Raw genomic sequence first — 72089 nt, 5'->3', positions numbered from 1 at the left:
TTATTTAATTCTTAGTTTACTAAAAAAAAAATAGTTACCTGTCCACGTTCCTGCGCTGATCTCCCATGCACAGCTGTCACATCTGGAGATGGTGACAGCTGTGCATGGCTGCTGTAAGCTCGCGCTGCCGGTAACACGTCCGCTCCCGGCAGCGGGAGCCACTGACTGAGGTCACCGGAGTGCATTCAGGCAGCGCAGCTCCGGAGACCTCCTTTACGGCACTGCTGTACCGTGGGAATTTCTCACGATACAGCAGGGCCGTAAAGGAGCTAACCGGAGCAGCGCTGCCTGAACTCCGGCGAACCCGCTTATGCAATGACGGGGCTGCTTTACGGCCCCATCATTCTAGCGGCGGCAGCGGTTCAGAGCGGTCACATTCTATGTGGCTGCTCTAAACTGGAGATCATCGTGGGACACTCGTGGACTACTACGGAGGGGTAAGGATAAGGTTGTGGTTTATTATTTTATATTTTATTGCAGGAGATCGATGGCTTCGGGGAATTAGGTGTCTAGGTGAGTATAGGTGTAGTTTTTTATTTTTTACTTTATTTTAGTTGGCGATCGGCGGGGACAGGTAATCTATGAACTAATTTATTGTAGGCAACCACTGGCCACCAATGACATGTATTTAAAATTTATTGGGGACACAGTAGGGCAATTTATATAGCAGGATCAGGCTGATGGGAACTACTGCTCCCATCGAGCTGATCCTGCTGGCACGAGTGGACCGGGGACAGACATAGGCCGATGGGAGTAGTAGTGTCACATCGGCCTATGTCTGCCTGCACGCACACACCCGCACACATCCCGCACACATCCCGCACACATCGCACAGACACCGCAGACATCGCACAGACACCGCGCACACCCGCACACATCGCACAGACACCGCGCACACTCGCAGACACACGCACAGACACCCACACACCAATCCTGACGGGCTGATCGTCTGGGAGGTGACGCTGTGCGGCCAGCCAATCACTGTAATGCCCACAAACAACATGGCTGCGGCATTACAGTGACTGGCTGGCAATCCCTGGATGTTCATTGGCTCTGTAAAGAGCACCAAACATGCAGGGCGGAGACCCGAGCTCCCGCCCAAGTAACCCGGAAATGCTCGGTGCTCGCCGAACATCCCGAGTAGCGTGATGCTCGGGCGAGTACCGAGCAGTGTCGAGCATGTTCGCTCAACACTAATTATAATGCTTCAGTGCAGAGTCGGGACGTGAGAGGGAGAAGATTGGGGCCAATGATGATTGCAATGTTTTCATTAATTTCTGGGTGTTAATGACATGTATATTTCTACAAGTGTGGAAAGTGGGGGTGTTTTGAGCAGGAAGACAGTTCTTGATAGAGAATGAAAGAAGGTTGTGGTCAGGGAGCGGAAGAGGAGAGTTAGTAAAGTCATGTATTGAACAGAGCTGGGCAAAGATCAGATCAAGAGTATTTCCATCTTCGTGTGTAGGAGAGTTAGTAAGCTGTGAAAGGCCAAAGTAGGAAGTTAACGATAAAAGATGAGCGGCAGATAAGGAGAGGGGATCGCCAATTGGGATGTTAAAGTCCTCCATGATGAGAGTGGGGATATCACAGGATAGGAAGTTTGGAAGCCAAGTGGCAAAATGATCCAGAAACAGACTGGAGTGGCCTTGAGGGCGATACACAACAGCCACTCTCAGGGAGGAGGGCCAGTAGAGTCTGACTGTGTGGGACTCAAAAGAAGGGAAGATAAGTGAGGGTACTGGGGGGATAACCTGAAAAGTACATTTTGTTGAAAGGAGCAGACCAACACCTCCACCTGATCTGTTGTCAGGTCTCGGGGTATAAGAGAAGTGTAGGCCACCATATGAGAGAGCAGCAGAGGCGGTTGTGTCCGACTGCTGGATCCATGTTTCACTGAGAGCCAGAAGGTTAAGGGAATTTGAGAGGAAGAAGTAATGGATGTAGGAGAGTTTATTACATGCTGACCGCACGTTCCAAAGGGCACAGTTGAATGAGACAGAAGACATGCAGGGAATATTAATGAGATTGGCAGAGTTTCTGAATGTAGCCGGGAAAGAGTTAGTATTATTATTACAATAAGGTCCTGGATTAGGAGAAATATCACCTGGGACTAAGAGAAGGAAAATAGAGAGAGTGAGCAGATGGTTGAGTGATTTGTGAGAGCGTTTCCTCTGTTGTATGGTGGGAGTTAATGGGTCTGTGTGGTATAACATTGTGAAGAGAGCATGAGAGCTGTACATAGGAGAAGAGAGGAGAGAGGGGTTAATATGGATGAAGTGTGCCGAGTTTGTGGGAGAACGATAAATGTGGATGATTATAGCAGCCAGAACATAAATGGCACAAATACAAATGGTGAACACTGTTTCCAAAACAGATGGTCTGGCAGCAAGTTTGTTTAATTGTCTTGCATGTCTTACCTGTCTCCTACCCTGTGCAACTGCCATGTCTAACTGTGCCGGGACTTTGAAATCCTATGGGACTTCGAAAAACTATGCATAAATGCTATATTCATAAATGCTTCCCCGCATAAATGATATTAATTGTGCAAGGGGGGCTATTTATTAATTGTGCAGGGGGGATATTAATTGTGCAGGGGGCTATTTATTAATTGTGCAGGGGGGCTATTTATTAATTGTGGAGGGGGGATTTATTAATTGTGCAGAGGCTATTTATTAATTGTGCAGGGGGCTATTCATTAATTGTGCAGGGGACTATTAATTGTGCAGGGGGCTATTTATTAATTGTGCAGGGGGCATGTTTATTAATTGTGCAGGGGGCTATTTATTCATTGTGCAGGGGGCTATTTATTCATTGTGCAGGGGGCATATTTATTCATTGTGCAGGGGGGATATTAATTGTGCAGGGGGCTATTTATTAATTGTACAGGGGGGCTATTTATTAATTGTGGAGGGGGGATTTATTAATTGTGCAGAGGCTATTTATTAATTGTGCAGGGGGCTATTCATTAATTGTGCAGGGGACTATTAATTGTGCAAGGGGCTATTTATTAATTGTGCAGGGGGCATGTTTATTAATTGTGCAGGGGGCTATTTATTCATTGTGCAGGGGGCTATTTATTCATTGTGCAGGGGGCATATTTATTCATTGTGCAGGGGGATATTTATTCATTGTGCAGGGGGATATTAATTGTGCAAGGTGGGCTATTTATTCATTGTGCAGGGGGCATATTTATTCATTGTGCAGGGGGGCTATTTATTCAATGTGGAGGGGGATATTTATTCAGTGTGGGGGGAATTTATTCAGTGTGGGGGGGATTTATTTAGTGTGGAAGGGGGATTTATTCAGTGTGAAGGGGGAGATTTAATCTGTGGGGAGCGAGTGGGGGGTGGGTGCAGACACATTATTGGTAGTGAGGGGAAAAATGTGTGTGGACACAGTATGGGAAACAGAGGTGATGGGATGTGTGCGGACACAGTATGAGGAGTTGGGGGGATGTGTGAGGAGGAAACATGAGGAGGTAGGGGGAAACGTGTAAGGAGACTATTGAGGGGAATAGTGTGAGGAGACAGTAAGGGCAAGAAAAGTGTGAGTGGGCACAGAACAGAGACTGAGTAGTGGGTGAGGGTAGCATGGGTGGACAGTGTAAAGACACAGCCAGGAGCGAACAGTATGCTAAGGAGGGGGAGTATGATGAGGGGATACAGTATAGAGACTGGGCCCTATAGGCGGGACACAGTGTGATAGGATAGTGTGAAGAGGGGGCCCAGTATGGAAAGGAAAGGGCAGTGTGGAGAGCATGTGCCAAAAGAGGGACAGTGTGGTGGTGATATTTTGTGCAGGGAATATAGTGAGGGGCAATTATTTATTCAGGGGCTCAGTGTAGGGCAGATATTTTTATTCAGGAGCATTATAATAACTCTGCTATCTTTCAGGGCATCGTGTGGGGATGTGCTACAGAAGACCGGAGAAGATGGAAGTCTGCAGAGACGGAGCTGTGGATGAGAAAAGTCATCATGGCGTCTGGACAAGATGAAGAAGAAAAGAGAACGACTCCAGAGACAATGTCATCTATCAGGTACCTGGATGTAAATGTTTTTTGTGATACTGACATTTTTATATTTTTATTTATGTTAGGAGCATTAAAGATGTTGTCCACGTTTGTGATGAGTCTGCAGTCATTCTTTGTGATTGCAGACTTCTGAATTCTCACAGTGCGCACTGCACACTGTCAGGATTCTCTCGTGCCGGCGATTTGTATACATGTGGTCACGTGCAGACTAGACATGCATGGCCTCACTCAATGAAAATGAATTGAGCGAGGTCGGACACGTCTAGTCGGAATGTGGCCGAAGTACACAAATCACATACTTGTGCTGACATGACCGTCCACTCTTGCCACGGCAAGGGAGAATCCTAAAAGTGTGCAGTGCATGCGCTGTGAGAATTAAGAAGCCTGAAGTCACCTAGAGTGACTGCAGACTTTCTTCCCAACCCTGGACAAGCCCTTTAATTATAAAATGAAGTCATGAAGCCAGTCCTAACAGCGTGTAATATACTCACTGTCAGGATTCAGGTCTGTTTGCAGGTTCCGTCAGTCATCACATGGCCACTTCACTGATATGCGATTTTCATACTTACGGTCACGTGACAATGAGCTTCTCTTCATGCTTCTCTCAAAGAGAATTAGGAAGAGCAGCTCGTCGGCACGTGACTAAGGCCACGGCCCCACTATCAGTATTCGGTCAGTATTTTTTCTCTGGAGTGGGAGCCAAAACCAGGTGAGAAACAATCAGAGAAAAGGTATAATAGAAACAAGTCCCAATTCAGCATTTATCACCCACTCCTGAGAAAAAATACTGACCGAATACTGACCAAATACTGATAGTGGGGCTGTGGCCTTAGTGTGCAAATCACATATGTGCTGGGGAAGGGGGGTGGGGCCCCAAGCTGAATTCTTGTCCCGGATGCTAGAAGACCTAGATACACCTCTGCTGTAGTTGTTCAATAATAAAATTAATCATCAAAAATACAAAGTGCCTAATAATGGTGCACACAGTGTGTGGTATGTGCATGTACTGTTCATTGTACTGTTTATGTGATTGCTGCATGAGACCATGTAACTGCTCGCTATTTGCCGTTACTTCTTTGGACACGAGCAGGCTTGGCCCACCGGAGGATTCTCCTGTTCTCCAGTGGGCCCCTGTGCAAGAGCGGCCAAAATTCCTCCAGAGCGTTGTAAAAGACTCATTGCCAGTTAGTACAAATGATTGATTGCAATTGTTGCTGCTAAGGGCGGCCCAAGCAGTTATTAGGTTTAGGGGGCAATCGCTTTTTCACACAGGGCACTGTAGGTTTGGATTTCTTTTTCCCTTAATAATAAAGACCTTCATTTAAAAACTGCATTTTGTGTTTTCTTGTGATATCTTTGTCTAATATTTTAATTTGTTTTGTGATCGAAAACATTTAAGTGTGACAGACATGCAAAAGAATAACAAAGCAGGAAGGGGGCAAACACTTTATCACGCACACCACTGTTAGAGTCAGATACCTGTTTGACACTAGCAGTTTGCAGAATATTATAAAGTGGCAGACTATGCAAGATAATACAGTAACTAACAAAAGTCACACTCCATGCCAGACCTGCCACTCAATCCAGACCCCAGACAGAAGACCACAGCAGGATATTGCAATTTAAATTACTTTATTAATCTTTGGTCAGACAAAGAGAAGAAATTCACCTTCTTCATGGCCCGAATCTCTATATTTCATAGTCTTCAGATTCATTTAGTAGCATTGTGCACCAAACAAGCCAAGAGTACCAACTAAACTATTTTGTCTTGTAAATTAATTCAGACCCCAGCCCCTCCCCCACTGGCTGCAGCTCTCTTCACTTAACCTTCTGTGTCCACGATAAAGCAACAGAGAACACAAGCATTAAGGTGAAATTATTTTCGCTCAGCAGCTGCGGGGGGCTGCTCTGAGGATGCACCCCCTTCTTGGAATCTAAATAGCAATCATTATGGAGTGAGCCCTCCTCCAAGCAGCCAGCACTGAATTTAAAAGATAATAGCTTGTTGCACCCAGTCCGAGGATTGCGATGCGATGCGATCCTCTGGCATGCAGCAGTCTGACTGAATCACTGACAACAGCGGAGGGGTGGGCAGGATTATGGGTGGTGAAGTGGTGAATATTTATTTGACATTAACATACATTTAACTAGCTGGCGCACAACAATACATTTTCAGGGGCTTACATCAGCACAAGGGGGCAATGCACATCAATAAAAGTTTCATAACCTGAGAGGCCTGCCAAGCCCTATTTCAGGATTCTATTGGCAGGGTACGTAAAAATGACCTGACAGATTCCCTTTAAGTAAGAATGATTTTGAGGCTGCTCCTAAGGATGGGGGATGACCCTGCCCTTACCTATCAGGAGAAAGAAGATTTTGTTTAGCCGCTGTTCCCACAGACGATCTTGCATGCATCCTTCTCCTTTGAAGTCAACAGAAGGTACAGGAATAGCCGAGCAATGATGAGAGCACACGTCCAGGAATTGTGCCGTAATGCTTGTCTCCTCCATCATCATCACCAGAGCAGAGGCAACCCCTCCAGTAAAATGTACTTCCTCAATAGGTGAAGGTCCTGTGCGGCCGGCAGATGTCCAACCGTATGACCTTATAATATGTGATGGACCCGACTCCCAATCAAAATGAATCAGACAGAAGCACACAAAATAAATACACAAAGCATTGCAATTAGGTGTCAAATGGTCACAACTTTATTTAAATTTACATGACACCGAAAATAGCACCACCCCCGACTCACAAAGAGTCACCTTCCAGGACTCAGGAGAGGAAAACCCCCTGTGGAGGAAACCTCTAGGAAACCATGGCTGGAGCGCTGCCCTTCCCTTGGGCTTAGAGAGTTAGTGCCGATATATATAACAAATGTAACAGCAGAAATTTAGAATTTGCACATTTTACCAGATTTACAGAGAACAACATAACAAATATAGACTATAAATGTGATAAACTGGATGTGGGAGAGATCTGGCTGCGATATCTGTCACCACATTGATGTCTAGAACTAATTTGGTTGATCTGATTGCCCAGGTGGATCTACCATGTCTCCCTTACAGATCCAGGTCCGACTCTCAGGAAGTTGGACACTATGTTACAGGGGTTGTTCATTACGGATAACCACTAGTAGGATAAATACCCCTTCCCCCATCCTCCTCTCTCTCCCAACACGGCACTCATGAAAGTCATAGGTCTGTCCATGTTCACCCATAGGAGAGCGACTCAATGTAGAGGGTCTCTCCGCTCTGGGTAACAGAATGGGATCCTCTACTGGGGACCCCCCTCCATTACCTTTATATACCCTGGCGGCGTCTAAAGCAGACAACCCTTTCCCTGCTAGAACCTCCAAATTACACCAAGGTCGGCACATTACGTGGGGTGGTCAAGCTCAAGGTCCTCAGGCGCATCAGTAATGGCGCTGATCGTGGCAGTGCGACCTTCTTTTATGGAATCTTCTTTATGACGTGTTTATGACCTCATAACAGTTATTATGGTTACTACAGGGGCCTATTACTGATGTAGGCCCAAGTATTAACCCTTTCACTGCAATTCACTTCACTGTCGAGGCAACTAAACTGCACTTGTTACCAAGCAGGTGCCTTATGATTATGGCGTCCCTTAGGCACCCTAGAAAATAGAGGTTAGAGATGACATGTAAAGGTTTGATATGTAACTCTGAGGTCCAAAGACTGGGCTTATATAGCGCCATATTTGCCAATCATTCAGAAATTCAAAGACAGTTCGCAAATACAAAGCGCTTTTTTTGCCCTGACCGTAAAAAAATGTAAGGTGTCCACAATTTTTTTGGAATCTGAAAAACTTCTACAAATTTGACGGTAATTATCATCATTTTACAATTCACAGTGAATGCAGCTCATGTCTTCATATCAGAATTATGGGATGTAGGCATGGATCACTTATAATCAGAATGATTTATTATGGTTTTCCAATGTGTAAATAAAGAATAAGAATATTGTCTGTCCGTGATTTTTATATAAGCTGTCCAGAAAAAAATAAAAAGTCAGGTTGGCAACCCTGCTGCCATGTAGTCCTCCATATTCATGAGCTCTGTATACACTGTGTTCCAAATTATTATGCAAATAATATTTTCTCAGATTTTCCCAAATTACCTATATGAATTGCAGTCATTGTAATTTTCCAGTCAAATAACTATTAGAGTACAATTGAAAGGTTTTTGTACAAACTGCCTATGATAACAGTATATTTAAATAAAAAACTCAAACTGCACTCAAAATGCATGTTCCAAATTATTATGCACAGCAGAGTTTTCAACCTTTTCATTTTAATAAAGAACAAAAAAATGGTCATTTTTGAAATTATAAGCATTAGAAGGTTATTACAAACTGAAATCAAACAGTTTTCAACTCAAAACTTTATTCTAGGTGATGTTACATTTGCACATAGGACCGCTTGTTCGAAAGGAGCTTCTGAACTCTCTCATCCATTAAATTTGTCAGGTTTTGGATGGTTTCTGCTTCAATTGTTTTGCATGAGGACAGAATACCCTCCCAGAGCTGTTGCTTAGATGTGAACTGCCTCCCGCCATCATAGACACTCCTTTTGATGATGCTCCAGAGGTTCTCAATGGGGTTGAGGTCAGGGGAGCATGGGTGCCACACCATAAGTTTGTCCCCTTTTATGCCCATAGCAGCCAGAGATGCAGATGTGTTATGAGCAGCATGAGACGGGGCTCAGTATTGTGTGTGGCCTCCACGTGCCTGTATGACCTCCCTACAACGCCTGGGCATGCTCCTGATGAGGTTGCGGATGGTCTCCTGTGGGATCTCCTCCCAGACCTGGACTAAAGCATCTGCCAACTCCTGGACAGTCTGTGGTGCCAACCGCACCAGCATATTGTCTCACAAGGGGTCTGAGGATCTCATCTCGGTACCTAATGGCAGTCAGGCTACCTCTGGCGAGCACATGGAGGGCTGTGCGGCCCTCCAAAGAAATGCCACCCCGCACCATTACTGGCCCACTGACACACCGGTCATGCTGAAGGATGTTGCTGGCAGCAGATTGCTCTCCACGGCGTCTCCAGACTCTGTCACGTCTGTCACATGTGCTCAGTGTGAACCTGCTTTAATCTGTGAAGAGCACAGGGCGTCAGTGGCGACTTTGCCAATCCTGGTGTTCTGTGGCAAATGCCAAGCGTCCTGCATGATGTTGGGCTGTGAGCACAACCCCCATCTGTGGACGTCGGGCCCTCATACCACCCTCATGGAGTCAGTTTCTAACCGTTTGTGCAGACACATGCACATTTGTGGCCTGCTGGAGGTCATTTTGCAGGGCTCTGGCAGAGCTCATCCTGTTCCTCTTTGCACAAAGGCGGAGGTAGAGGGTCCTGCTGCTGGGTTGTTGCCCTCCTACGGCCCCCTCCACATCTCCTGGTGTACTGGCCTGTCTCCTGGTAGCGCCTCCAGTCTCTGGACACTACGCTGACAGACACAGCAAACCTTCTTGCCACAGCTCGCATTGATGTGCCATCCTGGATGAGCTGCACTACCTGAGCAACTTCTGTGGGTTGTAGAGTCCGTCTCATGCTATCACGAGTGTGAAAGCACAACCAACATTCAAAAGTGACCAAAACATCAGCCAGAAAGCATTGGTACTGAGATGTGGTCTGTGGTCCCCACCTGCAGAACCACTTCTTTATTGAGGGTGTCTTGATAATTGCCAATAATTTCCATCTATTGTCTATTCCATTTGCACAACAGCTTGTGAAATTGATTGTCAATCAGTGTTGCTTCCTAAGTGGACAGTATGATTTCACAGAAGTTTGATTTACTTGGAGTTATATTCTGTTGTTTAAGTGTTCCCTTTATTTTTTTGAGCAGTGTATATGAAAATATAGGATAACATAATTTAAAAAATAAAATACGTTAAAGGGGTTTCTGGGGTTATAAAGGGTTATTTCCAAAAAGTTGTCCCCTTTTCTATAGTCCCAGTATACAGACACCCAGCGATTCTGAAAACAGGTCTCAGGAAGAGCACAGTCTTAGAGCTCGCTCACATGAGCGTATACATCGGATGAGTGCTATCTGATGTTTTATCGGATAGCACTCGGACCAATGTTATTCTATGGGGCAGTGCAGATCAGAGGGTTTTTTTCAACTCGATTCCGCATGAGAAAAAAGTTGGAGCATGCTTTGATTTGCAGCCCAAATCGGAAGGCACGCACCCATTCAAGTCTATGGGTGCATGGAAATCATCGCACTGCTCTTGGATGACATCCGAGTGTAGTCTGATTTCCACAGACTCACAGAATGGAGAAATTTTGTTCTCCATCTTCTCCTCACGGTATGCTCCGATTTTCACATCCAAGAAAATTGGATCACACTAAGCTGATACTTGGATCAAACTCGGATCAGAGTTTGATCCGAGTGTCATTAGCATAATCGGCCCAATTCTCTTGGAAGAGAGAATATATGCTCATGTGACCCAGGTCCTAAATGGAGCAGAGGAGCGTTTGCTAAACCTCATCTCCATTCATTGTCTATGCGACTGCTAGAAATAGTCAAGCGCTGTACTCTGCTTTCTTCGGCAGTCCCATAAATAATGAATGGAGCTGAGGTTAGAAGTTGAGCATGCACCCCTTTGTTCCATTCAAGACTGTGCTTTGAGGAGCCCCAATCTTAGTGCACTGGAGCCCCATTCTTTGGATCACTGGCGGTCCCAGAGGTCGGACCCACAGCGTCCAGTGTTTTTCTAGATATATTACCTTTGACAACAATTTGTAAAGCTGTAGTAAGAACAACCTCAACTTCCCACTGGAATAATTCCCTGTTAGATCCCCCATTAGGGTTGCCAACCATCCAGAAATTCCAGGACAGTCAGTAAAAGTAGAAATAATATGGTGGGCACTCAACGTAGTTATCCATGCTACGTGGTAGAAACCAGCAAGTATATCATATAAATACCACGGCACTGAAATATTTGCAGGTGAAACACACAAACTTTATTGATGTTAGTGCAGCAACAAGATCTGTACAGGAAAATAGGCCAACGTTTCGGTCAGGATGACCTTCATCAGGACCATTTAGGAAGACAGAAAGGAAAAGCTGCTTGACAAATCACCCCCAACTACCATTACTCCGATTGCCACCGCACCAGGGAAATCAGGAAGAGCTGAGGTTAAGCGCCAGAATTGGCCCAACTAAGTATTCTATCCTTTGGGCACCTTCCTGTTTGCTTTGCTGCCTGTGTTTCAACCAACTTTATTAAGACAAAAATGCAAGCGACAAAAAATGAATAAAAAACCACAAGTGAACTGAGGTGAGGAAATTCAGCTGCGTGAAAACCTAAACAAACACTGATCAATGGAAGGTACCCCAGAAGAGTTCTGTAGGCATACTCAGTGACCCGCGTAATGGCCCCATTAGATATAGAGCTGTTAGCCGAACAATCATAATCTCTCCCAACTCCATCATGCATATGAAAGTTCAGCTTGAAAATTGTGAGATTTTATGATTTTTTTTTATGTGGATAGCATTATGGGATATATATATATATGTATATATATATATATATATATATATATATATATATATAAACATTATCAACATTTAACATAAAAATGTAATTACAACATTAAGTTATTTTCTGATGACGTATTCCCTTTAAGACTCTATTCTACGTAGCGTTATAAGCAGGTATTATCCCTCGCTAATTGTGCTTCCAGCTGTGTCATACTAATAGAGTGTAAGGCCACGTTCACACATTCAGTATTTGGTCAGTATTTCACATCTGTATTTGTAAGATAAAACCAGGAGTGGGTGATGCAGAAGTGGTGACGTGTTTCTATTATACTTTTCCTCTGATTGTTCCACTCTTGGTTTTAGCTTACACATACGGATATAAAATACTGACCAAATACTGAACGTGTGAACGTGGCCTTATTTATAGTCTGATTATCTCCATCCTCAGTATTAAGCACTGTAATTACGCGCTGGAGTCGGCAGAGCTATTTGCAGTCTTGAAATACGTTCCAGTGGCATCTGTTTTAGCCACCGGAATTTATTACCCTGATTCATAGCTTCCATTGTGATGTAAACCCGCACCCAACCATTCATACAGTATGTGCAGCTGCAGGGACAAATGCTCGCAGACAGCCTGCTACATATAGTATACTGCCTCTGCTCCAAGACTTCATACACCGGCACCATTAGCTAATAGCAGACGTGATGGCATCAAAATGGCTTTACAACATCAGGAATGCCATTCAGAAGACACTGAGGCCCAGGTCACATTACTGTATTCTCTTTTATCTAAGTGAATCTGGATGATTATGATTATGATCAGAGTGTGATCCAATTTTTTCAGAGGTGGAGAAAGTGGAAAAAAAATGTTCTCCATCTTCTCCATTCAGGCTGTCCATGAAAACTGGACTGCACTCAGATGTCATCCGAGTGTGGACTGATGTTTTCCACTGACCCATAGGCTTGCATGGCTGGATCCGATGCAAAACTAGTGCAAGTGGTTTTATAAATGGCCCCAGTAGTTCTGCACAATTGGTCTAAAATATTTTAATCCATAATTTATTTTAGATACATTAGAACAATAAAAACATACTTTTGCTAATTTATGCTACAGATTTTCCTTTACATTGCAAACAATGAAATTCATGGCAAATCAGCAGCAATATTAGCTGTAAGGCCACGGCCCCACTATCAGTATTCGGTCAGTATTTTTTCTCAGGAGTGGGAGCCAAAACCAGGAGTGGGTGATAAATGGAGAATTGGTGACTTGTTTCTATTATATATTTTCTCTGATTGTTCCTCACCTGGTTTTGGCTCCCACTCCGGAGAAAAAATACTGACTGAATACTGACCGAATACTGATAGTGGGGCAGTGGCCTAATTTCGCAAGTTGCACATTTTTCTCTCTCGGTTTACAACCCCTCTGGGTGTGTACCCTAAAAGAATACTTTTTTGTAAAGGTCTTTAGAAAATCACTGGATATCCTCCATATTGTAACGTATTGCTCTCTATATTAGATATAGCATCTAGCCAACAACAAAATAATATACCACATTACATTGAATTTCTCTTCCATTCTTTAATTATTCATGCCGCTGACTTACAGAAATTATAATGTCAGTGCTTCAGAGATCACTCTATAATTTGGCTTTCAAATCAGATCAATAGTTTTGTAAGTGGACTAGAACTTAGCTAAAAATATTTAGAAGCCGCTTTGCCCCCGCCATACCTGATGTATAATAAAAAAATGCAAAAAGATACATGAAAATCATTTGGAAATAACTTAAAGAATTGTAACCAACTTTTATAGTTATCACTTATCAAAAGGATAAGCGACAACTAGTGGATCTGTGGGGAGCTGACCGCTGGGACCCCACCAATCCCTAAAATGGGGCTTCCAAAATGGCTCTTTGGAATCAAACTGTGACCATACATGTGCATCACCGCTCCATTCATTTTGTATGGGACTGCTGGAGATAGCGGGGCCCTGAACTCGACTATCTTCAGCTGATCCTTAGTCTATGTGCCCATGTTGCGGAAATGAAGCGGAAAATTTGCGCTTCATTTCTGCATGTCCTTTCCCGGAAAAAAGCATGCGGAATTTCGCAAGCGTTTATCGCGCGTTTTCAACATGCGGAATTGCCTTGTGTTTTTTATTGCATTGAAAAGGCAATTCCGCATGCGGAAACGCAAAATTAATTGACATGCTGCGGATTTTTATGCTCATCAAAAACGCTGCGGAAAAATCCGCAGCATGGGCATAGAACTTGTGGATTCTCATTGGGGACCATGGGGTGCGTATTACCAAGCGTTTTACAAGCGTTTCTGCTGCCAAAATTCCGCATCAAATACGCTTGTAAAACGCTACGTGGGCACATACCCTTAGAGAATGAATGGAGTAGTGGTGCACCTGCTCAATTCCTAATAATAGGACACCCCGCCCAACCCGATCTGCAGGTTATCACCTATTTTATGGTCAGATGATTCGTTGTTGGGAATAACCCAATGAGGTATGTCCACAAGGGACCATAGAAAACCCACAGAAGAATCAGCACAATGCTTTAGGGCTCATTCAGACTTTAGTGTTTTTTTCTCGTATGCATAAAATGGTCCAAGTTTCATCAGAGATTTTCATCAGAGTTTTTCGGAGTTTCATCAGAGTTTTTCAGAGTTTCATTAGAGTTTTTCAGAATTTCATAGTTTTTTTTCTCTGGTGAAAAACAAAATGATGGAGGACTCACTTAGCCCTGTCTCTCTATGTGGCTTAATGAAAGATTCTCAGAATATGAGTGCCACTACACGTAATTGTGGTTATGATCGGGAATTTTCTATGAATTCTCCTTTTTAATAGGTATCAATAAAGGTTATTTTTTAATTGGATGAGGATTTGTTTATGTCAGACACTTGTTATACTCTCCACACTATCGGTAATGATGTTAGTTAGGTTTCGTAACCTTCTCATATCAAATAGTTTGTGAAAAACGGAAAGCCCATGGATGGCATTTCTCACAGACCCATAGACTTGCATTGGCGAGTTTGAACTGAGACTCAGCTCAAAATCAGTCAGGTCTCCTTGATTTTGTGCATTACTGCCCTTACTGTTGTATGGGGCCCGGTAAGTAGAAGTAAAAAGGGGGGACCTGGACTGGGTCCGAGCCTGCCTCTTCTGCTTCTGCTCATCGAGCCGCAGGGTGTAATAATGTAGCCTGCTATGGCTCGCTGCCATTGGCGGCGCAGGGAGGCTTCCTGGAATTCGATGGAAAAGCCATGCTGCTCCATGGGAGTCCCCCGCCTCTTATGTGACAGGTCGGTGACGGCGGGTACACGATGACATCATCATGTACGCTCCGGCATGTACGTACACCACTCACCAGGAGGATACCAAAAGCGGAGCTGCAGGGGATCGTATGAGAGGGTAGGATAGGATACAGCTTTATTGTGGGCTGGAGGGCCAGCACATTGTTAGGTTTTGGGCTTTTTAAATGTTTTTACTTGTTTGGCTTGTTTAAGTATTTAAATAAAATGATTTATAGGTGATCCCTATTTTTGTGCATATTTCTTTGTATTAGAAACGTCTAACTACAATCAGGCAGCAGGCGATATATATCCATGCATGAAGCTCAATATGACGGAGCACCAGATGCAGGGGGCTGAGTGACAAGACGGTAGCATGTGTGGTCAATCATGAGGATGTCCCGGATGAATAGCATTCTTGTCCAAATATAACTAATAAGCAAAGTCAACGGAGATCAGATATTTCGAACCTCAATTAGTTTAGAAGACACATTGTCAGATAATGAAGCAAATGACCAAAATCTGATGTTAAGTTACAGAGATGTCCTCTACATTTATACTGATGACGTGATCTGGCCATACACATCAGATGGCTGTCGGCTGAACGATGATTCGGGTGATCATTTGACATGACCGCCATCTCAACCGACTCTCCCATACACAGCATCTCGTTTGGCCGAAAATTCCTCTATGAGAAGGCCGCCGACTGACACATTGGCCTGCGGCTTATCTCAGGGAGAGCAATGTAATTGGCAATCTATAATCGGACTAGCACAATCGACATTTCCCCCCGACAATCAGTTGGTTGATGCCCCCCCATACACATCAGAGTGTCAGCTGAACCGGTCCATTTATCGGCAAGTTCACCCGACTTTAGTTTAATGTGTATGGGGTCTTAAGGATAGGTCATCAATATCAGATCGATTTACTGTTTACATCCATCTGTCACCAAAGGTGATAACAGCCGTCTGGTGGGTGATGGTTGCCAGACCCCACTCAGTAGAGACCAGCAGAGTATGGCATCTTTTGTTATTTTGGAACATTCTAACAATTACTTTCATAATATTTTTCCTGTCCAGACAAATCCTTCAGGCCACGGCCCCACTATTAGTATTTGGTCAGTATTCGCTCAGTATTTTTCTCAGGAGAGGGAGACAAAAGTGGGAGTCCGAGGTCAAAAGCCAGAAGGGTATGTTATAGACAGAGGGGTGAGACAAAGGTGTAGTCAGGTAACGGTCCAAGGTCAGAATACCAGGAAGATAAACGATCAGAGAAAAGGGGCTAGGCAAAAAGGATGTTCAGAATGAGGTCCAAGGTCAGCCAGCAAAAAGATCCACAAGCAAAGCACAAAGCACAGAGAGACAAACCACACAGAGCTGAATCTACATCTGGCAGAGGTCTGGGACTGACAACCCAGCTAAGCAGATGGGCAATCACCTGGGGCAGGGAACACCTGAAGGCAGCCCAGCACCTCCCAGTCTCAGATTGGATGGCCAAGCTGTCAATCAAAACACTGATAGCTCAGCACGTTCCTGCACCAAACTGAACGACTGAGCTGTCAATCAAAGTACTGACAGCTTCAGCATGCTCCTGCACCAAACTGGACGACTGAGTTGTCAAGCAAAGTACTAACAGCTTCAGCACGTCCCTGCACCAAACTGGAAAACTGAGCTGTCAATCAAAGTACTGACAGCTTCAGCACGTCCCTGCACCAAACTGGACAACTGAGCTGTCACTCAAAGTACTGACAGCTTCAGCACGTCCCTGCACCAAACTGGACAACTGAGCTGTCAATCAAAATACTGACAGCTTCAGCACGTCCCTGCACCAAACTGGACAACTGAGCTGTCAATCAAAGTACTGACAGCTTCAGCACGCCCCTGCACCAGACTGGACGGCTGAGCTGTCAGTAACTGCATCTCAGACACACTGAGGGGTGGAATCGTGACACCTGCCTCCCACCTTCCTGCTTGCCAGGGGACCTGTGTGCTCCTGAAGACTGAAAGTTTGGGCCAGCGGCATGGTGGACCTACTGACCCAATGAGCTCTTCCATGCATCAGAGCAGCACAAACAGCTAGCAAGCACAAGCTCCTTGCCTAGGAGACCGGACACCTCTAAAGTAGCCAGTAACCTTGGCAATGAGTATTACACTACAGAATTAAGAAACCCTCCGTTCTTAAGGACGCAGAGGATTTTTAATAAGAGGTAAATTGCAAAGTTACTTGTATTTACAAGCAGTTTGCAGTTTTACCCATTTAATAAGATTAAACAACCCCTTTAAGTGTGGTCTGAGACTGTGATTGGCTGCAGCAGTCAGGATGTCATCACTGCAGCAGGGAGTACGTACCAGGAGGGGAACAGGTAGCGTTACAATAAAGGTGCAGCGGGGATTGGTGGGGTAAGCAAATTAATTTACCTTTTTAATAGCAGAGTCAGCTGCTGCATGGGGATGGTGCAGGAGCGAGGAGCGGGCTGTGAGAGAGGAGACACAGAGAAGACAGAACTATTACCATCTTTGCCTTCCTGATCCCTATATACACAGCGACCAACAGCGCTTCCTTCTACCATCCCAGTGATCATGTGATCACCGAGTCCCGGGAGGTCCTAACAGTCCCAGATCAGCTCTTCACTGCAGCCAGTAGGTCAAATTTACCCTGTAACTGGGGTTAATATGACAACCTCAGTTACAGGGGAAATCGGCAATAATAAAAATGTATTTAAAGGGGTATTCCCAACTCCAAGATCCTATCCCAATATGTAGTAGGACCTAAGCTACTGCAATGCTCTGCACATGGGAGTAAGTGATATAGCTAATTAGAAGAACTATACTACATTTCTAATTGGAGGTATTAGCTAATACTATTATTACAACTACTACATATTGGGAATAGGATCTTGGAGATGGGAATACCCCTTCAATGCTTGAATTGCTCCCAACCCCTCCCCCCATAAGGTCAGTATTGACTTTATGGGAGATAGTATGGAAAATAAAGTAATAAATAAGAGACATGAAAAAAAAAACACGTGTCCGATTTATAAAATATTATTGTCATGGAAACGGGAACACAATTTAAAATGTCCTTTTTGAAAATAAAACAAACAAAAAAAAAAGATAATAGACACATATTCCTCTTTTTCTTCTCATTTTCCCCCAATATTGGCAAAATAAAAAATAAAAATATGACTATAAAGGTAATATAAAAATTAGGCCCCACGTATCACTCCCCCAAAAAAGAGGGAAAAAATATTTAAATATCAGAACGAGATTTTTTTTTTTTAAAGTTCTGAAAACCACATCTACGAAAAATAAGAAAATGGGTCTGGTCAATAAAAGGTTAAAAACAAACAAACAAATATGACAGACACTCTCTAGAGTGAGAAATGACAATACACAGAATAGGGAGTCAAAAACAGTCCCTCTTGTATCTTTTCTGATTAGTTTTCTTCCCTTCTCTTGTCTCCATCACTAGAGACATTTTACCGTAGTTTCATATTAACATTGGCGACATTGCACTACAGTAAAATGGCGGCCGCCGCTCTCACATAGCGGAGGATGACGGGGACGGTTTGTCCCGCTGAGTCACTGCCTCTAGCGCCCGCAGACTCTAGCCTCGCACTCCCAGTCTAAGCTCTACTGCCAACTCCTTAAACGCATGCGCAGTAATCTTTAGGGCGAGCCCTGTGTGGGCGAACATGACGTCATCGCCAGTTAACCGCCGGCAGGAGAGGAGGAGCAGGGAGCGTCACCGCCGGCCTCCACCATGGCTGCCATATTGGATGGGAAGTGAGGAGCCTCATTCCTCCGCCCACTGAGCTTGGTGGCGCACGGACCGGGCCTGGTTAGAGGCTGCGGTGCTTGTAGCCTGTTCGCCGTTTTGCACGCATCACCCGGTCCACCCCCGACTCTTTTTTGTTGCCGGACATTCGCCCCGGGCGTGAGGCGGAGGAGACAGCGGACAAGATGGCCGACCCGGCAGAGTGCAGCATCAAAGTGATGTGCCGCTTCAGGCCTCTGAACGACTCGGAGGTGGTGAGAGGTGACAAGTACGTGGCCAAGTTCCAGGCGGAGGACACGGTGGTGATCGCGGTGAGTGGCAGTGCCCCCCGAGGGTGCCCCCCCCTGAGAGTGGCGGCAGGGTGTGAGCCCCCCGAGACTGGCAGCAAGCGGGCTGTGCCCTGGGAGGTGCTGCCAAGCCTGGCTGTCCTGTCACTGATGGCACTGTAGATGCCACACAGGACTAGTGCCACCTACAGACTGAGGGGGTCTTGCCCCTGGTTACTTTGGCTGGTGCCACCTACAGACTATGAGGGGGTCTTGCCCCTGGTTACTTTGGCTGGTGCCACCTACAGACTATGAGGGGGTCCTGCCCCTGGTTCCTATGGCTGGTGCCACCTACAGACTATGAGGGGGTCCTGCCCCTGGTTCCTATGGCTGGTGCCACCTACAGACTGAGGGGGTCCTGCCCCTGGTTCCTATGGCCGGGGATATATGTGGGTAACATCCATGTAGTGCCCACTGCCTAATATTGCTATGGCATTGTTGTGATCTTTCCTGCTGTTACTGTGGGATGTGCCCATCCAGACTGGCATCATGGTGCTCTTGTCCTGATTGTTAGCTGTTCATCCTGTCACTAGGTGCCACCTCTCTAGTGTGTGGGTCCCTTGTATGAGTGACATCCATGAGGTGCCCGCTCTCTAGTTTAAAGACTTTCCGTGTGTCTTGTAGATTGACATCGATGTGATTATTCCTGTATTGTGCCACTTGAGACTGGCGCGCGGGTACTTGTGCTTGGTGATGATTATCTCTCTGGGGGATGGTCTGTCAATGTTTGTTGCACCTGGTTTTGGTGCCACTGCTCCTCACTGATTGTGGTGGTCCTTGCAGTGACTTATGTTTCGGTCACTATGGGTGGGGGATGATTGGGCAGGTCCTAAATTCCCTCACTGCCAGACAAGCATGACAGTTTTTTTTTCCACCAGGAGGTCCTCCACTTATTGGAGTCACAGGGCCATAAATCTTCCCAAATTATACCCACTCTACCCAGAGTGTAAATGTTCCTTTTTCTATCAAAGGGGCATTAAACCTAAAACTCATCCTACAATGTCAGAGCATTGCTCATATCTATACATGTATGACAGAAGGTCAGTACATGAAGCAATATAAATCAGTGTTCACACCAGGTGGCAGTGCCATGCGTGTATTATAATGGTTGGCATAGTCGTCTTGTTGGTACACTCGACAGGCTTTCTCTGCGGGCAGCAGACGACGTGCAGATTTGGATAAATTCTTTATCTTCTGGTTTTTGCCACAAAGGATATTGTCTGCTCTTAAGAACAGATTGAGCTTGATCTGGCAAAGAGCGGCTGGCCGAGCCCAGATGTTCCCTGCTTATGGCTCTGAGCGATCAGACGATGCGGCCTGGTGCCTGGCCTGTGAATTGCTGCTACAACATAGGAGGCTTCTGTCAGTCTATGGCATCCTGGTGATGATCCTTCTCATCCGATGGTAGACATGACGCCTCCTGCCATCTCTCACTGCATTGTTGTTGCTGGTGGTGAATAGCCGCGGTCACCTGTGGGATTGTCTGATCCCTCCTGTATTCTCTTCGCTGAGTTGTGAAAGCAGATATGGAAGGCTTAATACTTGGGTGTGCTCGTCCTCCTTAGTCATCGCTCTCATCTCATCATTATTGTAGAGTCACTGCTCCAAAAGGATGACATACTGTGATCTGCCAGCGCAGACGGCTTTACCACTTATATAAATGCAGTTTAATTACTGTCTAGTGATCTTTGCCGTCAGTGAATAGAAATAGTTTGCAGCCTCTGTATGTAAACAATGCAGGCCTAATTCTGCTCACAGCTGAGGGGCTGCCGCAGTTGTATCGAGTTGAGACATGGCTATGTACTAAATGGTAAAACGGTCACTGGAAGACATGGGTGTATGGGGGGGATGGCAAACTAGACTTAAAGGGGTTGGCCACTTGATCTAAATGTTCGGCCCCGATTAAAATAAAAAAGCTTATACTACCCCCAGTTGTTGTGACACGGAGCCCAATCAGTGCTGGGGTCACTGTCCCGGCCTTGGGACAAATCGAACATGAAAGGGGAGTCCGGGCTGCAGATGATCTGACTTCCTCTTCATGCTCAATTCGACAGGAAGTGGGAACAGTGACGCCAGCGCTGATTGGGTGCCAGCGTCACTTGTCACAACAGTATGGATGTCCCGGGGAGAGTGAGTGCCGACACTGCAGGAACGGCACCAGCACGGGAGTTGAGTATAAGATTTTTCTTTTTATCAAGGCCAAGCGAGGGGTATGACAAGGAGTGGTCCAAGTAGTGGACAGGCAGCTGCTGCCAAGGAAAATGAAGTAATGGAACTCATTAATAGGGTCATGCATAGATGCTCGTGATGAGAACATAGTTTTGCCTCTATACAAGTCAGCAGTGCGACCATACTTATATACTGTGTACAGTTTTAGGCTCCAGTGTATAAGAAAGACATAGCTGAACTAGAGCGGGTGCAGAGAAGAGCGACCCCTTTATGACCTATAGGTACGCCAGAGGTCACCTCCCACCGTTTGATGCAGGCTCCAGTGCTGAACCTGATCTGATCTGCTATCATGTGCCTCTAACAGCCGCGGGTGCAATTGCTATCCATGCGCGGCTGTTAGCATGTTAAATGCTGCTGTCAATCTCTGACAGCGGCATTTAACATGAACGCGCCGGAAGCGCGGCACCCCTGTCACATGATCGCGGGGTGCCGATGGGTTGGCATGACAACCCGGTGTCTGCAGGAGACCCCCTGTGGTTGTCATAGCTGATCTGCAATGATCGCCGCCCAGTGGCAGATGATCATTTCTGCTACACATAGCAAGGCTGAAGCCCTATGTGTAGCACAAGGGATCAGCATATCGCATCTTCAAGTCTCGTAAGGGAACTATTAAAGCAAGTAAGAAAAAAAAAAAAGTTTTTTAAAAAAATATATAAATTCAAATCACCCCCCCCTTTTGCCCCCTTCAAAATAAAACAATAAAAAAATCAAAAATACATTTGGTATCCCTGCTTTCAGAATCACCTGATCTATAAAGATATAAAAAGAATTAATCCGAACGATAAACTGTGTAACGAGAGGAAAAAAAAAAAATCTTAATGCTAGAATCAGTTTTTTGATCTCAGCAACATTGCAATAAAATACAATAATAGGCAATGAAAACATGGTATCAGTAAAGACGTCAAATCAGCAGGCAAAAAAAGCCCTTACCCAGCCCCAGATCCTGAAAAAATGGAGACGCTGCAGGTCTTGGAAAATGGCGACCTTGTCATGGAAAGTGAGGAGTCGGAGGTTTGGCTTACCAACTCCACAGCCCTGGAAAAAAGAACCCAAAAAACAATTGTGGAATTGCACTTTTTTTTTTTTTTTTTTTTTTTTGCAATTTCACTGCATTTGAATTTTGTTCCCTGTTTTCCAGAACACAGTATGGTAAAATCAATGATGCCGTTCAAAAGTACAACTCGTCCCGCAAAAATAAGCCCCCACATGGCCATATTGACCGAAAAATAAAAAAGTTATGGCTCTGGGAAGAAGGGGATAAAAAAACCGATAATCCCAAGGTCAGGAAGGGGTTAAGGGAATTGGTGATCTACAATACCAAAACAGGTCATCAGACTTGTGGTTATTCACTTTGGAAAAACGAAAGCTTAGGGGCGATCTTATTACAATGTAGAAATGAGGGGACAGTACAGAGATCTGTAGAATGATCTTTTTACACCTAGGCCTTTAATGATGACAAGGGGGCTACATCTAGAGGAAAGAAGGCTCACTCATAATCAGACGCAGATTCTTTACTGTAAGAGCAGTGAGACTATGGATCTCTCTGCACATGTTATAAATGTTGATTCACTGCAAAAGTACACTGCTCAAAAAAATAAAGGGAACACTCAACACATCCTAAATCTGAATAAATGAAATACAAACTACTAACACTGACCTACAAAGCCATCCATAACCTCTCTCCTCCGTACATCTCTGAACTAATCTCCCGATATACTCCCTCACGTAACCTCTGGTCCTCCCACGACCTCCTTCTCTCCTCTACACTTATCCGTTCCTCACGCAATATCCTCCAAGATTTCTCCCGAATATCTCCCATCCTCTGGAATTCTGTGCCTCAACACGTCCAATTATCCACCACATCCGGATCCTTCAAACGGAACCTGAAAACCCATCTCTTCAAGAAAGCTTACAGCCTGCAATGACCCCGCTGCCTCCTTAACAACGCTGAAGCTACTACTACTGCAACCCCCCAACCTACTGTATCCTCCCCATTCCCGTAGAATGTAAGCCCGCAAGGGCAGGGTCCTCTTCCCTCCTTACCAGTCTATCATTGTTAGTTTGTTTACTGTAGTGATATTCTTATTTTGTATGTAACCCCTTATGTACAGCGCCATGGAATCAATGGCGCTATATAAATGAATAATAATATTCACATTGAATACTTTGTTCTGTACAAAGTTGAATGTGCTGACAGCAAAATCACACAAAAATCATCAATGGAAATCAAATTTATTAACCAATGGAGGCCTGGATTTGGAGTCGCCCCCAAAATTAAAGTGGAAAAACACACTACAGGCTGATCCAACTTTGATGTAATGTCCTTAAAACAAGTCAAAATGAGGCTCAGTATTGTGTGTGGCCTCCACGTGCCTGTATGACCTCCCTACAACGCCTGGGCATGCTCCTGATGAGGTTGCTAATGGTCTCCTGTGGGATCTCCTCCCAGACCTGGACTAAAGCATCCGCCAACTCCTGGACAGTCTGTGGTGCAACGTGACGTTGGTGGATGGAGCGAGACATGATGTCCCAGATGTGCTCAATCGGATTCAGGTCTGGGGAACGGGCGGGCCAGTCCATAGCTTCAATGCCTTGATCTTGCGGGAACTGCTAACACACTCCAGCCACATGAGGTCTGGCATTGTCCTGCATTAGGAGGAACCCAGGGCCACCCGCACCAGCATATGGTGTCACAAGGGGTCTGAGGATCTCATCTCGGTACCTAATGGCAGTCAGGCTACTTCTGGCGAGCACATGGAGGGCTGTGCGGCCCTCCAAAGAAATGCCACCCCACACCATTACTGACCCACTGCCAAACCGGTCATGCTGAAGGATGTTGCAGGCAGCAGATCACTCTCCACAGCGTCTCCAGACTCTGTCACGTCTGTCACATGTGCTCAGTGTGAACCTGCTTTCATCTGTGAAGAGAACAGGGTGCCAGTGGTGACTTTGCCAATCCTGGTGTTCTGTGGCAAATGCCAAACGTCCTGCACAGTGTTGGGCTGTGGGCACAACCCCCATCTGTGGACGTCGGGCCCTCATACCACCCTCATGGAGTCGGTTTCTAACCGTTTGTGCAGACACGTGCACATTTGTGGCCTGCTGGAGGTCATTTTGCATGTCTATGGCAGAGCTCCTCCTGTTCCTCCTTGCACAAAGGCGGAGGTAGCGGTCCTGCTGCTGGGTTGTTGCCCTCCTACGGCCCCCTCCACGTCTCCTGGTGTACTGACCTGTCTCCTGGTAGCTCCTCCAGCCTCTGGACACTACGCTGACAGACACAGCAAACCTTCTTGCCACAGCTCGCATTGATGTGCCATCCTGGATGAGCTGCACTACCTGAGCAACTTCTGGGGTTATTGAGTCCGTCTCATGCTACCACGAGTGTGAAAGCACAACCAACATTCAAAAGTCACCAACACATCAGCCAGAAAGCATTGGTACTGAGATGTGGTCTGTGGTCCCCACCTGCAGAATCACTCCTTTATTGAGGGTGTCTTGATAATTGCCAATAATTTCCATCTATTGTCTATTCCATTTGCACAACAGCATGTGAAATTGATTGTCAATCAGTGTTGCTTCCTAAGTGGACAGTTTGAGTTCACAGAAGTTTGATTTACTTGGAGTTATATTCTGTTGTTTAAGTGTTCCCTTTATTTTGTTGAGCAGTGTATAAGGAGGCCTGGACGCCTTCCTTGAAAAATATATTACAAGTTATGAGCATTAGATTCGGTGATGGGACATTTATCTAAGGAGCTACTTGCTCTGTTGAGTTGGGAAGGATTCCCCCCCCCCCTAATATGGAGTAATTAGCATCTGCCTCATGGGTTTTTTGCCTTCCTCTGGATAAACATGGTGTATAAGTTAAACCTGATGGATTTAGGTCTACATTCAACCATAAAAATGATGAATCTGTCAGCTAAATACAATTAGCCATAATTACTTCTGGCACTAGGAAATGAAAACGCATCAACACTTACCTGATGATCTGGCACACTTCCTGGCAGAGGTGTAGGTGCCATTTCACTAGCTGTGCCACACAATCCCTGTATAACCATTGATGAGTGAAGAGCATGGATCATCTTTTGACTGTTGTACTTGTTATGGGGTAGGATTTATCAAGGTTGGCAACATTGGAGCAAAATTTGGACCTTTTAGCTACATTGTGGTCACAGTGCCAATGCTGACCCCTATCCACTATGTAAATGACTACAGTGTCCATCTGAGCATTATGAATGGAAGAAGGTGGCCTGGTCCAGTGAATAACCATCTGCATCATGTGGATTGCTCAATGTGTAGGCATCACTTACATAGTTTGGTAGTGGCAGGAAGATCTGGAGGGGAAAGTGTTTTACTTAGAGATCTTGGGTCCTGATAACATCTATATGATGTACACCACTGAAAGGTGTTACCTTGTCTGTTACTAAAAATCTGCAGTCTTTGTGTGTCTTAAAACCTCTGAATCCTCACAGCATGCACACCGCATGCCGTCAGGATTCTCCAGGATCGACGGCAAGAGTGCGCTTTCACATGACCATAATTATGCAATTTCCATACTTCCAGCCACATTCCGACTAGACGTGTGTGACCTCGCTCAATTCACTTGTATGTGTAAAAATTGCTTTCCCTCCCTTTTTTTTTTTTTTTTTTTTTTTTTTTTTTTTTTTAACATATTGTAGAGCAGATGAGATGCTTAAACTGTAGCATTTAAAGGGGTTATCTGATGATTAACAGTTTAAGTGGCGTCATGGCTGACCCAAACTAGGCGCACTCACATGCTGCAAGCAAGAATAGCTTTCTCTCTGCATCACCAGCGGAGCACAAGGGCACTGAAGATAGCCAGATCCAGCGATCATCCAGCTTCAGAGTGGCGCTTGCTTGCATGCGCCCCTTGTCTTGGAGACCGGCCACTGCTGATAGACTGCAGAGGTGTCCAGTAACCTTGGCAATGATACGCACAGAATTAGAATTCCCTCCTTTCTTGTGAATGGAGAGTATTTTTAATACAAGTTAAATTGTCAAGTTATTGTTTTTACAAGCACTTTCCAATTTTAACTATTTAAGATGAGGCCACCTCTTTAAGCTTAAATGGGATGTGCCTGTGCCACCTATAGGCTCGGTGACAAGTCTCGCCCCATGCCTTGTTTTGGTGCTAGTGGTGCTTACCCGACAATAACCTCCTGTCTGGTCCCAGGGATCGCTCCTCTCAATAGAAGTGCGCAGTGATGTGTCCCATGCTGTGGCTGTATTTAATCACCGCCTGCAGTAATTGTGGCTGGGCCAGCAGCCGAAACAAACTTGTACTCTGGATGCACCTTTTCTGCAGTGCGGTGCCAGGTTTTATCTTCTGTCCAAACTATGAGCAAAGAAATCTTAAAAAAAAAAAAAAAATGTAAAAATCGTTACTCGCGCCTCCCAATATCTTCACGGTAGCTTTCCTTTTGCAAAAAATAAATGTTTTTGAGGTTTACACGTTTATTATTCATTTAAAAATAAAAAAATAGTGATTATAAATCAGTCTTTAACGAGTGAGAATAGAGAAATATCACAGATGGAAGAATGATCTGCCAAGACGCAACCTGATTTTTTTTTTTTTTTTTTTTTTTTAAGCAAACCCACATCTTCTACATCACTCACTTTAGAAGTCTGGCATTGTGTGCCGTCTGCCTTTATTATTCTCTTCTTGTGGAAAGGGTGTGGATTTTCCATGTAAAAAGATACTTCCCTTTCAATTGAATGAGACTTTTCTTTACCAACCTAATGGCATTTTGAAAAGTCTTTTCCCCCTGTAATGTGCTGCATGAATAATATCAGTTTCTTTCTTTTTTTTATTTTGTATTTAAATGTACATCAGCCATGCAGCTTGTGACCTCACCCTGACATGTTTGTCAGCCTCTGAGCCCTATATTTGGTTAATATGTTAGGATAAGCTCCCTACATAAATGTGAAATGTATGCATCTCTCCATTCTCTATAAGATATATTTCTTAGAATTGCTTTGTTTGGCAGGATTTTCACATGCTGAATAAGTCCCCCGAATAAAAGCTTCTTTTTTTTTTTTTCCTCAAAGTTTAAAGAAGACTCTTGTGTTATTCCTGCTGCCCCCCTGAGTATGTTGTGTTTCGTTTTTTTTTTTTTTTCTCTTAATCCGCCATATGGTTGCACATTGGGAGCCTTTTTTGTTCTGTGCTAATTTTCCAGGTTTTTACCAAGGGGGCAGCGCTCACGGGATTCTATGGGAGCGTGTCTTTAGACTGCTCAGAATTACCGTGAGCAGCGCCCCCTTGGTAAAGACTATGAAAATTGGAGCTAAATAAAAATGCCGATATCTCTGGAACCGTATGGCAGATAAAAAAAAAAAAAAAAAAAAAAAAAAAGAAGAAAATCTGAATACTCAAAGGAGCAGCAAGAATAAAATAAGAGTGAAAGCTGGTTAAAAAGAAAGTATGTATTTTTTATTTTTAAGCATTCTTTAACTTCAGTGATATAATGATGTGCAACAGTTAAAATAACTGGGCTGGGTTGTAAGACAGCTGTGAGTGTACAGTCTCTACTAAGTACTTGTGATCTCCTTCAGTTTTATTTTACCATATTGTTTTAATATTTAGGTGTGTCGTTTATAACTTTTTAACGTGTGCCTGTCATTTCAGGTGACTTTTCACAATAAGTGTGTAGTTGAAAAATCACTTTCTGGCCATTGTCTTGTAGCCTTTTTTTTTTTCTTGCCGCCTCTGTCGCTCTGCTCCATTCTGCTCCTTATCCCTCCCCTTTCCATAGACTTTAATAGGCAGCTGTAGCTGATCCCTTAGTTTGGAAGTCTTGTCTTGTCGTGAGCAAGTTTTGATTTTAGCTCTATTATTGGTTGAAAGAATAGTTCACGAGGCATGGGGAAGAAGTGGCTCATAAAAGCAGAAATGAGCACTTTTCTCTAAGATGTGACAAAGGTTTCTGTGAAGTTTGAGTGGTCAGTGACATATAAAGAAAATAATAGTAATGATAGAATATGTAAAAAATGTAACTCGTAGACAGCTAAATGCCTCGCTTATTAGTGCAGTGAAGATCTGTAATTACAATTATTTATTTACTTTTTCTCATTGGTCTGTTACTTGTTAAAGAGCATATTGTTCTGTGAAAACATCGGCTTCTCCTGAATCCCAGGATTACAGATTAGTTATTCTGTAATCTAGGAAAGCTATATATATATACCCTCAGCAAGATGGAGTAGAGTAGAGCAGGGTTCCCCAACTCCAGTCCTCAAGGCCCACCAACAGGTCATGTTTTCAGGATTTCCTTAGTATTGCACAGGTGATGTAACTATTGCCTGTGCTGATGATGGAATTATCACCTGTGCAATACTAAGGAAATCCTGAAAACATGACCTGTTGGTGGGCCTTGAGGACTGGAGTTGGGGAACCCTGGAGTAGAGGACAGGTCCATGCTGACAGCTCTGCTAGTAACTGCTGCAGTATTTTCGGCAGAGGACATGTAACTTATTTGGTCCTTGCGTGCAGTAGTTTGGCCACAATGTCCTGTCCCTACTTGACCAAGGAGAGCTCTGCGGAGAGGAAGGGTAGTGCGTAACTGCGGGAATCTTCACTGATCTCTCCGAAGTGTGATCTGCCTGTTCTTTATATGTTTTGCTAGATGGGTTTTCTGAGAAGTTTACCTACTTGTATTGCGTGAAATGATGCCGTCCAAGCATTTTTCTTTTGAATGCTAAATCAAGATTCTGGATGAATGTTAATTTTGTGACACTTAGTAGCCGTAGGGTCTAATGAGCAAAATCACAGGGAGCTATATTAGCGGGTGCTTGACACGTTGCACCCTGTGCGGCTCGATTCAGGATTTCACTGTGCTTGGATCGGAAGTCCTGGCCTGACTAGTGAGCTAGGTATATGAAAACCACGGACGTCTGAATGAGGCTATGTGCCCACGATGCAGAAATGCTCAGGAATTTTTCCTGAGCGTTTCTGCATCTCCCTGGCAGAAAAAAACGCATGCGGATTGTGCATGCGTTTTTCCTGCCAGGGACAAGCGAAAGTGAAGTGAAGTGTTCTTCACTTGCATTTCCAAATGCGGGTTGACAAGCGCTTTCCAAGCGATTTTAGCATCACTTGGAAAGTGCTTGACAACTTGGTCACACTATATAAATCCATGCAAACGGCATGGATTTATATAGTGTGACCGTAAAAGAATGGTAAAAAATAAATCTATACTTACCTTCCGATGGCCCCCGGAGTCTTGCTTCGCTCCGTCCTGGCTTGCCGGCAGCTTGCGGTACACTACACTGAAGGACTTGCCGTCACATGATTGATGTCAGCGCAGGTCCTTCAGTCTACTGCGATCTGCCAGCAAGCGAAGACAAGGAGAGCGGGGGCCATCAGAAGGTAAGTATAATGTTTTATTTTTTAGTTAAATTTTTTTTTTTTACAGGTACCATGGTACCCAGGTCTGGAGGAGAGTCTCCTCTTCTCCAGACCCGGGTACCATCCGCACATTGAAACGCATGGAATCCTCATGTACAGATGCAGTGATGCGTAATCCATGCGTTCCAATGCAAGTTAATGGCGGAAAAAAACGCCACGCTTCCGCAAAATAATTTGTAGTGCTGCGTTTTTTTCCGCAATGATAATTCGCAGCGGAAATTTCCGCAGCATGTGCACAGCACATGCGGATTATCATTGGGGAACATGGCAGGCCTTCTACCAAGCGTTTTTTAAGCGTTTCTGCAGCGTTTTTGCCGTGAGACCTTCATACTGTTTGAGTTTGCTGGGTCCCAAGTTCACAGATCTTGTAGTGTTTTAACTAATAAGCTGTTATATTTCTGCTTAACGTATCTTTTTTAAACTGTACAAATTTACTATGCACAACTTTAGAGCAGATCCATGATCACTTGTGCCTCTTTTAGATGGGCTGATAGTCGGAACTGCAATCATTTGACGATTGCAGCAACTAACAAAATGGTTATTAACAGGGAAAAATGCAAAATCCTTCATCTGGCAAGAAAAATAAAAAAACAAAACAAAAAAAAACAAACAGAATGGGAGGAATAGGGCTAAGCAACAGCACATGTGAAAGACTTGGGTATACTAATAGATCACAGACTGCACATGAGTCAACAATGTTATGCAGCAGCAAATAAGGCAAACACAATTCTGAGTTGCATTAAGAGAAGCAGAGTCTAGATCATTTGAAGTAATTATCCCCCTCTACTCCTCTTTGGTCAGACCTCCTCTAGAATACTGTGTCCAGTTTTGGACACCACATTTTAAAAAAGACATAGACAAACTGGAGCAAGTTCAGAGAAGAGCTACCAGGATGGTGAGCAGACTGCAAACTATGGAATGGTTAAAGGAGCTGGGAATGTTTAGCTTGCAAAAAAGAAGGCTAATAGACTTAATAGCTGTGTACAAATATCTGAAGGGCTGTCAGTGTAGAGGGATCATCCTTATTCTCATTTACACATGGAAACACGAGAAGCAATGGAATGAAACTGAATGGGAGAAGATACAGATTAGATATTATAAAACTTTTTGACAGTGAGGGTGATCAATGAGTGGAGCAGGCGGCCACGAGAGGTGGTGACTTCTCCTTCAATGGACGTCTTCAAACAGAGGCTGGACAGACATCTGTCTGAGATGATCTAGTGAATCCTGCATTGAGCAGGGGGTTGGACACGATGATCCTGGAGGTCCCCTCCAACTCTAACATTCTAGGATTCCTGTGCTCCACCAAATAAAGATATGTGCGCACAGAACAAGTACAAGCGATTGTAATGTGTGGATGGAAGTGTGATCAGCCGGTATACACAGGCCATTAATCGACAGTAGATGAGCTTGCATGTAGCTGATCAGTGGTCAACACGTATAAACCTGCATTGCACTTCAATCACAAGTACTCCAGGAGGTCCTGCATTGTGTCCTGGAGTTTTCCAGCCCCTTTAATCTTTCACCTGTGTTAGAAGGGGTCCATCTCCAGTACTGAGCGCTCCCCCTATATCCATGAATAGCTTGTCCTCTGTTTGCCGTCACTGTGTCTCTGTTTACTTCCTCCATTAGATATTTATCGGCTTTTGCTTTTAGAAGTTCCTTTTTTTTTTTTTTTTCGTGGGCAGTTTTTCCCCTCCAATGTTCAAGGTTGTCACTTTACCCTTTTTAATGATAGCATTTCTCTTAAGGTAAGGGAGTGTCCTGCGATTGTCAGCTAAACCCTGACTAAGCAAGTCTGTGTGTGACGTGCCTGACACAAGGCTTGGACGCTGAGAGCGACGGATTACTCCATGGCAGTCACGGCTCTGCTGCTCCTTCCCGCAGTGTAAGGCCTGGTCCACATCATCTTCAGGAATTCACTGCTTTAATGGATCTGTCACAAGACTCAACAGGTGGTCCCTATTGACTTTAATAGGGTCAGTCTGGTTTTTGTCACATCTGATGATCTAACTGAAAAATTTCACTTGCCGTTTTTATTTTATTTTTATTTTTTTCCCTTTATGCAGGTGAAGTTAGATTCTTCAAGGTGTAAAGTAACATCAGTATCATTAGCTAAAGGGGTATTCCAGCCTGAAACATTTATCTACTGGTGGGGGTCTGACTGCTGGGACCTTGGCTGTGAAATTGAAAAACAAAACCCTGAAAGTAATGGTGGCATTGCTATTTTTTTTCCCTATTTATCTACTCCTAAAAAATGTTATACTGTAAGTTGTCTTCCATAATGACGCTGCTAAGGGAACCTGAGAGCTGATAGATGCAGCCCGATCCACGGCACTTCATGATTTCAGACATGTATGTTGAACTCTGAAACGCTGTGACATATCAAAGAAAACGTAGCTCACTGGGAATGAGCCGCACAAAGCATTAGTTGGATAGGCGGGTCCCCAGCGGCCCTGCTCCTTTTGAGTGACAGGTGTTTCCCTGCATACTTTTAGGAGAAATCTGTCCATTATTGTAGTGGGTGGGGAGAAGTAGTCGGGGACCTACCTGTCCAGCTAGTCTCCTTTGTTGCTTGATTCCCGGTAGACATTATCGTTCTCTGAAACAGTGCAGCGTTTCATAGTTAAAGGGAATCTGTCAGTAGGATCAACCCTCCTAAGCCGTCTATATGGGCATGTAGGTCATAGGAAGCTGAATAAAATGATACCTGCAATCTGATGGCTTATTCCAGAGAAATCCACTTGCTTCATAATTTGTAAAATGAGTTGGTAAGAGCTATGGGCCGAAGATGGTTCTCTCTGAGAATCTGGTTCCAGAGATTATTGTAAATGAAAGTGTTACCAGTGTGAGACATGTAGATCAGGAGAGCAAACTGTTAAGTCATTACATGTCTCACACTGGTAACTCTTCCTTTCATTTAAAATAATCTCTGGAGGCAGATTCTCAGAGAGATCTATGTCCGGCCTATAGATCTACACAGCTCATTTACATATAAAAAAACCTCCATGGATTTCTCTAGAATAAAACATCTTGATATCTGCGATCTGATATTTTATTCAGCTTCTTATGACCTACATGACCACATAGACGTTTAAGGGCTTAAAGGGTCTAAGGCTCTCTTTAAGTCTCTAGGTTAGTGCACACGTGCAGATTCCCTTTAAAAGTACATGGCTGAAATCATGCAGCCAGAGCCTGATGCATGCTGTGTGTGGTTTGGGTAGCATGTGTCTTCTGTAAGGTTCCCTTTTAAAAGCTAGTTGAGTTAATCCTGCAAAAAAACCAAGCCCTCATATGGCTGTCAGCAGAAAAAAAAGTTATCACTCTTGGAATACAAAATTTTTAAAAGGTAATTTAGGCCAAAAATAGTGCTATAAGATGCCAGTAAATGAGCCTGCAACTTCATAAATGTGGTGGAAGGCTCAAATATTTAGATTTGAGTCATCAGTGGTTACCTTTTAATGGCTAACTGAAAAGATGGTAACAAATTGCAAGCTTTCGAGACTACCTTGGTCTCTTCATCAGGCTAGTATACCACAAAATCTGAAGTCACATATTTATACACAATAAGACACAAAAATAATGCAATAGATAAGACAGGTGATGAAAAGCAGAGTTATTATGGAAGAGATAAACAGTTCTGGCTTTAAATATTTTGGCAGTTAATAGATAAGGAGTGTGAAGGTTTTATTGTTCAATGTTATGATGGCTTCACAAGTCTGAGGAGCACATTCCTTAGTTGATGTAGAATGACATAAATCCATGCAACACATTCATTCCTGCTCTGAAAGTGTTAAAGGTCACCATCAGTTTATATTCTGAGATTCTTCTTTCTCTTTGAGATTTGAAGTTACCTTTTAATACCAGTAATTTCATGTCTTTTATGCTGTGATCAGGGGAACAAAAATGCTGGGCTACAGGTAGATCTATTCTTTTTTCTTTAATTGTGTGGAGATGATGATTCATCCTTGTTCTAAGTTTTTGCCCTGTCTCCCCTACATAAAGACCCCCAGCTGGACATTTGGTACATATAATTACGTACACTACGTTAGATGTGATACAGCTGAACGTACCTGGGATCTTATAGTCCTGATGTGAATTGGGGATCTTTATCTTGTCTGTGGTCGTTATAAATGGACAGGTTTTAAATTTTTTCTGGTTGCAGGGAAAGGTACCTGTAGCTAGTGGAGATGACAGGGAGCTTCTGACAAGGATGCTTCTTAGATTTGGGGGCTGCCTGAAACACAGAAGTGGGGGGTCTGGAGATATGGATTGTAATCGGGCATCTTTTTGTAGTAAGGGTTGTAGTTTCCGTGCAGCTCTTCTTAGCGCCTCCAGATTTGGATTGTAGGTGACTAATAGAGGCACCCGGTTGTTTTCTTGTTTGGTTTTGTAATGTAGGAGATGATTCCTTGATATCCTGGTGGCTCTTGTAATCTGGTTCTCAATTGTTCTTCGATGGTAGCCCTGATTCAAAAAGGTCTTTCTGAGGCCATCAAGGTGTTTGTCTCTATCCATCTGGTTGGAACATATCTGATGGCTTGGCTGTAAACAATAGAGTTTGTGTTTTGGATGGAAACTGTCCCATTTAAGGTATGTAGGACGGTCTATTGGTTTCCGGTACAAGGATGTCTCTATTTCATAAACTGGTCTGAAAACAACCAATGATAGGGCATCTTTCATTTCTTATGCTTGAACAATGAAGCTATGCTGTGATTGGTTCTTTTTTTTTTTTTTTTTTTTTGACTGTTTTCATGAATTGACCCCATGATACTTGGCCTGGCATGCAGACAGTGTGCTGGCCGTTGGGCCCTGACCAGTTAATGAGCAGATGGCGACGTTTACGGAGACTGCCATTTCTTCTAACAGTCTGACCCCAGCACATCTTTGGCTTGTACTTGCACCAGAAATGGAAACCTTCTCCTTTTTGTGAATGGGTGAAGATTTGCACACTATATGCCTGAGTTTGCACTGCGTATTTTACAGCAAGTTAAAAATACTGTTCTTAACTTTTTTTTGAGGATTCTTTTTAGCCAAGTAAGAGTGTCTGCGGTTTGAGGGCATGGCTTCACACTGCACGTGCTGCTCCAAAGCCTAGTATACAGCTTTCCTGCCATGTTTCTGTACGGCTATGTGCCCACGATGCAGAAATGCTCCGGATTTTTCCTGAGCGTTTCTGCATCTCCCTGGCAGAAAAAACGCATGTGGATTCGGATTGTGGATTCGGATTGTGGATTCGGATTGTGGATTCGGATTGTGGATTCGGATTGTGGATTCGGATTGTGGATTCGGATTGTGGATTCGGATTGTGGATTCGGATTGTGGATTCGGATTGTGGATTCGGATTGTGGATTCGGATGTGAAGCGTTCTTCACTTGTCAACCCGCATGCGGAAATGCAAGCGCTTTCCAAGCGATTTTAGCATCACTTGGAAAGTGCTTGACAACTTGGTTACACTATATAAATCCATGCAACCGGCATGGATTTTATATCGTGTGACCAAGTTAGTTAAAAAAAAGAATAAAAATAGTAAAACAAAAAAAAAACATTATACTCTCCGATGGCCTCCGGGCTCCCCAGTGGCCCGCGGTGGTGTAAGAGGACCTTCCATGACATCATTCAGTCATGTGACAGGTCACGCAACCGCTGACGTCAGCGGTCGCGTGACCTGTCACATGACTAAATGACATCATGGAAGGTCCTTTTACACCATCGTGAGCCAAGACGTACCGGATAGAAGACCGCGGGCCATCAGAAAGTGAGTATAATGGTTTTTTGTTTTTTTTATTTTAAATTTTTTTTTTTTTTTTTTTTTACAGGCACTTTGGTACCTGGGTCTGGATGAGGCTCCTCTTCTCCAGACCCGGGTACCATCCGCACATTGAATCGCTTAATATCCGCGTGTGCACATGTAGTCATGCGGATATTAAGCGATTCAATGCAAGTCAATGGCGGCAAAAACGCCGCGATTCCGCAAAATAATTGGTAGTGCTGCGGATTTTTCCACAGCACATGCGGATTATCATTGGGGAACATGGCAGGCCTTCTACCGAGCGTTTTTTAAGCGTTTCTGCGGCGGAATTGCAGCTGCGGAAACACTTAAACGCATAGTGGGCACACAGCCTAATACTCTTTGGCATGAAGCTGGTTATTCACAGTAGATCGGTGCTGACTGCCCCATATACAGTAGCGCTGGAGGGGACTGAGTCTTCCGGTGTTCTCTATGGTGCACTCTATGGCACACGCTGCCTGACTCCTCCAGTGGCGGCTTATCTGTAGGAGAACAAAGGGTGGGCTGCTGGCATCCAATGTGCTGGACTGTTCTCTCCACCACATCTGTAAGGGAAGAGTCAGGGGGCCTCATACACATTAGGTGGTCGGCAGAAATCTGCTTGTTTTATCTAATATGTATGGGGGGAGTTTAAGGGTGGAGCGTGGTCCAGGAATGCATTGTTTGTACCAATTGTAGCAGAGCTCAACTTGACATTTAATGAAGTCCTATGTTAAAATGCTGAGGAAACATAATCTAGTCATTGTATTGTTCCAGGTCAGATCTTGCTACATCGCTCTACATTACGTGCCTGGTATGTGGCTTTACATAGGACTGCAGAGAATCCCCACTCCCTTATCCTAACGTAACACAAGCAAACAGTTAACACTATTAGGATATTTGTGGCTTCATCTAGTACTGTAGTACAAACCCAACTCTACTACATCTAAGCACTCTGATTTTACAATATTAACTGTGGTTTTATATATAGTGTGTTTCAGTCCTATGTAAAAGGCAATATTCTAAACTCAGGGCACAGATGTAGCAGAGTTGAGTTTGTCCTACAGTACTAGGTAAAACCAGAAATATTGTAAAATCCTAGCGTACCCAGATGTAGCTGGACTGAAACACACACTGAATGCTGCTACATCTGTGCGCACTTTAATTTTACAGTATTTGTAGAAAAATACATTTGACATGCAGATCTCGGTGTAACAGTAGGTTATTCGCAGTCCTGTGTAATTCAGAGATGGTGATGCACTGTGGTGTCATGGACTTTACAGATTTGTGGCTTTACATGGGACTGTGGGAAAATCTAGTTTGTTGCAGACTACACACTAAACTGTCTCTGCTCTGTCTGCACTCCTGTGTTTGCTTTTTGTCTCCTCTCATGCTGTCTAGGATGCATGTGTGAGAGCAGAGGGTAAAGGGCTCTCTATGTTGCACCATTGCTGTGAATGAGCATTGCTAGAAATGTTCATGTCCTGGTAATTGAACAGGCTGCCAAGTCACTCGATGGATGATCAAAGCATATGTCGGGTAAAATGATCTTTTGATGTGCCTAAGGCTAAGTGCCCACGATGCAGAAATGCTGCAGATTTTTTCCGCATCTCCCTGGCAGGAAAAACGCATGCAGATTCTACATGCGTTTTTCCTGCCAGGTAGAAGCGTTTGTCAAGCGTTCTTCACTTGCATTTCTGCATGCAGGTTATCAAGCGCTTTCCAAGCGATTTTAGCATCACTTGGAAAAGTGCTTGACAACTTGGTCACACTATATAAATCCATGCAACCGGCATATATAGTGTGACCAAGTAATAGTTAAAAAAAAAAAAAAAAGAATGGTAAAAAATAAAGATTATACTTTCCCTTCCGATGTCCCCCGGTGTTTTCTCTGCTCCGTCCGGTCTGTTGTATGGGTCGCGGTAGTGTGAAAGGACCTGCGATGTCGTCATTGAATCATGTGACAGGTCACGCAACCGCCGACGTCAGCGGTCGCGTGACCTGTCACATGACTAAATGACGTCATGGCAGGTCCTTTCACACCACCGCGAACCATACAACAGACCGGACGCATCGCTGAGGAGACTGGGGGCCATCGGAAGGTAAGTATAATCTTTATTTTAAATTCTTTTTTTCACAGGTTCTATGGCAGGGCTCGACAAACCCAGGCGCCTGGTCGCCAGTGGCGCCTAGAAAATGTTGCCTGGTGCTTGAGGAGTTGAGAAGAAAAAAAAATACTCTCAATCCAATCCCACCTCCTGCACGGAGTCATCCAATCGGAGGAAGCAGGGACAGTATCGCTCAGGCCGCCTTCTCCACTTTGCTCCGCCCCCCTTATGCTCCGGGACTGGACAGGGAGAGTTGGGTTACGGGGGAAGCAGGGCCGGCGTCAGCACCCGGCGTACCCGGGCAAGTGCCGGGGCCCTGGAAAATCAGAGGGGCCCAGCCGCCCACACACTGTCGGGGCCGGGCCCACACACTGTCGGGGCCGGGCCCACACACTGTCGGGGCCGGGCCCACACACTGTCGGGGCCGGGCCCACACACTGTCGGGGCCGGGCCCACACACTGTCGGGGCCGGGCCCACACACTGTCGGGGCCGGGCCCACACACCCACCCGCCCACTCACTGTCGGGGCCCTGGCCGCTTCCTCTGCACCTGTTCAGGGACGCAGGCGCTGCTTGATTGCCGGCACTTCCCCCAGACATGGCCGCGCGCTGTCCAGCTGTGTCTGCTAGTAATGACACGGCAGGGTCGACGGCACTGCACCTTTAATTGTGCTTGTGTGTCGCTCCTGCCGCGTCATTACTAGCAGACACAACCGCACAGCGCGCGGCCATGTCTGGGGGAGTGCCGGCAATCAAACACCGTCGGAGCGGAGGTCCTGCACAGATGGGCGGGAGGGGCCCGGACCCGACCGCAAGTGGGCCCCTCTGATGTTCCAGGGCCATGAAGTCTGTGACACGCCGGGGGCCCTGCACTGCCCCATACCCGAGGAGCTGCTGGACAGGACACTGGACCGGGGACAGGTGAGTGAGGCTTCCCCAATCCCCATATTAAAAATATTAGTAATGGGTCTGTGTGAGTGCATGTATGTGAATGTCAGTGTATATGACTGTGTGTGTGTATATATATATATATATATATATATATATATATATATATATATATATATATATATATATATATATATATATATATATATATATATATATATATATATATATATATATATATATATATATATATATTTGTCTGTTTTATCTATGTGTATGTCTGTATGTGTACATATGTCTGCGTACCGTCTGTGCGCGCGCATATGTCTGCGTACCGTGTGTGCGCGCGCATATGTCTGCGTACCGTGTGTGCGCGCGCATATGTCTGCGTACCGTGTGTGCGCGCGCATATGTCTGCGTACCGTGTGTGCGCGCGCATATGTCTGCGTACCGTGTGTGCGCGCGCATATGTCTGCGTACCGTGTGTGCGCACGCATATGTCTGCGAACCGTGTGTGCGCGCGCATATGTCTGCGTACCGTGTGTGCGCGCGCATATGTCTGCGTACCGTGTGTGCGCGCGCATATGTCTGCGTATGTGAAGGATGAGGGGGCAGGCTGGGCCATGTGTAATAAATAAATAAATATATTTATATATTTATTTCTCCGCCGTATCTGTGCATCATGAATCGTGTATGTGTTAAAAGGGCCCACTGAGACTCTTTCGCCCGGGGCCCAGAAAAACCTGGAGCCGGCCCTGGGGGGAAGGATCGCTGTTGCCGGGGGCCCGTTCTCATCTCCCGCTACCTGTGTAAGTACATACAAAGGCCGTGCTCCCCGGGGAGACGCCGTGTGTGAGGGGGTCTATATGTACAGTTTGTCAACAAAAAAAAATTCTGGCTCCTAAATTTTTTGGCTGGCTCCTAGATTCTGAACAACTTTGTCGACCCCTGTTCTATGGTACCCGGGTCTGGATGAGAGTCTCTTCTCCAAACCCGGGTACCATCCGCACATAGAATCGCTTAATATCTGTGTGTACAAATGTACTGACACGGATATTAAGCGTTTCAATGCAAGTCAATGGCAGCAATTACGATGCGTGTCCGCAAAATTAATGGACATGCTGCAGATTTTTCCGCACATGCGGATTATCATTGGGGACCATGGGGCACGTATTACCAAGCGTTTCTTAAGCGTTTTCGCTGCGGAAATTCCGCAGCAAAAACGCTTGGAAAAAATGCATAGTGGGCGCACAGCCTAAAATGTCACTGTTCTCGGCAGCACATCATTCTCTGTAAAGTATGAGCTGTCGAGAAAAATGGTGATTTGTGCACTTATTGATCTATTGCTGATCGTTCAGTGTGCATCTGAAACATCTGTGTAAACAGGCCATTAAACCACTGCTGTCTGCCAAACATGTTTAATGCTGTGCACTGCTGAGTGTGGTGTTGTCAGGCAGCGGAGGAAAGCTCCTCCTCCTGTGATGAGCGCTTTTACTGGGCATTGGCCACCTGATTTAAATACCAGCGTGAGGGGAAAGTAACATACAGCTTTTCTTTTTTGGGGGTAATATATCTTGCATAGGCATCTGACTCGTGTACCAGGATCATTGTCACGTCTGCTTTACACCAATTTCCAGCATAGGTTTTTTTTTTTTTTTCCAAATCTGCTGCCTCTGTGTCGTCGTCCCTCTGCTTTCCAAAAGTGGCTAGAGAAGCAAAAAGGTGTTAATATTAGCAGATGTGGTCTGTGCCAAAGTTTCCAACCTTTCTATATAAAATGTAAAGAATTTAATCAGTTCCCCACATTATGGCCAGAAGCCAGTCTTTCTGCAATGTTAGAAGACTTTTCCCCCCCCATGCATGGCTTATTTATCATCACATATTCCTATATACTGTTACTACAAATGATATACTCCTCACTGGCTAAAATATTCTTTAAAAATGCATGGAGCGTTACTCTACACTCCATACTGTCTGCAGAAGTCCCCATAAATATTCTCCAGCCCTGATATCTGGAGGGCAGAGTCCCAGCTGTTGAAACCTATTGTTATGTGTAGAGATAAGCCGCTTCAGGATAATACCACTTCCCCCAGCTCTTTTTACAGGGTTAGGCCTCTTTCACATGTCAGTGTGTCCGGTACGAGTGGTGACAGTTTCCACACGTACCAGAGACACTGACACACACAGACCCATTCAAATGAATGGGTCTGCGCACATCTTTGTGTTTTCACGGACCGTGTGTCCGTGTGCTCCATGCGGAGGCAAGTCCGTTTTTTTGCGGATACACGGTTTCCAAAATTGCCTCACGCTGAACACACACGGATGACATCTGTTTGTAATCCGTGTGACACGGACCGGCGCCTGGGAATCGGCCCTACAGGTAGCGCTGTTCCCAAGCGCTGGTGCTGAACGTTGCCCTCATCATGGTTACCTGCCGACGTTCAGCTCCTGCGCTTAGGAACAGCGCTACTTGTAGGGTCGATTCCCAGGCGCCGTCCGCATGATCCAGATGCGGCACACGGTTGACACACGAGACACGGATATCTGCGCTACCGGAAATATCCGGACGTGTGAAACCGGCCTTAGGGAGTGATGATTGCTCTCCCTTTGGTTGTCTTTGGGCCCCCTAGGACTGGTGCGGTAACTGCCTTACATGCCCATCACATTTTTTTTCTCCGTAATATACCCGTCTGTTTCATACACTGGGCATTTGATGCTTCTTGCAGTGTCACTTATCAGACAAGCAGTAAAGTGCACAGTCCAGAAGGGTTGTGCCATACACGTTACTGCAGGATCTGCTGAATGAGGCTCCGCTTTGTCACATTGCTCAGCGAGCTGCGTCTCCTGGGTGCTGGGAGGGCGTCTTACTGCAGGACATGGGTTCACCCGGAAGGTGTACTTTTCTCATCTGCAGCACAAAGGCTGCTCAATATATTGAATTACCTCATTGAGTCCGAGCAGTTATCAGTTCATTTAGCTTTATAGGACCCGCTCTGCCCAATGTCGAACCTTATTTTCTACATTTTACGTGTAGAACAGTTTTTGTATGTTCTTTTTGCTGTCGGGCTATGCTCACACTGCTGTCAGAGCATCCGTTAAGATTTAATGAGACCTATTAAAATGACTTGAACCATGGTGGAACCTGATATGCCTCTTTGTAAGTCGGGGTAGTCCTCCCAATAATGAACAATGGCTACCTTTTTATAACCAGAAACTACCATACGAGTGTGAACAGACTTTTCGGCAGTCTCATTATCCTCACAGACATGATTAGTGACAGTCAACACCTTTTTACACAGTGTCTGTGATTCACAATGTTATGTCACAGCTCACCTTCCTTCTCCCTTCAGATTGAGCAGAGTCAGGTAGTCCTATGCTTTTCAGCAGCCGCATGAACCATACATATCTAAGACCACGTTCACATCTGTAGAGCGTTCTAGGCTGAGCACTGAATTGGGGTTACTAGTTAAAGTCCCAAAAAAACGGGACGCAGGCAGAGCCATTCAGGGTACCAGGCAGATGTCTCGGTGGACTCGTGCCCAGTGGTGCCTTCCTTTCTTAGGCAGACACAATAGTGATGATTGCATGGTGTCGGCTTAAAAAGATTGACAGCACCTGAACGCAAAGTGACGCATTCTGCCCCATTATCCTCAATGGCTCTTTTGGAAAGGGGGGGGGGTTTCCATATGAAATCTATTTTTAAGGGATATGGATGAAATCCCACAGTAGTGATCAGTATTAATGTGAACCGAGCCTAAAAGCTGTTAACAAAAGCCCAGGCAGTATGGCCGCCCCATAATCATGTACAAAAAAAACAATAGAAAAAGTTAAAATAATTGTGCATTTCATAAACATGTTTAAAAAAGGCAATTGAAGTATCTAGTTTTATTAAAAATACATTTTATATTAAAATCCCCTTTAACGTGTAGAGGATCTTGTGTGGTATCTCCTCCTCGTCCTGTGACTGTGAGCCGGCGTCCGTCACATGCCTGGGCTTTATATAATGAATGTGTAATTATAGTTTACCATTTGTCAATGGTGAAAATGAGTCGGCTCCATTTATAGCCCTGTTGCTAGGAATAACTCGCTACATGACTTTTTGTATTTAGTCATTTTTTACCCTATCGTTTTTTAACTGGCATAAAAATGCCTAGTTTTGAAATATTTGGGGTGGACAGACCAGTAAGGTGGTCCTTTAGCAAAATATTCTAGCCTTCTCCAGTAAATGTCTGGCCGAACTCATGCCGTGAGGTCTGAACTGCGGCCAAAGAATGTTTCTCCCTACGCCTGCTTGGCATTCTCCACAAGGAGAACTCTAGGCCATGTAATGCTCCTCTGGAAATGTAAATATGCAGATTGCCTCTCCGCATATTCCTTTTTTTTAACAAATGACCAGAGGGTATGAACTTTAAAGGTTTTCTCCAGAACTAAACCAATATGTATGGTAACATTTAAAGAGAACCTGTTGCCTGATTCATACTGCCCAAACCACAAGCAGCATGAATTGGAGCCTGACTTGCACGATTACAGCCAAGTATATTTTTCAAACCTCGCTATGGGACAGACCTGTCAATCACAGCGATGCTGGGAGAAGCTTGTTGTGGCGGAGCCAAGACTATTCAGGTCTATGGCTATGGTCCCCAACCATACCTTTTTAAAGTATCTATAAAGCAATCGTGCAGCCAGGCTCAGATTCATGCTGCCTGTGGTTCTGGGCAGCATGAATCTGCCCCTCTTAGCCTAAACCATTAATATGATTCTGTATCTTTAAAAGAAAAGACCCCAAAGTGAAGCTCCAGCAGCCAGAAATTGCATTTTGAAATGGTCTAGAAGTGCATTGGGGCATAAGGATCCTCTTAACAGCTTCTCAGCCTCACGCTGTATTTCCTCCTACCTAGCAGCAACGTCCCCTGGCTGATTGACTGGTCATTGTCTGTATACCATAGCAGACGACTTATCAGTCAGCCAGGGGAGGGTTCTGCTAGGTAGGAAATACAGCGTGAGGCCGAGAAGCTGTAAGTTCATCCTCACGCCCCAATTCTCTTCTAGACATAATTTCAAAGCAATTTCTGGCCGCTGGAGCTTCGCTTTGGAGTCATAAAGGGATCGACTGATTTACCTGTGAAAGGTCCACACGGTCATATAAATGATTTTGTGGTGGAAGTAGGGCGAAGTTGTTGGGTTCTCCTTTAAAGTAACTTGGAAATAAATTACAATTACTGAATCTGCAACATTTGATGGATCGCTGATCCCATCATATAACTGATCTGTGACCTTTTCCATCTCTAGTGGCAGGTCTACCTTTTCTGGTGGTCCTCCCTGTCCCTCATCAGTGGGTTGGATAAGCTGCAGGCTCGTCGATGCATGTGTGGGTCATGCTCTTCCCGTTTGCATTGCACGTGTTGCTGCATCTTCAGGCTGCCTCCCATGAATGTGCGCATGCGTCTGTTTGGCTACTCTGTCTGCAGTGGCAGATGTCTTTTGTGGGAGAAGAACAATGGAGTTTGGACATTGAGTAGGCTTTTTTTGCATTGCAGGATTGACTATGTACTAGAAATATCAAAGATTGGTAGCCACTGAGTTCTCGGGTGCCCTGGAATGGGCAAGGACAGGAGGCGGACGATGCTAACTCATCAGCCGGGCACTACAGACCCAGGATTGCAAGCAAAAAAAAGACATTTTAAATTGAAAAGTCATTTAAGGAGGCCTCTAGTTATACTGCTCTCACTGGCCATGGGACTTGTGATCCAAACATGCCGTCCTCCTATGACTGAGGCTGTCGAGTTTGGTTCAGGAGACTTGTGGCCAGTCTGTGCATCACGGTCTTTACTGTATACTTGGGTGGACTATCAATAGTCCTGGGCCACATGTCGGCCAAGTCGCAAGAATATTTCATCATGTGCAATGGCTCCATCCACCCTTTATCCTGCAGGTGCTCACTGCCCTACAGCAAGTGTACATAATGTGAAGAATAAAGCAATAAATCACTTTGATGGCTCCAGAATTTTATCTACTGTGAACAGACCCTTAAAGAACACTTTTCTTTGGACTTTGAGCTGAAAATAGGTCATTGGAGCTTTTCAGTGTCCTGTGTACATATATAGTGATCAGATCTCTTATACACTTGTAGGAACATTGTACAAACCTATCTAATGTTCTTTTTTGTTTTTGTTTTTTTTTCTCCCCACAGTCCAAACCTTATATCTTTGACCGTGTGTTCCAGTCAAACACATCCCAAGAACAAGTTTACAATGCATGTGCAAAGGCTATTGTTAAAGGTAAAGACGATCAACGTGTTACCAATACTAGTCCTATACTAGCGGTGTGTGATTAGGGTTACGTGCAGAATCTTTGTTTCTGAGCTGTGGACACTCTTGTGAGATTGTGCAGATACTGTTAAGGCCCCATACACCACTTCAGTGGAAGCCAATGTTATTAACCGGTTTGACCCAAGTCTGCGTATGGGGGTACCTGACGGATGATGTTGGTGATAAGAATCTGGCTTGTCCAATTTTGACTTACCGATCCTTTTGCAAAAAAAAATGCAATACTGTGTGATTACAACATGGTTACAGTCTTGGCATACAGTACATTCACTTTCAGCGCTATCTGGGTGGAAGAATGCCATGCCAGTACCATACTGCAAAAAACACGTTTACGTTGCATAAATAGGATTTGGACACCCTGAAAATTGTAGTTTTTGATGGAAGCCATTCTCGGAGCTTCAATTACTAATACATATCCTGGAACGATCGCCCGAACAGGCTGTAATAAATACTCCGTATTTGGAGTATACGTTTGACTATAGTTCACTACATTTGCACATAATTGATTTATTTCTTTTTCAGATGTACTTGAAGGCTATAACGGTACAATATTTGCTTATGGGCAGACGTCATCGGGAAAGACTCACACTATGGAGGTAAATGTGTCGCTTTTCACTTCCACAAAGACCCTAGTGATGGGTAACTGTGCTAATATTGCTGCTTGTTTTCTCCTTAGGGGAAGCTGCACGATCCTGATGGAATGGGAATTATTCCCAGAATAGTTCAGGATATATTTAACTACATTTACTCCATGGATGAGAACCTGGAATTTCATATAAAGGTATTACATTAGTTACAATTTGTAACGAGTTTTTTTTTCCTTTTTAATGGGTAGGAAAAGTTCAAGAATTTTTTTTTTCTTTAACAAGAGTGTATGAAAATGCTGAAAAATAGCACAGAGCAAGCTGTCTGTGTCAGGGCGTGCTTCCAGCCGCCGCTCCCATGTGTACGGAGCGGTAGCCGCGCCTCTTACTGAAAGCCGGCAGCTGCCAGGAGGAATAAACTTCATTTTCTCCAGGTAGCCGGGTTTTCAGTACTGCGGCCAGAAAGCATTACCTGCAGATTAACCCTGTATCTGCAGGTTAATAGCATTTGGAGGCATGACTGGTTCCCTTTAAGCGTTTGTTGTCCATTTATCCAGTTTTATTATTTAAAGGGGTTGTCCAATACTAAGACAACCCTTTCTTGATCTAAATATTTGGTCCTGATAAAATAAAAAGCCTATACTCTCCTCCTGTGCTTGCACCGTTCCAGCGGTGTCACACTCTTGGCCCTGGGGCTCGTGTGCGGTTGTTATGACACATGACCCCGGCGTCCAATCAGCGCACAAGAGCCCCAGGACCGCGAGTGCTGACACTGCTGGAACGGCGCCGACACGGGAGGAGAGCATAAGCTTTTTATTTTATCAAGGCCAAACCTATAGATCAAGAAGGGGTTGTCCTAGTAGTGGACAACACGTTCAAGGGATTTTTAATGTTAAAAAAAAAAAGAAGCTGCCATGAAATCTGTTTTGTTTTTTTTTTCATCGAAGCTGACGTTTTATTTTAATTGTATGTAGGTGTCGTATTTTGAAATCTATTTGGACAAAATAAGAGACTTACTGGATGGTAAGTGACAACTGTTGCAAAAATGGTCAAGATTTTACATTACCTGTCTGATTTGTGGTCTTACTAGATGCAGTATCAACTATCCAAACTGGGCCTCCTAAATTTTTAACTGGCATCTTCTTCAGGTTGCACCAACTCTTGGCTACAGGGCGATTCACCCTCGCCAGTTGTCACTTGTTGCTGGGCTATTACATTGATAATTGGCCAGTGGAAGAGAATGATGAATGGTTATAATTTATCGTCTCTGGCCTTGTTGGTAAAATATATGATCATTTGCACATTGCTGCCCAGCACATGGCTTTTGCAATAGCTATGGTGACTCCTCTTGTTTAGCCTGTTTTGTCCCTGCCATTCATAGTAATGATACTGAATCAAAGGTCATTAAGAGGGATTTCTTGTACCCCAAGGTTTCCAGCAATGTAAAATAACACGGACAGACAGTACTTGCCCCCTCCCTCTCCACTGACCTCTGAGGTTCTGCTGATGTAGACAGCATGTGCTGCTGAGCTCATTGATTGGCTGCAGCGGTGCACGGATGATGTGATGTCACAGTTGCAGACAATACAGAGACTGGTGCAGCTACATGGAGAGGATGAGTACCATAAATTGGCTCTGACCCCATTGACTTGTATATAAGTGTTGTCTAGTCATGCTCTGATCTGGGCAAAGGTCACTGTGAAGGGAGGAGGAGGAAAGCTTTGCCGAACACCTAATGTGAATGGTGGATCCTGTGTTCTGCACTGTATGTTCATTGTTATCCTGGCTGTGATGATAATGAGGCTGCTGAAAATACTTCAGTGTGTGCACTACAGGAAATATGGTCCTGATTCATCAGAGCTTTTACGCCAAACTAAAGTCACAATTTTTTGCGCCTCTGAGTTTTGTAGTTTTCATTCCAGTTTCGCCGAGCTCCACTAAATTAAACTGAACTGGTGCTGCATCTGGGGCCTGATATGGAAAAAACTGAAAATATTTCAAACCTGACTTAACCAATAGTCCATTTGCTGATGACTCACTACTTTGAAGAATTTGGCAGATAAAAGAATCAGATACAGCAACAAAAAAAAAATTAAAGTAAAAAATGCCCAAGTGTGTGAGTCGCCCAGCGTTTGCCGGTCCTCGTAGGCATCGTTGTCCAGGAATCCCACAGAAAACTGCTGCCCTGCCAGCAAATGTCATTTCCAGTATTAGCAGAGAGAACATGAGGCTACAATGCATATTCCTGGTGCCGGGGATAAGAGAACCCAACAAGATGTTAGTATGTTTGTTTTTGTTTTTGAAGTGTAATGGTCGGTCTAGTACACGTTCTCCTTGTTGCTCTAGAACTGTCAGGTCGGCTCTTCTTCAGATGCTGCGAGCTGCTGCCATACTACCTGGAATAATAAGTACGTCCTCGCCTCACAGCCAATGCTTTCTCTCCTCTATTTCAGTGTCAAAAATAAATCTTTCTGTCCATGAAGACAAGAATAGAGTGCCGTATGTAAAGGTGGGTGCAGATTACCGTAGATTCAGCCTTCTGTTATTTCTGCTCTGTGACATCGTCCATTTAACATTCACTTTTCTGTATGAAGGGTTGTACTGAACGGTTTGTATGTAGCCCAGAGGAAGTTATGGATACCATAGATGAAGGAAAGTCTAACCGACACGTAGCTGTGACAAGTAAGTTTATTATATCTTGTCAATTTGCACTTGAACTGATTTAACGGGGTATCCCATCTCGGACATTTATGGCATATGATGGATGACTGTCTCCGCTCCCTGCTTTTGTGCCGTCTCCCCTCCCCTTCAGCTGGTGGCATTCCCATTCTTGGGACAGTGTTCTTGCAGCTTTTGTGTAAATTACATGTATTCCTATCAGGAAGTCATAAGTTGGAATTAATTTGCAGATTGCACTAGAAGAACCCCACTAATGGGCATCTGGCAAGGTGTCATTCACCACCTCTGCAGCAGTTGTTCAGAATAGTGCCAATCATTGCCATTAGCCGATCATTGCATTTTCCCTGTAGATGTAAAAATTAACCCATTGTGCCTGGCCTTCTGATTACAATGGACTTATGCTGGTTTAGTCTCATAAGTTATTGTATAGTTTACTGCACTGATGGAGAACTCCTGTTTATTGTTCCTGCTTTTGCTTTGAAGTAGAGGACAAAAGTTTTTTTTTTTTTTCTCTTGTTCTTTCTATTGGTATTGGCTCTTTGGCAGTGGGGACATATTACTCTCTCAATTCACTTTCATTATTCTTGTAGCCTTCTGCAACTTGTACTTTGTGGCCTCACGGTTTACTGGGTGCATGGTTAAGTTTTAAACGTTTTCTCTCTTTCGGAGAGACCTGTCAATCACCTAGAGCGTCACTGGGAAGAGACTGCTGGGGGCAAAGCCAGACTAATCTGGGCTATGGTCCCCAGCCGGATCTTTAACCCTAGAACACATGACCATAAAAATCTACCTTTTCACATACCTGGGGCCTTTTAGGCCCGTGTGCAAATAACATGGAATAACTCAAACAAAAATGACAAACAACTATATACCTGAGGAATACCTAGAGTTTCAAAATTCTAACTAATCTTGCAGAAAATAGAAAACAATTAACAGGGTGGGCCTGCGAGGCCCCAGGTATGCGTTCTAGGGTTAAAATACATCCTCTCTGAAAAGCCTAAGCGTTTGAGAAATATATATCTGGTTGCAATCATGCAGCCAGGCTGTTTTCTGCAGCTCGTGGTTTGGGAAGTAAGAATCAAGTACCCTTTAACTGAGAATCCGTCAGTGAGCTGACTGACCATCACAGCAGGGATGTCAAACTCAAAAACACAGAGGGCTAAATTGAAAAACTTGGTCAAAGTCATGGGCCAACCAGTACACTGGATAACGGGCCCCACATAGTCCTCCATGCAGGATAACGGGCCCCACATATGGGTGGTGGTTCTGGTGTCGCGGGCCAAATAGAATCACCTTGCGGGCTAGGTTTGGCCCATGGGCCAGAGTCTGACATATATGATCTAATGGGAGTGTCTGCGACCACAGACCACATTATAGCTGAATGTGCAGGGAAACAAAGTGCCTGTAAAAGCCAAACTGCAAAATTTTTAGTGAAACCAAATTGCAAAAAATGATTTTTAGTTACAAATAAATATGCATTTATGTTAGAAAAAATTGTCCCCAGAGGTAGAAAACAAATGTTATCAGTCTGCTCTGGTTCTCCTGATGTATAACGTGCAGCCCACAAATTAGTGACCGTATTCAGCATGCAGGTTCCCTGTAAGATCTTGTTTGTAGTCATTGAATGAGAAGCTTCATTGTATTTTCTCTTGCAGACATGAATGAACACAGTTCTAGAAGTCACAGCATTTTCTTAATAAATGTCAAGCAAGAAAATACACAAACGGAGCAAAAGCTGAGTGGTAAACTTTACCTGGTGGACTTGGCAGGTAGTGAAAAGGTGAGCAGTGTTAATAATGTCTGATGGCGCTTTCCATGGTATTCTATGAATTCAGCTTCAGGTGGTAAAACTGTCTTTTCCTTAATAGGTTGTATATTTGTCTTAAAGGGGAGCCTGTCACCTAATTCATGCTTCCTGAGCCATGGACAGGATGAATCGGAGACTGTCGTTGCAGCCTTGTATTTTTCACTGTCAAAGGCTGCGACATTTCAGAGAAAAATGTGAGCCTGTGACTAGTCTGAGTTATGTCCCCAGCAGCTGCGCCTTGCCCGGCTCAGCTAGATTGACAGGTCTCTCCCTGTGTGGTTTCAGTTCTGCACATTGCTGATATCAGGAGTGGATATCAACTGATCTGTGGGGGTGCCAAATGTCAGACCCCCAGCGATCTTATAGCGGAATCCTGGATGACCCCTTTAGAAAGGACCGGTCACCACGTCAAAAAAAATGACCAGTTTTTGCTCATAGGAAGAAGTGGGCACATTTTGCTGATTGGCTATATTGTGGCCCCTACCGATCAAATATTGATTGCCTCTATAAGCACTCACTGTTCACGAGTACCCCTTTGGTTTATGAAGGTATTATTAGGATGACACCATTTTTTTGGGAGTCGGCATTGTTGCTCACTTCTAGATATTTTGTGGTGTTGTGCTGCGTGACGAAACTTGAAGGCTCGTAAAAGGTGTGATTTACTTCTTGGGTTACTTTTCTAGGCAGGTGAATAGCTTGGAAACCTTACACCATATTTCTTTTGCAATTCTATCCAGCACCTCTACAGCTATTCTGTACAACAAAGCTTTTTGCCTGGAGGATAAGCCTCTTCACACCAGGGTGTGTGTTTTTATACTATATATATTCCAGCATTTTATTCCAGATTTCTCTATATTACAGCTGCATTCACTAATCTGACCCAGAAGTGTAGAGTCAAGATTTGGACATATTCACATTTTGCTGTAAATGTATTGTGCTAATGGTTTGGCTTTCACAATTCTCCCCACCACTTTAAAGAGGTTGTCCTATGTTTCCCCTCAGTAACATTAACACACATACTCCTCTTCAAAGCCGGCGCTTTTCCAGCAGTGACGGCACTGACTCTCCCGGGGATCGCATGACATTGTGACGTGATCCCTGAGGCCAATCTGCTCTGGTTTCATTCTTCTCTCCTACAGACATAATTGACATCCAGAGGAAGTGAGAGGGCAGCCACTTGTCTTGAGTTGTCTGAAGGAGAGGGGAGAGTGAAGCCAGTGCTAATTGGCAGCCGGGATCCCATCCACTATGCTGTGGCTTCAAACCCGCAGCGGCTCCGGATCCCATGTGCACACACCCTTAGTTTCTTCATGACCGATTTTCAGATCATGTGTGATCATTTATTAGAAGGGACTCATACTATCAGTAGTAATATTGTTTCAGCTTCTATTACTAAATCAATTTACCGTAATTCATCTTTCTTTTCAATTTGTTTCTTAGGTTAGCAAAACTGGAGCTGAAGGTGCGCTATTGGATGAAGCTAAAAACATTAATAAGTCCTTGTCATCTCTTGGCAATGTCATCTCAGCCCTGGCAGAAGGCAATGTGAGTACTGCAGTGTGACGCGCCTGGCATTATGTGCAATTAAACCTTCACACTCGTTCTTGTGCCATTGTTAATTACATTTTCTCTCAAAGTTTAAACGCTCTTTTTTTCCCACATTAATGTGTTTTTTTTTGCCTGAGAATAGTTTTCAAAAATGAAAACCTTACATTGACAAGGACCTGGCAGGGGAACAGACAAATCTACATGATATTAACCCATTTCTGCAATTAAACATACAAGTATGTCGTTGTGATCGTGTGGGCGCAGGCCTGACGTGTTCATGATTGAAGCTTGACTTAACGGACAAGCAAACTCCTGCAACAACAGCCGGGTTCTGTGCCGGCATCAATTCCGGCTATCGACCCTCTGGATGATGTCAATTGCTACCGCTGCGTCCAGATGGGCGAGAGGGAGGACCCCTCCCTTTCCTTTAACTTTTGGCACCCTAATGCTATTATTGCGGTTGTCGATGGGTTTCATGACATCTGGATGTCAAATAATGTGAGTGTGGCTGAGGCTCATCTGATTTACGATAGAAACTAGTGGATGCTCTCACGCAGATTTGGTTAGTGGGGGGGGGGGGGGGGAAATCTCTATACTGCCTCTTTAAATAACATTGGTCCGAGTGCTGTCCATTTTTTCACAGACAGCACTCGGACGGAAAATATGGTCATGTGAACAAGTCCCAACACTGAATGTAGCTCTTCTCCTCCTTTACCTCCGCTGACCCTGCTGTCGCCACTTAGTTTCTGCCTCGATAGTAACCACACCCATAGAGGCAAAGCTAAATAATTGTTTTAGAGGATTCTCATAAAAATTTAGAATTGTGCACCACTGAAACATTAATTTGATCTTTTAACCTAAATTAATTGGTAATTGGCCCAGCTCTACAGGGATCCTTACTGCTAGGACCCCCAGTGATGAGGTGTGCGAGTGTTTTTACCTCCGTGTCTTAACAGGAAATATAAAGCATTGAAGGACCCGTCCCATAAATCACCTATACACATGATAAATGAATAATGCATGATCCTCGGGGTCCGGCTACTGAGATTGACATTCTTGAGAACGAGGGTGCTCAAAGTCCTCTGTGTGACTGAAGCTCTGGTTTATGACGCAGTGGCGGCACATGCTCCCAGTTAATAACTCCCACTCGGTAATGGGGTGGCGGTCTTACATGATCGCTAACTCTTTAGGGCCCCCATTCTTGCTATCCTTGGTGCTTCTGACAGTCAGAGTCCCAGTGACCATACGTCACCTTTGGTTATGTGTATATTTGTTGTTTATGGGAAAGCCACTTAATATGGTGCCCATTTAAATCAAAGACTGCATCCTCTGACAAATGGTGGAAAAGGGGCTATTATGCAGGACCCTTCTCTTTATAGGGGTAATCTGGGATTATGTATAAAGTGAGTTGTGTATGAATTATGGTTGCAGTAGGGAATAGACACAAGCAGGGGCCACATCGCTACCAGGATGTGCACAACCTCTGAGCGTATGTTGGCTCACTTCTCTAATGTCCACACGCTGTTTGCCATTAAAGCTGCTATTTACCGGCAACAAAAATAAAAGCACGGACATAAGAATCATTTGAAAATCGTGTTGATTTGTGGTAAAAGCCACTTTCTACTTTTTTTTTTTTCTCAGAGCTTGAGAAGAACAAGAGCTTTCTAAGTTTATAATGGATTGTTTTGCTTTTTTTCCATGCAGGTCTATATTCCATATCGTGATAGTAAAATGACCAGAATCCTCCAAGATTCCCTGGGAGGAAATTGCAGAACCACTATTGTAATTTGCTGTTCCCCATCATCTTATAATGAAGCCGAGACAAAATCCACACTTTTGTTTGGACAAAGGTTAGTAATGGAGGTTTCAGATAAAAAAATAAATAAATACATTTAAAATTAAAAAATCATATTGAAATCACCCTCCCTGTTCCCAATTTAAAATAAATGTTAAAAATTACACATGTGGTGTTGCTGCGTCCATAGAAGTTCAATCTATCAAAATATTAAATTAACCTGATTGGTAAACGCTGTAAAGAGTAAAAAACTCAGAACGCCAGAGTTGTTTTTTTGTTTTTTAGTCGCCAAAACACCTCAAAAAATGCAATAAGTGATCAAAACGTCATCCACCCCAAAATATTATGAAGAAAAACATCAGGTTGCCACGTAAAAAAAAGCATTCCCTCACACGGCGCCATTAACTTCAAAATGCAAACGTTACTAGTCTTGGAAAATTGCAACCAAAAGCATTTTTATTTCTTTTCACCAATTTCAGATTTTTTTTTAAGTAGTCATATTTATCATTTTTAGAACATCATACTTGCTATTTAAAGGGTTAACATGTTGTTCCATTGGCTGGTTCTGAGCTGCAGCATCGGACATTGCCAGCACTAATCCCCAATTTTTCTGTTTTTTCTTCCTTTTGTCAGAGCGAAGACCATTAAGAATACAGTGTGTGTTAATGTAGAGCTTACTGCTGAGCAATGGAAGAAGAAATATGAGCGAGAAAAGGAGAAAACAAAGACATTGCGGAATACAGTGCAGTGGCTTGAGAATGAGCTCGCTCGTTGGCGTAAAGGTGCGTTCATGACCATTTGACATGGAGTCTCACTTTATAGTTGCGTAACATATTATAGTGACCAGGGATTGTGGCTGCATCCTCTGGTTATTGGGGTACTAAGAGTAGTCAGCAAATGTTAACGTTTTGTGTATTGCAGGAGAAACTGTGCCGGTTGATGAACAGTTTGATAAGGAAAAGGCCAACTTGGATGCATTTGTAGTGGATAACGTGGTAGCCAACGACAAGCCTGCTGTCACCCTTTCTTCTAATTTTACGGATGCCGAGAGAAGGAAATGTGACGATGAAGTTACTAAGTTATACAAACAACTGGATGATAAGGTAAAGTGGTGTCTCTGTTTGGGATCTTCAGGATTAGTAATTTTTATTTCGACAGGTCTGCTACTTTAATAACCCTTTACCTTTCTTCACATAATCTTATGTCCATGCGAGTCCGGTCTACAAAACATGGATAGAACGTTGTTCACTTTGGTGTTTTTCCCATTACTATCTAATGGTGAAAGGCCTGTGATGCAATTTTGCCATTTTCCATCTTGGGGTATTAATGTTGCAGCTGTGAAACATGTAAAAAGTTTCACTTATAAAAAGTGACAGGTGACTGAATTTCGAAAACAAGGCAATGTCACTTTAAAAATTTTCAGGTGTAATTCTCAAATGGCTAAATAGTCTGTGACTCCTGTTTGATGACTGTACATATTAAAGGCGCATAGGAAAATAGTAAAAGTGTACAGTGCATATTAAAGGTGCATGACTGCACCATATTAAAAGTACATAAGAGCAATTCCAGACTAGTCACAAATTGCATTTATGGCTCAGATTGCTCATGTTTCACACCTTGGTAAATCATGATGGATGTTTCCAGTGTTTCCATCATTAATGGACGCTATTTCTGATGACTGCAGTTTAGTTACTTAAATGCTGTGGAAAATATCCACCATAACATCTAAGGTGTTTGATAAAGGAGACCCCCTCCATCTGCCCATTGCGATGTGATTGTGAAGTGCTGATGGGTTCCCATAGAAGTCAGACTCCACCAATTGCTTCCAGGTCTGCCTTTAGTCTGCCTATCAGACCATACCAGAGGGGCGACCTAATAGCTTGCCTGTTAGTGTTATCATCGGCAGGCCCTAATGATTTGGAATTTTGTCCTCCTTTATCAAAACTGTCAAAACTTTTTGCTGCCCACAGCAACAAAGCAGAACTCTGCTCTCAATTTTTAAGCCGCTCTAGATAAAAAAAAAAGCTGCACTATGGTTGATTACTATGGGCAGTAAAGTTTTTTTTTTTTTTTTTTTTTTTTTTTTTTTTTCTCAAACTTCTTTGTAAAATCTGTCCCCACAGATTTCCAAAGCAATTATTCAAGTGATCAAGTCACCTCGAGGGGAAAAAAAAAACAAATATAGAATTCAAAGGTGGCTAAGTAAAAATAAAATAAGGTATACCTCTCCACCTACAGAAAAAAACCCTTCTGTTTCTTCCCATAAAACTTGCACTAATTGTATAAAAATTTAAGGGGAAAAAATAAATATATATTTTTAAATGTTTGATTTGTGCTGCTGCATTTATAACAGCCCTCAGAATATTTACGGTGATATTGTTTCTGGACTAACACATGCAAAACTTTTTTTTTTTTCTATTTTTTTTTTTTTTTTCTACATTTCCTCTGCTGCTAACATTAATAAAAGCTAATCAATAAATTGTATGCATCCCAAAATGGTGATTAGTAATATATGCAACTCATCCCAGAAAAATAGAAGACCTCATACAGCTGTAACGTTGGGAGAATAAGAGTTATGGGTTTTTGAAGGCAAGAATAAATAATTAGTTGGTCATTCACTATCAAACAGGTTTGGTAGTGGATGGGTTCATATCGGGAACTGGCGGAGACCTCATTCTTGTCAGATTTTATACAGATATTGTATAATAAAGATTTATTGGTGCTGTTTTATCAGGATGAAGAGATCAATCAGCAGAGTCAGCTGGTGGAGAAACTAAAGCAGCAAATGTTGGATCAAGAAGAAGTAAGTTACATATACGTAGACCTACAGATGTGGGTATTCTTGATATTACTCATTTTCATGCCTTTAGTACTGCAATGCTTCATGTGTAATGTCTATTCAGTTTGTGGGTAGTTAATAATGGAGTTGTTAATTTGAAATTCTAGTTTTTGTGGAACCACCTGATGGCTTTCGGCAGTTGCTATGATGTGTTTTTCCACAATTTTCAGCTTTTGGCTTCCACAAGACGAGACCAGGACAATATGCAAGCGGAGTTAAACCGTCTGCAGGCTGAAAATGACGCCTCCAAAGAAGAAGTGAAAGAAGTGCTCCAAGCTCTGGAGGAACTGGCTGTCAATTACGATCAGAAATCGCAGGAAGTGGAGGACAAGGCTAAGGAGTACGAGATTCTGAGCGATGAGCTGAGCCAGAAATCGGTGAGGCATGGAGGGTGGGCTGTACCAGAAAAGTGTAAGAAAAGTCCTGGGGTTTTTAAAAAGTGTGTCCAGATTAGAAAACTAATTTTAAGTTGATTCGGTGGATCAGTGAGCTTATTGTCAAGTAACACTAGGGATTGTAATCTGCAGAGGCAAGAATGTCCGGTATGAGGTCACTTTATTTTCCACAGTGGAAGTGAACCACCCAATCCACAATGTACATTGCTCAAAAAAATAAAGGGAACACTGAAATAACACATCCTAGATCTGAATGAATGAAATATTCTCATTGAATACTTTGTTCTGTACAAAGTTGAATGTGCTGACAACAAAATCAAACACAAATCATCAATGGAAATCAAATTTATTAACCAATGGAGGCCTGGATTTGGAGTCACCCCCAAAATTAAAGTGGAAAAAACACTGCAGGCTGATCCAACTTTGATGTAATGTCCTTAAAACAAGTCAAAATGAGGCTCAGTATTGTGTGTGGCCTCCACGTGCCTGTATGACCTCCCTACAACGCCTGGGCATGCTCCTGATAAGGTTGCGGATGGTCTCCTGTGGGATCTCCTCCCAGACCTGGACTAAAGCATCCGCCAACTCCTGGACAGTCTGTGGTGCAACGTGGCGTGACGTTGGTGGATGGAGCGAGACATGATGTCCCAGATGTGCTTAATGGGATTCCGGTCTGGGGAATGGGCGGGCCAGTCCATAGCTTCAATGCCTTCATCTTGCAGGAACTGCTGACACACTCCAGCCACATGAGGTCTGGCATTGTCCTGCATTAGGAGGAACCCAGGGCCAAGCGCACCAGCATATGGTCTCACATGGGGTCTGAGGATCTCATCTCGGTACCTAATGGCAGTCAGGCTACCTCTGGCGAGCACATGGAGGGCTGTGCGGCCCTCCAAAGAAATGCCACCCCACACCATTACTGACCCACTGCCAAACCGGTCATGTTGAAGGATGTTGCAGGCAGCAGATTCTCCACTGCGTCTCCAGACTTTCACGTCTGTCACATGTGCTCAGTGTGAACCTGCTTTCATCTGTGAAGAGCACAGGGTGCCAGTGGCGACTTTGCCAGTCCTGGTGTTCTGTGGCAAATGCCAAGCGTCCTGCACGGCATTGGGCTGTGAGCACAACCCCCATCTGTAAACGTCGGGCCCTCATGCCACACTCATGGAGTCGGTTTCTAAACGTTTGTGCAGACACATGCACATTTGTGGCCTGTTGGAGGTCATTTTGCAGGGCTCTGGCAGTGCTCCTCCTGTTCCTCCTTGCACAAAGGAGCAGGTAACGGTCCTGCTGCTGGGTTGTTGCCCTCCTATGGCTTCCTCTACATCTCCTGGTATCTGCTCCATGCTCTGGACACTGTGCTGACAGACACAGCTACCCTTCTTGCCACAGCTCGCACTGATGTGCCATCCTGGATGAGCTGCACTACCTGAGCAACTTCTGTGGGTTGTACTGTAGGGCACTGCCTCATGCTACTGTACCTCTAGGGGTGAGAGCAATGGCAAAATGAAAAAGTGACCAAAACAGCCAAAAGGGATGAGAACTGAGAAATGGTCTGTGGTCACCACCTGCAGAACCGCTTTATAGGGGGTATCTTGCTAATTGCCAATAATTTCTACCAGTTGTCTGTTCCATTTGCACAACAGCAGGAGAAATTGATTCACAATCAGTGTTGCTTCATAACTGGACAGGTGGATTTCACAGAAGTGTGATTGACTTGGAGTTACATTGTGTTAAGTGTTCCCTTTATGTTTTTGAGCAGTGTATTTTCTGAGAGTCATAGTCGAAGAGAAAATAGTTTCTTCAGAGAGCTTAGATCATGGTCTCTCACTCTGCCTCTCCTCTGATTTCTAGCTTATGTTTAGCTGGCAAAATTGTCCCAATTTTCCATCTGAAATACGCAACATTGTACAGTGGATATGTAAAGCGCTGTATAGAAAGTGTACGGATATTTTAATGGATGCAGTAAATTTCACCTTTTGCAATGCAAATTGCCAAATCCTCAGCAATATCTGTATGCAGACCGCCATGACTTGGGCTATATCAAGATCAAGTTTTTATTATTGAGGAAGGACACTAATTATTCAGTGACCCGACTCCTTTTTGAAATTCCGCTCAGCCCCTGCCATTATTAGGATGGGTGGCACGTACGCAGTGTGGTTCTACGCCTGGTGTTCAATAAAATGGCTGTGGTGCATGCGCAGATCAAGATTTCAGCTCAATGACTTTTCATTAAGCCAAGATATCGATCTGTGCATGTGCCTCCTCCGGTGACATTTTATTGAAGGCCTGAAGACCGGCCGTATAATCATGCTACTCACGCGCCGCACACCTTAATGATGACGGTGGCGTGGAATTTTAAAAAGGAGGCCGGTCAGTGAATAATCAGTGACTTGTAAAAGAAACAGAGGAGACTGGTAGAGGGGCAGAGAAGCCGAAGACTCTGCCCCCTAGACCGACCCGATGCACAGAAGAGCTCATTAGAGCAAAACTTTAGAGGATGATTATTCAACCACTGAGCTGATCCCTTCGCAGCAGGTAGCTGATTAATCAGCATAACAGTGCCATTATGGCCATGGCTTTTTTTCTATAGGGCTAAATGGTGTTGACCGGTTCTCTTTAAGTTTGTAAGTGTTTTTGTTTGTTTTTTGTTTCTTTTTACAAAGCCTCAAAACCAAGTAAAACTTTTCGTGCTACTTCCCAACCTGAACCTAAGAACTGTAGCCCTGAATAAGTGTTATAATTTTGGGCTTTAATATGATGCCAAGATCTAAACGTTGGCTTTCTTATACTTGCCATTTCAAGTATTTAAGGTCATATTAGAATATATATTTTGTTGGCAGTGAAAGGGTTAGTTAAGTATAATGTTACCAATAATGTCTCCGGTTCTTGTCTGGGTCATCTAGTGCAGGGTTCCCCAACTCCAGTCCTCAAGGCCCACCAACAGGTCATGTTTTTTGGATTTCCTTAGTATTGCACAGGTGATGGAATTATTGCCTGAGCAATACTAAGGAAATCCTGAAAACATGGCCTGTTGGTGGGCCTTGAGGACTGGAGTTGGGGAACCCTGAGATTCTAGTGAATCTTGAAACCACAATTTCATTGGGTTTTGTGATACTATTCCATTCTTTTTTCTTAGGTAATTTTGTCCAGTTTAGACTCTGAACTCCAGAAACTGAAAGAGATGACGAACCATCAGAAGAAGAGGGCGACTGAGATGATGACCTCCCTGCTGAAGGATCTGGCCGAGATTGGCATAGCAGTAGGAAACAATGACTCCAAGGTGATTCATCAACTTAGTACATAGTTTGTTCTTTATCAATATATTTGTCATTAATAATGCAACCCTAGTTCCTCTGTGCACATTGTGATAATGCATTCACTCTTCACTAATGCGATCATATTGGAAATGTCTGTCATCTACTTACCCAGACAGCCTGCTGCCAATGTGGCTTATAGATCTTTGATCATACCCATTGGGGGGCTTTGGTGTCACCTAGGGGCATTATTTGGCCTCTGTTTACAGTTCTTTCTCTTTAAACGACATCTTGCTTGTTAAAGAAGCTGTCCAAGCATTTTCTCCCTGTCAGTCTGACATGACGCATGGAGAGGCAAGTGGCCAAAGGACTGTGCGACTGGCTATAGGCCAAAGAACTGCTTGCTATTCACGAGTCCTATTAATCAGTGTAGGACCTGTTCACAATACCCTCTGGCCATCAGGTAGTTGCTTCAGTACGTCATGCCAGTATGTTCCATACTCAATGTCAGATTGAGCTGGAGAGCGCCTGGATAAGCCTTTTAAACCACCACTCCAGTGTTGTTTTTCTTGTTTTATTTCTGCTGAATCAGTGCTACTAATCTTGTGTGTCCCTAGTCTTATACTCGCCAGCCGCCGTCTTCAGCTTTTGCTAACGCTGCTCCGGTGCCGCAGCCCTATCTTGTGACCGCAAATTCTGAGTGACTGGAGCTCAGAGGTAACAGATACAAGCTCTCAATGCAAGTCTGAGTATCTCCTACTGGCTCACAGACTTACATTAAGTTGTGACTTCCGGCTTGCCCAGCAAACGCTGGAGCGATCTGGACGCAAACTGCAGAAGATAACCCGTGCGGCACCGAGAACAGAAGACTGCGGCTGGTGCGTATAGTACTATGTGCAGGGAACTTAAATTAGTGACACCACTCCAGCGGTAAACTAGAAAGAAATGCCAGAGTGGGGCTTTAATGGTTTTGAAAGAAAATTGTGAAGAAATGTTTCCCCGTGATAAATGGGTAACATTGCAAAGTGCTTGTAAAAATGAGCAACTTTGCAATTTTATACTTAATAAAAATCTTTTTTTTTCCCCTCAAGAAGGGATTAATTCTATAGTTTATTCCCTGTTGCCTAGGTTGCCAACCAACCCTCCAGTCTTGGAGGTGCTTGCATGCTCTCTGATTTAGAGGTTGCAGCTGCTGCCCTGACGCTGGCTGGATCTGGCCGGGTTTGGTGCCCCTGCACTCCTCCTATGCTGCGGAGGCCAGTCTGCATCTACATGCGGCGGGGGAGCATGCACATTCTGACCAGCAGTGCAACCTTGCCGCTGGCCCGAAAATTCAGTCTTGTGTGCCTGAAGAAGGATGACACAACCCTCCTGAGGCTGATGTACTGCATCGTGATTACTGAGCTACACCTGCAACTTATCTGTTTATTTGTAAAATTAATAGAAGTTGTATGTCCATTAAAAAATGTGCAATGGTATGTATGGAGGACTGTTTGGGCCCGTTTTTTTTTTTTTTTTCCATAGATAACTGGAAGGTTACCCACAACTCCAATCTTCTTCTTTTTTTTTTTTTTTTTTTTTTTTGTTTCTCTTTTGATGATCCTAGTCGTGCTTATTCTGAGGATGTAAATTGCAAGAACGTAGAATGATGCATCAATTAACTTGAAGTTGGACAGTTGAAACAATTCATCTTCTCTTTCCCTATAGCAACCGGAGGTGAGCGGCATGATCGATGAGGAGTTCACAGTGGCCAGGCTGTACATCAGTAAGATGAAGTCTGAAGTGAAGACCATGGTGAAACGCTGCAAACAGCTGGAGGGCACTCAGAGCGAGAGCAACAAGAAAATGGAGGAGAACGAGAAGGAACTTGCTGCCTGCCAACTCCGTATCTCTCAGGTAGATGCTGCGGGATGTGTGACAGCTGGACCCCCGGGGAATGTGAAACCCCAAGACTTGTCTTGTATATGGTGGAGATATGACCGTAGGCATTGGGGCAGAACTGTACTATTTTAGTTGTTTTTTTTTTTTTTTACTGTTGCGTAACAGCGAGGCGTTGTCCCATCACTAGAAGTTCTGTCCATTTGCCCTTTAATAAGCATACAGATTTGGGGGAGAGGGGCATTGTTGCACTAATGCTTTCTATGGTCACTCATTGAATCCAGGGCACAGTGTACTCTGTGCATGCAGAATGTTGCCCCTGTAAAAATAAAATCCACAGCTGGACCCCCAGTCATCAGCTACTTATAGGGTGACCTGCCTAAGAAAAGGGTTCACTTAGTAACCTCTTTATGTTTCTCTTTAAAGCACGAAGCGAAGATCAAGTCCCTGACAGAGTATGTCCAGAACCTGGAACAGAAGAGGAGGCAAATGGAGGAGTCTGTGGATTCCCTGAACGAGGAGCTTGTCAAGCTGCGGGCACAGGGTGGGGCGTCTGTCTTGTGCTTTACACTTGTGCTTTATACTCAGTACAGACTGCACAAACCAGATATTCTAGAAAGCCTACGAAGTATTTTGTGAAAATTCAAAGGAGGGGGAGGGGGGGGGGGGGGGGGAGTCATAATAGAAAAATCTTTGATTAGTACTTATGTCACAGTATTTTTTTACTTGATTTATTGCAAAAAAAGGAAAAAAAAATAAAATCCCTTAAAAAAAAAAAAAAAAAAAATATGCAGCAGAGCCGATCAGGCTACAGAAGCATGCAAAAAGTCAAAAAAAAAAAAAATGTTTTTAAAAAATATATAAAAGTTTAAATCGACCCCCCCCCCCGCCGCTTCACACCATTCAAAAATAAAATAATAAAAAAAAATCCACATTCACATATTTGGTATTGCCGCGTTCAGAGTCGCCCGATTTATCGAAAAAAAAAAAAAATTATCCGATCGGTAAACGGCGTAACAAGAAAAAAAAATTAAAACACCAGAATTACGTTTTTTGGTCACTGCAACATCGCAATAAAATGCAATAACAGGCGATCAAAACATTGTATCTATCACAAAATGGTATCAATAAAAACGACAGCTCGGCGCGCATGAAATAAGCCCTCACCCGGCCCCAGATCCCGGAAAATGGAGACGCTACAGGTCTCGGAAAATGGCGCAATTTTTGTTTATTTAGCAAATTTTGGATTTTTTTTTCACCACTTAAATAAAAAAGAACCTATACATGTTTGGTGTCTACAAACTCGTAATGACCTGGAGAATAATAATGGAAGGTCAGTTTTAGCATTCAGTGAATGTGGTGAAAAAAAAACACCTGTGGAATTGCTTTTTTTTTGCAATTTCACCGCACTTGGAATTTTTTTCCCGTTTTCCAGTACACTATATGATAAAACCAGTGATGGCGTTCAAAAGTACAACTTGTCCTGCAAAAAATAAGCCCTCACATGGCCATATTGACCGAAAAATAAAAACGCTATGGCTCTGGGAACAAGGAGAGCAAAAAACGAAAACGGAAAATCCTAAGGTTGTTAAAAGGTTAATGTTTATAATGTAGGAAGGTTATTATAATAAGTCTGAGCCTGCCATGTAACGATGCTGCGGGCTTTTACCTGCGTCTTTCATGATGTGAGGGGCTCTGAACACATGGTTATCACCTTTCTTGAAGTATATGGGCTATTGCACAGCACATATCTCCTCTCCAATGCTCTAAGACTCTCCCATCCCACTTCCTAACTTAGGATGGATTGTGTTTCACATGCTGGGCAGCGGACAGTGCAGTGTCCATTGCATAGAGGAACAGCAGAGGAATACGTGCCGCAGCATTCTGTCTGCTGTGTGAAGATGGTGAATAACTGCAGGACTATATTACATTTTGTAATAGAGGGGTGAGCAGGCAATGTCGGTGTATAAATAAATGCAATGTCTCTGAGCGGTGAAAGGAATCATGGGATTTGTAGTCTTTTACATGGTAACCTGTTCATCTTTTGTGCCATAAAAACAATGCATTGTAGATTTCTTTGATTACCAATTCCTTCATGATGTTTTGCTGAATGTTGTGTTCATACCTTGTCCTTTATTGTATTATAGAAAAAGTTCATGAAATGGAGAAGGAGCATCTAAATAAAGTGCAGACTGCAAATGAAGTTAAGGTATGTGATTATTAGAAATATCTTATTTCTTGTACTATATAGGAGCCATGGACATCCCTGTCTTGGAATGATTATTACATATGCTACTGGTTTCCTTTTACTTAATAAAATTGCACTAATTTCCAGTCTGTAATCTTTTCTAAATTTTTTTAGACCATCTGATAAGCAATTTTCAGGCTGCTCCTAGTTTCAAACTTTTCTATTGTGATTGTCCCTCTCATTAATACTTACTGGTTGTGAGGCCTTTTGTTTCCAGGATGCCACAGTCTTCACCAGCTCTTTTGTATCAGAAAAGCTCCGTTCCTGGAGTGTTTTCTCCTATTACAGCTCATAAAGGATCATGTGCTTTCCTCCCTGTCCACAGCCTTAGAGAGCTATTGGGAATGCTAGACAATTGCGGATTATCTTTTTTACACTAGTATCCCCCTACACTTCTACAGCCAGGAGCCACAGAGCTCATATTTTCAAGTAGTCTTTAAGAAAACTGAAAAAGTTCATTTTGTTTGTGGTTCATGGAGCAAATTTGCAGAATAAGAGCTCGTTCACACAAGAGTATAACACGGTCGAGTGCTCTGTGATGTTTTATCGGATAGCACTTTGTCCAGTGTTGTTCTATGGGGCGGCTCAGATCTACGATATTTTTTTTTTGATAGATTCGGCATGAGTGAACAATCACGGCATGCTGCGAGACTCGGCTCACACGCACCCATACTAGTCTATGGGCGTATGTGAAACATCGGACTGCACTCAGATGTCGTCAGAGCGCAGTGCTATTACCGCGGACACAGGCTGTGGAGGAGATGGAGAAATTACTCTGTCTTCTTCACACCTGTGCCGCGATTCTCTTATGCGAGAAGATCGGAGCACACGAGTCAATACTCAGAGTATTTGTGTCTTTGTATAATTGGCCCCTATTCTCTCGCATGAGATAATCCATGTCTGTGTGACCTCAGCCTTAGGACATGCTTTTTTATAGTAGTTGTTAAAGGGACCCTGTCGTCAGGTTTTCCCAATATAAACTCCTGCCACCACCTTTATTGCCTCTTTTACAGCAGTTTAGCAACCTGCATTCAAGTCTCCAACCCCCTCTGCAGATCCCAAAAATACATTTTATAATCCCCAATACAGTGTGGTCCAGTCTGATGCTCATCGCTGGTCTTGCTTCGCTGCCTCCTCTCTCCTCGCAATTGCCGTCCTCCTGCTCTGCTTCATGTGGGTGATGTGGCCTATGTCATCCACACAGCGCCCCAATCTCTCACCTTTTAAGCCACATTTTAGGGTCCCTATTATGTGTTAAAGGAGTATTCTCAAGTTTGGAAGTCATCTTCTATCCAAAAGATGGGGGATAACATCCCGATTGCTGGGACTGTCACCAATTTTTGGGGGGCTCTGAAGAGACCTGTGTGAAAGGAGCATTGATTGATCTTGCTCACATTCTCTCCATTCATTCTTATGGGCTCGCCTATCTTCATCAGTCCCCTGTTAAAAATGAATGGAGCAGCAGTGCGCATGATCATTCAGGGCTCCGTTCACACGGGGCTCTTTAGTGCTCTGGTTCTCAGGATCGATGGGGTCCCGGCCGGCAGACCCCCGACGACTGGTAAATTATCTCCTATCACACGGGTATAATAAATACTACTTGGCTGTTTAATAGGAAAAAGATAATATTTCAGATCTTAACCTAGAATAAAATCTTTTTTAGCACGCTGTGGAACAACAGATTCAGAGTCATCGTGAGACTCATCAGAAACAGCTGAGCAGTCTGAGGGACGAGATCGATACTAAGGAGAAGATCATCACCGAGCTCCAAGAGTAAGTCATTCATTATCCCTGACTATATCACTAGGCAAGACTGCAGCATTGTAATCTAAACGTCACACTGAGATAAAAATGTGATTTATTGATAGGAAATGGAGCTTATCGGCCATTCCAGGTGACTTTGCCGTTTTCAAGGAGCTCTGTTCATACACTTTAAAGAAGTTGTCACAACTTGTCAGCCCCTGTCTGTGATTTTAGGCCATGATTAAATAAGCAGTTCTAGGTACCAAACCAGGCACTCTGGTCATATAAAAGAGAAAAGTAATATAACTGTATTATTGATTTTTTTGCAGCCAAAACCAGAAGATGATGCTCGAGCAAGAACGTCTGCGGGTGGAGCATGAAAAATTGAAGGGTGCAGATCAGGAGAAAAGCAAAAAGTTGCATGACCTCACGTAAGTACATAAAGATCGGTAACCAGTATTTTTGCAGGGGGGCACATATCATGATTTCTTTAAAGAGAAGTGGTGAAAGTCTACACCCCATTCTAATACTCTGTTAGATCTTATGAACATCAGGAGATCTCACTCGAGACCCCTCCTTAGCAGAGAGTTGCTCTGACAGACCCGGACCCTCCTTGTATTACATGGATGATAGTTCAGTGGATGCTGCAGGGAATATGTTGTCCGTTCAGAAGGAACTTTCCCCATTGAAGCCAAACCTACTGTGATTTGAGTTTCATTTAAAAAAAGGTGTTAATTGTTCCCCTGAAGATAATGCAGAGTACATACACAGACTGCATGGAGAACAAACAGTAAAGAGAGTTTATCTGAAAAAATTACTACTTTCTTCCAAAAACTGCTCCACACTTGTCTTAGGGCTTGTGTCTTGGACTGCAACTTAGTTTTATTAAAGTGAATGGACTGAGCTGCAAAGGCTTCAAGGCACTTGCGGAAGGACGCAGTGCTGATTTTAGAAGAAAGCAGCCATGTTTTTGCAATCCTGTACAGCCCCTTTAAGGCTCCAGGTTAGTGGACACTTGCTTTAAGCTGGACACATTTGTTTTCATCTGTATTCAGACTTTTATTGATATCATTGTCAGATTTGTTAACATGTTGCGATATTCCTTCAGGGTTATACAAGACAGAAGAGAGCAAGCACGACAGGATCTGAAGGGACTTGAAGAGACCGTGGTAAGCAGAACGTGGCTGCTGTATAACCGTTCATTGTTTGGCCACGTAATTCTCCTTGAAATTGATCTTCAGTTTCTGTATTCTAGGCTAAGGAGCTCCAGACCCTGCATAATCTCAGGAAGCTTTTTGTTCAGGATTTGACAACTAGAGTGAAAAAGGTAATTGATTTCCAGATCCTCATTTCTTCTGGTCCACCCTGGTTCTCCAATTACTGTGTATTCTCTCTATACAGAGTGCAGAAATGGACTCTGATGATACCGGAGGGAGCGCTGCACAGAAACAGAAGATCTCCTTTCTGGAAAATAACCTTGAGCAGCTCACCAAGGTCCATAAACAGGTATGTATAGACTCCCACTTAACAGTTTTATGCATTTTGTGCAAGGCGCAATAAAAAAAAAAAAAATGAATCTGACACTTTGCTCTGTAGCTGGTACGTGATAATGCAGATCTGCGTTGCGAGCTTCCAAAGCTGGAAAAACGACTTAGAGCTACAGCTGAACGAGTTAAAGCCTTGGAGTCCGCTCTAAAAGAAGCCAAAGAAAATGCATCTCGCGATAGGAAACGGTATCAACAGGAGGTCGATCGCATTAAAGAGGCCGTAAGATCCAAGAATATGGCAAGAAGGGGACACTCTGCACAGATCGGTAACTAGTCTACCTTCTATGCACACATTTACATCCTAAAGCAAATTGGTTTCATTTCAAGTGGAAAATTCTCTGTTCAGTGGCCATGTTGGTGGCGCTCGGAGAGTTGGACAAGCATGTGCAATTCTCTCCATTCATTTGTGAGGGAGCAATGAAAGGAGCAGATCAGATTTCTCGAAATATATGCAGGTTTCAGTGCTCCAGCATAATTCTATCCTTAGGTCACCGATGAGACAACCCATGTTGAGCTGTTCAACTAATCAACCTTAATATACTTTTCTTTTAGCTAAACCTATCCGTCCCGGTCAGCACCCAGCTGCCTCACCAACACACCCAAATGCAATGCGTGGCGGCACTGTTTTTCCTCAGAATAGTCAGCCGGTTTCTATCCGTGGAGGAAGTGCTAAGCCTGACAAAATGTAAGTTTATATACTTTTTTTTTTTCATTTTTGGGATAGGTGGGAGAGCTTATACTTTGATCATGTATCAGATAAGGTTGGATTTCTTGGAACGTAACAAATTAACTATTGCATTCTCCAGTGTTTATCATCCAATAGACTATAGAATCGTATGACCTGTACAATACTAGTTGCTAGTGATGAGCGCAAATGCTCGTTACTCGAGATTGCCGAGGGTGCTCGGGCATGCCCTAGTATCACGGGTGCTCGAGTGAGATGGTCGCATCCCCACGGCTGTTAGACACATAACATGCGGGGGATTTCCTGACAAACATTGGCAATCCCTGCATGTTTTGTGGCAGTTTTAACAGCCGCAAAATATGCGGCCGCGAGGACTCGCACATGTCACTCGAGCACCTGCAATACTCTGTGCATACCTGAGCACCCTCGGCAAACTCTAGTAACGAGCACTTGCACTCATCACTACTAGTTACCAGTATAAGTCACCACACACATTAAAACCGAAAATAATCAGGGTTGATGTCTTACATAGTGAGTGATATCAGTGAATCTGCTGAAATTTGACTTCTGATATTTGCTTAATTTTTGGCCAGGAAATTCAGTTCACATGAAATTTATTCGATGTGAAACAAATGTCCTTTAGGCTATGTTCACATATCTTGTTTTTTTTCAGTGTTATTTGATGCATTTTTTTTATGCAAATTTGCAGCTGCGTTTTACAGTACCAGCAAAGTCTGAGATTCCAGAAATCTCATGCACACATCTTGGGTTTTTTTATCAGAATTTTGTGCGTTGCATGGTTTTTTTGCAAAATAGTGACACTTACTTATTTCAGGGGTTTTTCACCCATTTTCTTATCCATTGCACACAACATTCTTCCTTCATCTTCACTTTGTGCCAGGGCTCCCGGCACCATGTAGTCCTCTGACGTCACGACGTGCTTGGCCCGAGACTCTGACTAGCCTGTGGGTGACACGTGTTGGGGCGGCTTAATGTACTTTGTGCCATCAGAGGTCCACTCCCTGACAAAGACCCCAGTGCAGAGTGAAGATGGAGGAACATGGCATCCTGTGCGGTGGAGTAGTAAAGAGGAGACCTTAGGAAGCTGCACGGAGGACTGGAGCAACAGCAGCAAAGTGAATATTTATTTTTTCTGCCTTTTTTTTTTTTTTTCCAGTCCTCTACAAAACTGCAAGAAGGCAGTTGGCTGGTGTCCATTTACTGAATTCGCACAAAGTGAATCACAAACAATTTTGGTGTAAAATTCAAGGGAAATTTAATTTTTCCTCAAACCAATTCTCTCATCTCTATTCTTATAGAATTTTTTGAATAATCTTAATTACTGCTCTATTAGATCCATTAAATTATAAATCACACAAAGCTGAGGGATCCCAATGAGGGGCGTCTGTAGGGCGTCCGTCAGCTGCGGCGCCGATCACTGAACAGCCAAATTGCTTCTATTAAGTTCACTTCTTTTTTTTATTTCAGCTGCTGAAGGATCGACCGCATCGAGGACAGTCAAGTGGTGATCATTACTGGGGTTCACTTCACTTTTGGGGATTGTAGGATTGTTTTTGAAATTGTAATTTATATCTGGCCTGTACAGCTCTTCCTTTCTTCTTTTGCAAAGAAAAAAAAAAAGTTGTTTTTTTATTTGCAGCGAAAACTTAGAGTGCAATTCCGATGTATTTACATATGAAATGTAATTTAATAGCTCCATCTATTGCACAGTTTGTTCTCCATGTCTTAAATCTAGTCTGCACTGTGCCAAGTCTGAATGTACGTCACTGGTCGCGTAGAGCCTAGTTACGTCTCTGTATATCTTTCGTCATAGGGACATGGAGCAAACTATAATGGTTTAATACACTTCCAGGTTAACCTCCGATGCGTGTAAGAGTCTGACGCGTTATACAAGGGTCGGCGGCGACCGATGGAGTGACTCTAACACCAATGCTACAATAAAATCCTGTAGATTGTACAGTGTCTAGCTACTAAAGTGTGCTTTATTATACCTGCCTCTGGGCTGAAATCCTCACTACCAAATAATCTCCAGATTTCAGGACGCTCGAGGCTGCTCTACTATTCTGTGGTGGAAAACCCCCTGTCGTGTGGCCGTAACACGGGGCAGAAGGAAAACTACTCTATACAAGAATGTGCTGTTCGTTAACGTGTGAAAACATTCTGCTTCACCCTGTTAATCAATGTGTATGGGCTCATCGAGGCCCGTTACTGCAGGACGGGGTTTTTATTACATGTATATTTAATTTCCTCATTATGCCACTTTCGATTACCCATTGTAGTTTCTAGTCTATATACATTCCTTGCAGTGGTGCTTTCATGGAATGGGGACAGATTTACATGCACTGGAAAAAGCAATGTGTAGAAAGGACTGCCGCATACCCTCACTCTGAGCGTCCCATTCCCGGTATCCAATACGTGGTTTAGAAGAGCGGGTGAAGTTTAGGGGACCCCTCGGCTCCCCCTGAGCAAATGCTTGTATTCCCTTATTCTGGCACAACTTTTAATGGAATTCTGCATTGTCGGCCCTCTGTAACACCCCCTGGATATGGATGAATAAATGGACAACTGAGTTTTACTGTGTGCGCACACAATTGATGAAGGTAATGCCCAGTTTCCATTTTGTGCATGCCTTGATGATTAAAGGGGTTATCTGAAACATTGGTTATTTTTTTCCACATGGGGCTAAGAACTTACCGACAAGCCGTTGCTATCTACCTGCTTATTCTACCCTTTGACAATCTGTTCAAGCTCCTGAGATGTCACGTCAACAGAGCAGCTTAATCAATGGAGTGTCATAGCCGACATCATGCTGATTGACTCCCCGCAGTTAGTCAGCGGAGATCTGGCCGTCAGTCAGCATGGCATCGGCAATGATTGAGCAGAGACTCTGCTCTGTCGACGCTACATCGTCGGAAGCGGGAGACTCTCCAAAAGGAGTGACCACTTTGAGCCGGGAGAGATTGTTGCAGCTTGGCAGCGGGGATCTGGTTGCATGGAATCGGCAGTGATTGAGCAGAAGAGAAGACGCTGCGCCATCAGAAAGCTAGTGTCGCCTGATGGAGCAGTCCGTGACTGCTCTAAGCTGGGAGTGATCGTTGTAAACACATCTAGCTGCCGGTAAGTTCTTGGCCCTATACAAAAAAATAAGCCTAGTCCCTGATAACCCCTTTTATAGAGGATCGGTACAGCGCACACGTTTTATGGGCAGTACAAGTATAGAACCGCCGCTCTTTGATAGATAGGAATTTCTAGGTAGGACATTAAGATTTTTGAGTGTAAAATGACTTGTTCTTGATGGATTTTTCTTTTTAAGATGTCATTGATTTTGCACTCTACCTCCTTACCGACGTTCATACTCATGCAGTAGATTATTTTGTATGCTTTCGATTTTTATTTTATTTTTTGTTCCTCTGGACGCTAAAGCAAAGCTTTTGATAAATATAGCTATAACCAGTTACTCTCACTCGGGTTTACCCTCTGATAGCCGCTCTACTGAAGGCTGAGCCTTTCTTACATGGGAGCTTCGGTATACACTACTGATACTAGAGGAGCCTGTGTCCTAGCCCTCTGGTTACTTACCATAATCGTTTAGGCTAGTCTATACTGGAGGAGGCTGGTAAGGCTACTGGTCAGATCAGTTTAGGTACATCATTCCCTGTTGGAAGCCGCCAGTTTTGGATTATATTAATTGCCGCTAGATAACACATACACTCCTGAGTTGTAGGGGGTCTTGACACTGACTTTCTATAAAACGCTTGATCGATTGACACTAATCCCTTTCCTGATTGCTCATGGCCTCGGATGGTGCGCACAATGTCTGCTGAGTTTAATATGTACCTGTCGCTTTAAACCAACAGAGCTGGGCTTGTGCAACATATGTAAGGCCTCATTCAGACAGCCGTAATGCGGGCGCACTTTAGCATCTATGTTACAGCAGAAGTCTACCGACTCTTGTGAACGACATCCTAGAGCTCGATGATTGCATTTGTTTGTGCAATAAATCCCACATTCAGGCTGTGAATTGCAGCTGTCTGAATGAAGCCTTTGATTACATGTCACCAAGGCTTCTGCAGTCTAATCCAAGAGCGTTTTTGAGAAATGATGACACCATATGTGTGAGAATGGCAGCACCCATCGTGCAGAAGCCGCAGGTATTAAGGGAGACCGGTGCACATCACACTAAACGGGAAGCAGAATATTTTCCTTTTTGTGCCTCCGTCGCTGTCGGCTGCATTTTTCTTTTTTTCCTTTCCTTTTTTTTTTTTTTTACTTTTTCTTTTTGCTATGTCTTACTTTTTTATGATATCAGGATTTTTTTTTTTTTGCTCTGTTAAACTGGTAAAATAAAAATAAAGATTATCCGAGAGTCTTCACTATCAATAGTTT

The 72089-nt window shown here is 43.8% G+C and overlaps 1 protein-coding gene across 1 annotated transcript; it reads left to right on the top strand.

The window, feature by feature from the left end:
* The first annotated feature begins 18529 nt into the window (after nt 1-18529).
* On the top strand, nt 18530-69665 carry KIF5B (kinesin family member 5B). The gene is made up of 26 exons (XM_073677615.1): nt 18530-18920; nt 44542-44629; nt 45200-45273; nt 45354-45458; nt 46236-46284; nt 47715-47770; nt 47856-47943; nt 49596-49720; nt 51188-51292; nt 53000-53145; nt 53724-53872; nt 54012-54193; nt 55825-55893; nt 56100-56306; nt 59464-59607; nt 61289-61477; nt 61886-62003; nt 63607-63668; nt 65371-65480; nt 65780-65881; nt 66559-66619; nt 66706-66777; nt 66852-66956; nt 67047-67263; nt 67550-67682; nt 69171-69665. Exons 1-26 carry the CDS (start codon nt 18795-18797, stop codon nt 69175-69177), a joined length of 2889 nt encoding a protein of 962 aa, XP_073533716.1. The 5' UTR covers nt 18530-18794; the 3' UTR covers nt 69178-69665.
* Nucleotides 69666-72089: the final 2424 nt, after the last annotated feature.

Source organism: Phyllobates terribilis, unplaced genomic scaffold, assembly GCF_046119375.1.
Source record: "Phyllobates terribilis strain yellow unplaced genomic scaffold, ASM4611937v1 Scaffold_4__5_contigs__length_816908805, whole genome shotgun sequence".
Lineage (NCBI taxonomy): Eukaryota > Metazoa > Chordata > Amphibia > Anura > Dendrobatidae > Phyllobates > Phyllobates terribilis.
This window is presented reverse-complemented; position numbering and strand designations above follow the sequence as displayed.

What these genes read in the sequence shown, in the direction of transcription:
- KIF5B (XM_073677615.1), top strand. Translation starts at nt 18,795, where the DNA reads ATGGCCGACCCGGCAGAGTGCAGCATCAAAGTGATGTGCCGCTTCAGG. An exon ending in AGGGACTTGAAGAGACCGTG is followed by an intron (nt 66,620 to 66,705) that starts GTAAGCAGAACG and finishes TCTGTATTCTAG; the next exon opens with GCTAAGGAGCTCCAGACCCT. An exon ending in TCACCAAGGTCCATAAACAG is followed by an intron (nt 66,957 to 67,046) that starts GTATGTATAGAC and finishes TTTGCTCTGTAG; the next exon opens with CTGGTACGTGATAATGCAGA.